Raw genomic sequence first — 69,110 nt, forward strand, 5'->3', positions numbered from 1 at the left:
AACCTATGACCTTGGTATTACAAGGCTGTGTTCTGAGCTAACTGGCCAGCCCCCTCATGACTATAATTCTGAGTCACTCTCATGGTGAAGAATTTACCAATGAGTATTTGCCTACAGTTCAATATATCCACATTCATTCAAATATATTTATGAAACACATATCATGTACAATTGTAGGCTTTACAAGATGCTTGGGGAGAGTATAGAACAATAAAAGAGATTAGTCCCTGCCTTAAAGTCCAGTTAGGGAGATGAAACACAAATAAAATGTAAAATAACAACACAAGATTCAAATGGTAATGTCTGCTGACACGCCAAGGGAGAGATAATTAAGCACCGAGCTCCAGAGGAGAGAATTCTGTGAGGGATCAAGATAACTCCAAGGAAGAGGTGTTTAAACATATTCATCCACATCATGAGTGTTAAAAGGATTATATGTTGCTTTAGGACAATTCTAATTCCTTTAGGTAGGTAAGAACTACATAAATCATCTCAAAAATAGAATCATTCAATATTTGTCTCTCTTTAATTTTACATCTGCGTACTATAGATCTAGTTTTTAATGACATATTAATGATGGAAATTTTTTTTTCTTTTTTTTATTCTCTGAGACTATAGGACAGTGTTTCTCAAAGTACACTTCATGGGCTACCAGCAACATAATCACCTTGGAATTTAGTGATATATGCAGATTCCTGGGCCCACCCCAAACTGATAGAAACAGAATTTCTGGTGGTAGAGCCTGAAAATCTGCTCTTTAGACAAGTATCCTAAATGATATGCACATTGAAGTTTGAGAACCACTGATGTAGGGGAAGACTTGGTTGATCACATTTATTGATAGATTTATGAATTAATTGAGCGCTTACTATATGCACGGCACACACTCCCATTTAGTGTGTAAAACAAACTTTGTAGGTAAATATCATAACCTCTATTTTACGGATGATGAAACTGAGGCTCAAACAGGATAAAAAAACTTGCCCAAGATGACCTGGCTAGAAAGAGATAACCAAACCAGTTCTGTTGGCTTTCAATGTCCATACTTTTTCCACAATGCCTACTGCACTGTTGCCTAAACTATACTATGGCTACCACATTTATTAATAATAATAGCTGTCATTTCAGTTTCTATCATATGCCACATTATTTAGATCTAAACTTTTCAGTAACCTCAAATGGTATTCTTGCTTATGCAGTATAACTAAGATGGAGAGATATTAATGTATAATCTCAAAATCACCTTCCACCGGTTGAAATAGAGCAGTCTTATTCTAGTACGACTTTTCCTCCTTCCTGACAATTTTTCAGGTCTGTCAGGACTTCCTTTCCTGACTGTAATTTATCCCAGCCCTTTTGCACTGAGTTTGAAATGGAAACCCATGAGATAAAGTTTAGCCTTCATTTCTAACAGACAGCACACTTTTTTTCTGACACAGGAAAGCAGAGCTGCTCTGAATCAAGAGAAAAATGTCAGTTGCTTGAAAAACCTTCTGCTGATCTTGTGACTTCAAAGAGAAAAAGACAGCTTAATCAAGAAGGCTCTCGTGAGAAGGGAGAATCACACCATCCCACGTGAGATCTTGTCTGGAATATGCATACTGTTGCCATAAAAATCATTTTCAGGACGTCTCTTATGGCCCTGGGGCATACCCAAGCAGACATAGGGACAAAGAACTGTTTTCACTAGTGAATTCACTCAGGCTTCCCTTGTATCTCTCACAGGGTGCTGATAAAAGAAGATAGTCATTGATACAGTACAATTCTTTCAGAGGACAATTTAGTAATATATAGCTAGGACCATATGTACCCTTTCCTCCAGTAATACCCTCCTGGGAATTTATCTCCAGTAAGTAATTCAAAAGAAGAAAATAAGCTGTATGATCAACAACAAAAATATTTATAGCGGCATTGTTTATAATAATGAAACACCTGAAACAACCTAAATGTCCAAGAATAGGGAGTAGATGAGTAAGAATGGCATAACAATATAATGGAATGGTATGCTGCTATCAAAGGGAAAAATATGATGAGAATAGAGAAACACTAAAAGCCTTCTTTAAATAATATAAAATGAAAGCATTAGAATACAAAATTGTGTAAAGTAAAACTAGAAGAATTAGGGATTTGGAGTCAGAAAGCCTCTTTATTAGCTAAATGGACTTAGAAAAATCACTTAACCTGAGTCTCAATTTCCTCTGTAAAACAGGGATAAAAATATCCACTTTTCCAGGGTTGTTGTAAGAATTAAAGATGGTATAAAATATATGGATAGAATTTGAATAAACCATGGTTAAAGATGGGAGTGCTAAGAAATATTCATGTTTTATGTTAGGATATGGGACTGTTGGATATTTTATTTGAAATGAATTTATTTTTATAATGTTTCAAATTTAATACTACTTTTTCCCTGTAGTCCTACACACTCTTAACATTTTTCATAGACTCCACGCAATAAAAGTGTGCATGTAATCTGGAAACTTGCTTAAATGGATCATTAAGCCCTATTTTGAGAAAGGTCCTAGTTCAGTGCTTCTGAAATCAGCTCTAGGAAAATAAGACACGCCTCCCCACCGACACACACGTGAAGGTGGCTCAGCTAGGTGCCAAGGACTGTCTTCTAAGCAGTTGGAGGCCTGTATGAAGTTTGTTAGCTGGAGGTCCCTCTCGCCTCTGAAACTTGGGGATAGAGAATGTTCTCATGACCAGGATGCCACCTTCCATCCACCTTTGCTTCAGAATCCTAACCCTTACTTCCATCCATCTACCTCCCTGCAGAGCTACATTTATGAGATATGGGGGCAGACAGGGGGGTAAAATATTTTCTTTCAACTAATACATATTGAGCATGCTCTTCGTGTCAGACATTGTGTTTGGCACATATAAATAGACAAGAGACTAAGCCAGTTGGAATATGTTGGAGAAATCAGGCTACCGAATCTTCTAGAAAACCTCTACCAAAATAATGTTGACATAGAAAAGGGTATTGGCAGGTTTTCCTCTAGTCATCTTTTTCCATCCAAGATCAGCCAGAGCTAAGAATATAACCTGTTTAAGGTTTTATTCTGGGAAGGTAACAAAATGGGTTCCACTAAACTATCAGGTAACATAGTGCAGAAAGGACCACAACCATTTAGACTTGGAAAAGAAATACCAGTTTACTAATCTTACTGATGGGAAATGAATTGTGGCACACTATGTTCAGGGCTTCTTCTGGAAAGCTTTGGTCAGTAACTAAAAAATTCCGTAAAACTTTGTTCTTCTAGTTGTCAGTAAAACAAAGATTATCTCTGTTTGGGGTTACACCAAATTCCCTTTAATTGATTGTTTTTCCTCAATGTGCTCTTCATCCTAACAGCCAGGGATGCCACTGATGAAATATTCAGCATTGGAATGATGTTTGATGTATAATTAAATAGGATACATTTAGCAGTTCAATTTTATAGACCCTTAATTTTCAAGTTAATAAACCTTCACGTAGAGAATCTCATAAACAAAAACAAAATATTCTTGGAAATACTGTCCTCCTTGGAAAAATCTATAATCCTGAATGTGAATATTTACTACAGATAGAAAACATTTTTTAAGCACATCTGTGTGCCATGTAAGGTGCTAACTGCTTTACACATTATGTCGCTGAATTTTCATAATCCTGTGAGATTGGTATTATTAGCTCCCCTATATAGATGAAGTGACTAAGGCTCCAAGAAGTTAAGTAATTTGCTTAAGATCATGAAATAAATAAGCACAGCCTGGACTGCAACTCAGGTCAGATCTCTCTGGCTCCCCTTTTTTCCCCTAAATATTTATAGGATTCCTATTTCAAGGCATTTTCACTTACTATGGCTCATTTGATCCTTCCAACAACTCAGTGATGTTGAGCATAATTATAGGATTCTCCCTTTTAGCAGAAGTCACAGAGCCAGGATTAGACCCTCGATTTATAGTAGTAATCATCATCATCATCATCATCACCATCATCTCAGTTACCTGTAATTGAGTGCCCTCTATGTGTATGTTCTGTGCTAAGCATTTTACATATTTTCTAAAATTTTAATCCTCATAACCTACAAGGTGGGCACTGTTATTATCTCATTTGATGGAAAACCAAGACTCAGCGGGGTCAATGACTTGCCCAAGATTATACAGTAGCAAGTCAGGATTAGAACTTAGGTTTGTAATAATGATAACAATTAATAAAAGCAGCTGCCATCTGTTGAGTACTTATCATATGTCAGACCCTGCTCTTTTAAAAAAAAAAACCAGTTATTTTGACATAATTTGAGATTAGTTGGCACTGCTCTTTTAACACTCATGATAACCCCATTTTACAGATGAGGAAATAAGACTCAGAGAAACTAAGTAGTGTCAAAGAAACGCAGGTCTCTTTGACTCCAAGACCTATTTTCTTAACCATAAGGCTTTGCTCCCTCCAGTACTGTCTTCTTACGTCCTCGCTGCCCAAACCGTGGTCTGCAGACCAGCAGCATTGGCACCACCTGGGAGCATGTTGTAAATGTGGAATCCCAAGCACCACCCCAGACTTACTGAATCAGAAATATATTTTAGCAAGATTCCCATGATTCGTGTGCAAATTAAAGTTTAAAAAGCACTGTTCTGCAACACTGCCAGCAATATACAGAATGAGAAGAGAGTAGGATGGTCTAGAATGGGGATTCTCAAACATGTCCCCTTGGGAATCAATACCGAGCTGGAAAAAGACATGTTTTGTTGCTAAATTTGATAATTGTAATCTTTTCACAATTTATAGAAAAATAAGTAAATTAATTGTATTTTCTCATCTTCTATAATTTTTCCTTTTTTAAAAAAAAAAAAGATAACCGGTAAGGGAATCTTAATCCTTGACATGGTGTTGTCAGCACCACGCTCTCCCAAGTGAGCTAACCGGCCGGCCATCCCTATATAGGGATCCGAACCCATGGCCTTAGTGTTATCAGCACCACACTCTCCCAAGTGAGCCATCGGCTGGCCCATTTCCTCTTTTTTTTTTGCAGCCAAATATTACTTACCTGTTAGTAACTTTAGAAGATAGGAACTTTAGAAGTAGTAAAGAAATACCTCTGGAAAACTCAAAAATGTATAATTGTTGTTTTGTCAGTTTGTTGATTTTTAAAATTCTTAGATTTGTGATTGTGATTTTATGTTGCATAATAGAGAACAGTCATATGTTCTGTTAGTAAACTTATTCTTAACTCATGTGGAAGAATTAAATGTTAACTTTTTTTTTGGCGTTCCACAGAAAGCACCTGATTTCCACTTACATGAACTGGAGGATCAAAACTTAAGAATCTCGGCCGGCCCAGTGGCGCACTGGATAGTGCGCCGCTTGGGAAGCGCGGCGGCGCTCCCGTCCGAGGGTTCGGATCCCACGTATAGACCGGTTCCCGCTCACTGGTTGAGCGAGACGCGGGAGCAACACCGAGGCTTGCGATCCCGTTGCCGGTCCCCGGTCCGGTACGGGGGCAACACTGAGGGTTGCGATCCGTTGCCGGACACGGAAAAAAGACAAAAAAAAACAAAAACAAAAAAACTTAAGAATCTCTCTAGAGATCATCTAACTATGAATCTGTAATAGAGAAGTAAAGTAATAAAGACTAACGTTTCTTACCTATCCCTATCCTTCTTCCTCCACTGACAACACTAATAGATACAAATATAAAGTACTATAACCATTATCAAATTTAGCAACAAAACATACCTTCTTCCAGCTCAGTACTGATTTTCAAGGGAACATGTTTGAGGATCTCTGTTCTAGACAATCACACTCTCTTCTCTGCCTATTCTGTATATTGCCGGCAGTGTTGCAGAACAGTGCTTCCAGAAAGTGGAACGTTCTTTCTGGATACTAGAAATATGAGTGGTTTTTGGGCCGGCCCGGTGGCGCACTACTACAGTGCGCCGCTTGGGAGCGCGGCGGCGCTCCTGCCGAGGGTTCGGATCCCACATACAGACCGGTTCCTGCTCACTGGCTGAGCGAGGTGCAGGCGCAACACCGAGGGTTGCGATCCCGTTGCCGGTCCCGGTCCGGTCCGGGCTTGACACTGAGGGTTGCGATCCGTTGCCAGACACGAAAAAAGACAAAAAGGAAAAAAAGAAAAAAAAAGAAATATGAGTGGTTTTTATTTTCTCCTTTGTGTTTTCTTGAATATTCAAAAGTGTCTACAGTGAACATTCACTCATTCAACAAATATCTAATGAGCACCTACTAAGTGACAGGCACTGCTCTAGGTGCTCAAGATACAGCAGTAAACAAGCCAGGCAAAAATCTCTGTTCTAATGTTAGAATCTTTGGGACTTTCCTCTGGGGTGGTCAGATTCTTTGAAGAAGACACTTCAAGCTTCCTCTTTGGAGAGTAAATCCCTGTTAGCCAAAGATCTAAGAACTGAATGGAGAAAGAGGACATCCAATTTCCATACATTCACTTACTCTCCTTGTTTTTACAGAGAGCTCCTATTTTTAACCCTCTCAGGCAATAAATACTTCAGCCTTCCTTTTTTGAAGGGGCAGGTAAAGAGGGGGGAGGTGATCTGAGGTTCTAATTGCTTTCTAAAAAACTTCCAAAATTCTTGTTTTAATTCCTGTTCAGGGTCGCCCCACACCACACACAGCTCTGCTGTCCTATATTTCCTTAGTAGGCAGTGGGGGGACCTACTGCCACCAATTCCTGAAACTTGGGGGATTCTGCAGTATAAATCAGGTTGGCTCTCAGCTTTTCCCACATTGGGTTTAGGATTCACCTTTCTCCAGGCTGGCAACTTAGTTAACACTTGTCTGTTTGCTTTCCAGCTTCCACTTTTTTTTTTTTTTTGCTATTGGTTCTTTTTATTATGGCTTTATGTTTTAAAATATCCTGTTACTGTCACTTTATTGGTATTCCAGGAAGGAACAAAATTAGATCTGTGCTTTCATCTTCATTAATTGTTTAACTCTAACCACTTTCAGGAAACACTTTCCTACACTAATTTAAATCCTCTCTTCTTACCATTCAAACCCTTATTCCTCCATTTGTCTATTGAATTAGATATTTGAATAAAATATGTATTCTTACTGGTAGGTTATTGTTATTTAAGAAGGGTTCACTATCACTCACATCCTTTAATATTTTACATAGCAAAAAATGATTGCTTTCATCAGCAGATCAGAAATAGGGGTGAGATATATTTAAAAACATTCAAAATGATGTATATAGAAGGTGAGTTACTGCAGCATTGTTAGCAATACCAGAACACTGCAAAAAAATCTAAAGGTCCATCACTACAGGACTTGTTAAATAAAACATGCCAATCCATATGCTAGTATATGTACAGTTAAAAAGAATGAGGCTGGGGCCGGCCCCCTGGCGCACTCAGGAGAGTGTGGCGCTGGGAACGCAGCGACGCTCCCGCCGCGGGTTCGGATCCTATATAGGACTGGCCGGTGCGCTCACTGGCTGAGCACGGTGCAGGCAACACCACACCAAGGGTTGTGATCCCCTTACCGGTCACGAAAAAGAAAAATAAATAAATAAATAAAAAATATAAAATATAAAAAAGAATGAGGCTGATCTTTCTGGTGTAGAAGTCTGCAAGGGCATAATAGAGTATGCATAGTATGCTATCATTTGTGTTTAAAATATGAACACATATATATGTGTATATATCTATATATTTATATCTACCTGTTTATCTGTCTATAGATCTACAACAGTGGTTGCCTCCTGGGAGGGGAACTAGGTGACTGGAAGACAGGGATGGAAAAACTAAGTAAGGTTTAGTTTTTCCTTGTATGTCCTTTGCACCACTTGAATTTTATACCACACTCTTGTATTACTTATTTTCAAAATAAATATAATTTAAAGTGCTAATGAATAGCTTTTTAAAGGGTGGGCTCCATGACTTTTACCTGAAATCATGCCCTCTCTGATTACTTCCACCTATCTAAATCTTGCCCCTTTTTCAAGATAAATTCCTGTTCTTGACTTCAGCCCGAATGCTCGCTCATCTGATCTCCTTTGTTAGAAATTACTGTGCGTGGCAAATCATCACATACTGTTTTGTTACACCTCTTCTGTATTAAAAAATAAAATCAACCAACTTGTATTAAAATTTCCATTTTGTATTTTCATCTCTGTTTTACTGAGACTTTTGGGGGTTGCACAGGGAATACAAACTTGCAAAGATGAGAAATGGCCGGTGGAGAACAGTGACCAAGTAAAAGGCTGGGAGTACCGTACAGGCAGCCTTCACATACATTTACTGAGTAGAGGTTCATTTGAATTAGTGACTCCTTTTTATTAAATGCCAAAAGCCCCTGGAAAGGTAAAGCCTTCACGTTTTACACTGAATTAACGTGAACATCATGACATCACTTAGTTTAAGAGCACCTTCACTCAAGATGAGATGAGAGGTTGTAAGACAGAAGTAAAATTTTTCAAGCAGGACTCACAAAATTTTATAGCCAAAAGGGCTTAAAGACAACTATCCAAACCCTTACTTCATAGATGATGAAACAGGATCTTGCCCAGGCATAATTTAAGACATTGGGGGGAGTCCAGATCCAGATTCAAATCTATAAGTTCATTTGAGGAGCGACACCATTCAGCCTCTCAAATAAATAAGAGGTCTGGCCTGGGTGAAAGATGGGGTCTTTCCACAGAAAGAAAGACATAGGTGGGCTCTGTGCCTGTTGAAGAGAGGAGGGAAAGCAGGAAGTGCAAAATAGGTGGCATCGTTTTGTCCCCTTCGGTAATTGTGTCCAGCAGTCCGTGACTCTGTGTCAATGGAAGTCTTGCATATTAGCAGAAGCCGATCATCAGAAATTGTTTGGAAGGCTACAAACCTCAACTTCCCCTTACCCAGCCTCGTCTCCCTACTTCAAGAAACCAACCGAACTTCACTTTACAGCTCTTATCGACCCTGTCACATCCCCCTTGCCACATCTGCAGAAGGAAAGTCGGAGGAGGACGCAATGCAAGCACGAGAGATTCTCCTATTTCCAGGGTGTTTTCAGCCAATTCCCCAGTATCTACTGTATTTGGAAAGTGAGAGAGCCATTTAGGGTAACCATGGAGACATTACTGGCCTTGGTCACGTTTCCTTCCTTTTCTTTGCTATTAAAATCTGTCGCTCTGATTTCAGTAAGGCACCCCACGTCTGCTGGCGTCCGAATTCTGCAGCTCCTTCCTCTCCTCATGGACACTCATGTAGGGGAGTAGGAACACATTTTTATTTTATTTTTATTTTTTATTTTATTTATTTATTTTTTTAAAAGATGACCGGTAAGGGGATCTTAACCCTTGACTTGGTGTTGTCAGCACCACGCTCTCCCAATGAGCTAACCGGCCATCCCTATATGGGATCCGAACCCACGGCCTTGGTGTTGTCAGCACCACACTCTCCCGAGTGAGCCACGGGCCCGCCCAGGAAAACATTTTTAAATGAGGAGAGCGTGTAAGCATAAGAACGGATGATGTTTTTACCAGAGGGGAACCAGACCCATCCACCGCTCCCGGTGTTCAGCCTTCGGCTTCTGGCGCTGGGCCGGAGCCCAGCCTACAAGTCCCAGGAGACCCCGCAGTGCCGGCGTGCTCCAGTGATCCTTCCCTCACTCTTCTGGATAGGGAGAGAAAGGTTCCGCTCGCGGCGCACTGCGGCTTGGTTTGTTTGCAACGGCAGTGACGGAGGCTAGGAGCCCGGCCGACAGCAGGCAGGGGCGTCAGGAGGCGGATTCCTCCTCTCTTAAGCACTGGGGGGCGGGGAGGAGGGAGGCTGGGCCAGCGGCCGGGACCGAGCCGCGAAGACAGCGCGGACTGAGGAGATGGAGGGCCACGGGGTGCCGTGGGGAAGCGGGCCCGTCTCGGGTCCGGGCCCGGGAGGCGGCGGAATGATCCGCGAGCTGTGCCGGGGCTTCGGTCGCTACCGCCGCTACCTGGGGCGGCTGAAGCAGAACCTGCACGAAACCCAGAAGTTCTTCCGCGACATCAAGTGCTCCCACAACCACAGTTGTCCCTCCTCCCCCACGGGCGGCGGCGGCGCCGAGCCCGGTTTGCAGGCGGGTAAGGAGGACAGCCCCGAGGAGAGAGGGCAGGAGAGGCAAACCGGAGGGTGGACCGCATCCCTGCCGCTTCAAAACAACCCGGGCAGAGGCGGAGAGTGGGAGGCGGGCCGCGTGGCGGGGCCCCCCGGGCCTGGGCCCGCCGGCTTCGGGATGCGGTAGGAGGGCATCCCGCTGGGTACGGGGAGGAGAGGGCCGCCGAGGGCTCGGCCGGGGGTCTGGGGACGAAGGGCGCCTGAGGGCAGGAGTTCCAGGAGCAGGCCCTGGGGACCCGGCTGTGCGCGGGCGGGACTGGGGAAGGCCAGTGTTTGGGGAGGGCGGGAGTTGGTTAATCCGAGGAGTGGGGCAAATTGCTCCGAGTTGGGGTGGTGGGCAGTTGTGAGTCACAGCCCCAGTCGGGATGGAGGAATGGACGGATGGAGGCGAGGCAGTAGGCGGGGGTGTCCCAGGAGCCGGGGTGTGTGTGTGTGTGTGTGTGTGTGTGTGTGTGTGTGTGTGTGTGTGTGTGTGTGTGTGTGTGTGTGTGTGTGTGTGTGTGTGTGTTTATATATATGAACTGCTTTTAACCAATCATGAGAGCTCTGTGAAGAAGTAAGGAATGTACTCTAAATAGGGCTGGGGGTCGCCAAAGGAAATTCTGATTGGTGCCAGGGAATTGCCAGAGGTGTTGCTTGTGCTTTTGGTGAAGAAGTTAGGGAAGGGATCATTTTGGTCCTGAGCCATTGGAGGACTAGCTATTCTTGCCCTTCTTGATGTGGTTCTTGATGGGATGTGCCAGAGGTTCCAACGCACCTAAAACTGTGCATGGTCTTTAATCTTTCTTAACTTCTTGCTTCCTTTTAAACTGCTGTTGGTGAGGAAATGGAGGGTTTGTTAACTGTCTTCGCCTAATTAGGAAATAAGTTAGGTTGGAGAAGGGACTGGCATCCCAATCTAGACAGATATCTTGGGGACAACATACCAAAGAAGTCTGTGGGTTTAATTTAGGGATTCTCAAACTAAAGTGTGTATTAAAATCGCCCATGGATGTACTAAAAATGCCCTATCTCAGGCCCTACTTCATTGATTCTGATTGAGTAGGTGTGGATGGAGAGTGGGTCCTAAGAATCTAATTTAACACGAAAAGACCCTAGGGATTCTGATGGAGGTGGTCTGCTAACACACTTTCAGAAACACGAATTTAGATGCTGATAGCAAATTTGAACATGAGACTCAGAACTGAGTGAATTGTTATGAGTTTGTGCGTTGGGTCCTGTATTCCCATAATTTTGTGTCTAATTTCCTAAATTTGACTAGCACAGCAGAAACGGTGGTAAAAATAAGATAGTGAGATTCTGGTAGGGTCCTAAATGAAGACCCTGGTAGGGTCTTCCGTTCAGTCGGCTTGGATATCAGTAAAAAAGCTTTTATTTTACCTCATGGGATGAATGGGAAGAGGGGGGTGAGTAGATTTTCTGAAGTTGTGGTTTTTCACATTTTATGTCCAGAAATTTGCTGTTCTGGAAATGGACTTGTAGAGGGAACTAATTTCTGTGAAGCTTATCAGAAAATAACTGATGGGAAAAGCTAATGTTTTCAGAGATGATCCCCAGAATACGTATTTTCACCCCCTCCCTTAGCAGTGCTTTCCAGCGGCTTTCCCTGCTCAGTTTTTCTCATAGCTCATCTTAAAAAGCCTCTATTGCTGTTCTTATTTTAGAACAACTTTTTAGTTTAGGATTACTACTAAAACAAAACAAAAAAACAGATTTATTTCACAGAGATAGAGGTTTTCCAGGCATCTTGGTTGGCTCTTGTTTTTATTCTTTAAAGGCCAACTTAGGAAATACTAGTATACCTTTGTATATTTTGCCTCATTGGCTTTTCTAGTTGACTGAAAATCATCATGCATCTTGCTCTCTTTACCCTCTGGAGTCTGTCCATCCCAAATAAAAACCTGGGAGGGTGCAGATGGCAGGATTAAGAGCAATTTGATTTTGTTCCATAAAATGCTTCCCTTCCTTTCAGTGTAGAGAGTTTATCTTTGGCAGTGAAAATGCACCAGGGAAAATTAGTGAGGTGGAACTTACTACAAGGGTACTTCAAAAAGTTCCTGGAAAAGTGGAATTAAAACATTGTATGAATTTTGCCATGAACTTTTTGAAGACCCCTCATATGTATATTTTAGGGATGTCATTTTCCCAGCTATTTAGGTTGTCATGTTAGAAAGTAGAAACCGGGCGGCCCGGTGGCACACTCGGTAGAGTGCGGCGCTTGGGAGTGCGGCGGGGCTCCCGCGGAGGGTTCGGATCCCATATAGAGACCGGTCCGCTCACTGGTTGAGTGCGGTGCTGGCGCGACACTGAGGGTTGCGATCCCGTTGCCGGTCGCAGTGCGGGCGCAACACTGAGGGTTGCCATCCCGTTACCGGTCACGAAAAAAGACAAAAAGGAAAAAAAAAAAAAGAAAGTAGAAACCACTCCTTAAAAGACAACTAGCTCTTTTTCCCTCCTTTCACAGGCTATCTTTGTAAAGTCAAGTTCATTCAGAGATTGTCCCAACCTTCTTTTATGAATGTTAATTTCTGATTAATAGGAACTTGAAGTTTTAAAGGAAGGAATGCTCAATTCTAAACCTAACAAACCTCTAGAAGGTTTTAATCATTTCAGAATGGAGGTGTGCTTCTAGGTATGGTATTTGAGCAATTGAACATCAGGGATTAACTCTGAATTTGGAACTTTTGGACTGTAAAGATGGTGAAAATGGTAAAACAATTTTAATGTCTCTTTATATACCATTTATAATGACATATAATACCAAACTGTTTTTAGTATTTTGCTTTCAACCACAAAGGAGGGGGAAGGACCCCAATATAACGGTTACCTCTTAATTTTGATAGTTATATTCACTGGGGTCAGTGTAGAGAATATATAACGTACATGATGTTTTAAGAGTTAAAGAGTAGATACACTAGGATTTTAAAATGGTCTTTTTTAGAGCAGCTTGATCTGTACAAAGAAAACTGAATTGTAAGTGAAGTTTCCTTGATTCATTTCCTCCTCTGCTGCCCAAATCATTGGCTGCCTTTTTGCTTCACCACAGGAGATGAGAGCCCCTCTATCTGTTGATTTTCCTCTGTCGTAGGGTTCAGAGTTAATCAGATAAAGGCTTTGAGCACTTGTGAAGAGAGACAGGATAGAGTATTAGAAAGTAGCAAAGGGAAAAATATTTTTCTTGTTTTTTTTTTTTTCCTTTTTGTCTTTTTTCGTGACCGGCAACGGATCGCAACCCTCAGTGTCGCGCCCGTACCGGACTGGGACCGGCAACGGGATCGCAACCCTCGGTGCTGCGCCTGCACCTCGCTCAGCCAGTGAGCAGCCGGTCTGTATGTGGGATCCAAACCCTCGGCGGGAGCGCTGCCGCGCTTCCCAAGCAGCGCACTGTAGCAGTGTGCCACCGCGCCGGCCCGATATTTTTCTTGTTTTATCATCCAGTAGAATTCCTAGCTTTTGCGATTTGTCATAAACCTCTCAATTTTAAGGAATTGGAGTGACTCGTGTGTCTCGTTGGAATGCTCTAGTCTATTTTGCCTTTTGCCTTTCTTCGATACTGGTTCCACCTCTACTCACTGAATGACCTTGGGCAAATCACAATTGTGCCATGCCAGTTTCCTCATCTGGAAAGGGGGCTTATAGTAGTACTTACCTCCACGATCGTTGGGAGATAACATATGTATGTGTTTAGAACAGTGCCTGGTAAGGAGCTGTGTAAGTATTAGCTATTATTCAGTAAACGCTTGAGTGTGTTATGTGCCAGTCAGTGTGCTATTGTTGAGGATAAAGAGTCAGATAAAGACATTGGCCTTGACTTTGGGCTAGTGAGATTAGTCTTTCCCTTCTACACTTTTCTCATAAGAAAGAAAAGATAATTATAATTATCATCATTACAGTGCATCTATTTGTTTATATCGGATGATGGATGAAAAGAACTAGGAAGACCTGAACTTGGTCTTTTAGAAATGTGTAATGTAATCTAGACAACATAAATAACCCAGAGGTGTAATGTATATGCACAAAGGTGTAACATATAAAGCAGAGGGGAAAAGCAGAAAGGTAAGGTGTGGCTAGATTATAGGCATTTTATGTAAGTTATAATAATTCTTAGATTTTTATAGCTCTTTGCCTTTGGTTAGCTGACAGCTGTGTTTGTCCAACATTCTTTCTCCTCTTTTTGTCACACTTAGTATAAACCGGTTGCCAGAATTTAAAAGAAAGGGTGGCGCACTAGTGCACTTATTTAGAATACACATTTTTCTTGAACTTCTTAGAAATTTGTATGGATAATTAAGTGGCAGAGCGACATTTGGAGAAAGGATGAAAAGTTGGGAAAGAGATTCTTTACAGGCTGATTTCATACAGCTGCCATCTTTATGGGGCTGAGGAGTAGGGAGAATCTGGGGTTATGGGGTGAAGCACAGCGACAGTGGCGCTGAGACTGGGAAAGTGTGCTTTTTTTTTTTTTTTTTTTTTTTTTTTTTTTTTTTTTTTCACCGCCGCGCCTCCCAAGCGGCACACTTATCCAGTGCGCCACCGGGCCGGCCCGGAAAGTGTGCTTTCTAGTAGTTTGCCATCCTCTGTTAGGAAGAGCTGCCTGTGCATTTCAAAATAAGCTTAGTAGAGACAGTGCTATAGTTGTGGTTCTTATTACCTTAGATTAACAAAACCCCATTTTCCCAAGTGTATCTAAAACTTTCACTTTCTCAGTTTTCTTCCCATATGGAAGTAGCATACAGTGGTCAAAAGCAAGCAAAAGCATTTGAGTCGGGCCTGAGTTCCTATTCTAGTGCATACGCATACTCTTATTAACTGTGTGACTTGCAGCAAATTAACTTAACCTATTTGAGTCTTGGATTCTTCATACATAAAATGGGAAGTGATACACAATGCCACATACCAGTGTTTGCGTTGTGCATATTTGCACATTTATGTGAAATGTCCCAAATAGGCAAGTTTGTGGAGATAGAAGGTAGATTAGTGGTTGCCAGGAGATGTGGGGAAAGGAAAATGAGGCGTTACTGCTAATGGGTATGGGGTTTCTTTTGAGGAGGATAAAAATGTTCTGGAATTAGTGGTGATGGTTATACAACTTTGTTAACATACTAAAAACCACTGAATTGTACACTTAAAAAGGGTAAACTATATCTCGGTAAATAAATAAAATGGGAGTGATAATGCCTGCCTTTCAAAGTTGTGACATTTGGAGACAATATACATGCAAGCACAGGCATATAGTTAGTGCTAAATATATATGGCTGTTTGAGTATGTGTGTAGTGGAGGAGTGTAGTTGGTGAACTGGATTAGGAAGTTGGAACATGGGGTCAAGGGAAGAATAAGAGAAGAAGAAAGATGAAATATATGGGCCAGCCCGGTGGCGCACTGCTGTAGTGCGCCGCTTGGGTAGTGTGGCGGCGCTCCCGCCGAGGGTTCGGATCCCACATACAGACCGGTTCCCGGAGGGCTGCGATCCCGTTGCCGGTCCCGGTCCGGTACGGGGGCGACACTGAGGGTTGCGATCCATTGCCGGACACGGAAAAAGACAAAAAAAAAAAAAAAAAAGAAAGATGAAATGTGGGACAGAATAGTTTTAAGCTGGAGCCAGACTTAGGCCCAGGTCTCTAGGCTCCCAGTCTGATTCTGCTTCTGTGGCTTCTCCCTTGTTCTTTTCTGCCCTTGCCATGGGAATATAAAATGCACCCTGGCAGTAGAGAGACTTTGTTACAAGTGAGTCATAACCCAGGCTCCCATAGCTTGCAATGGAACCATAGTTTACTTCAGTGGGAGACTTTATCCAATTGACTGAGTATAATGTGACACTAGCTACTTAGGCCTCTTATTCCAGTTTCCACTCCCTGACATTTAGGGCATCAGGTCTCTCTTTGCTGATCTTGCTACCTCCTGCTCCTTGGGAGGAACCTGGGAGGAAATAGCTTCCCCAAACACAATGTCTCTTTGCACCCTTTCCATTTTTAGCCTTTCCCTTTCCTAATCTTTCTTTCCTGGGATAATCTGTTTCCCATGGCATAGGGCAGCCTGCTATAAAAAGAGTAGGAAAATTCTGTCTGCTTTTAAAAATATATATATTATTGCCTTTAAGCTTATTAGCATTTGTAATATGTTTAGTCTTAAAGGTCATTATTGATTTCAGTATGGTTAGTTCTTTAGCCCTGCAAGTAGTTTTTATAGAAAGCATGGATTTAAGTAAAAATCAAATCTTATTTTTAAATTTTGTTTTGCTCTGTCCACTTTCTTTTCTTTCTTCATGTTTCTGTTCTCTGTTTCACTAGATTAAGAGAATCTAAATAAGGAATCTTCCTGCAATAAATGCACTTCTCAAAAACAATCTTTTGAAAATAAAACCACAAAAAATATCTTATTGATGTAAAGGGGAATATGAATTTCACCTTTTACTTGTTGCTCAAATCTTATAGTCTCTGGACATACAGGTCATATTTTTATTTATTTCCTTTTGTGTGTGTGTGTGTGTGTGTGTGTGTGTGTGTGTGTGTGTGTGTGTGTGTGTAGGATAGTTATGAGTATAGTTGTGTTATCCTGCTGACCAGATTATGAACCCTGAAGAATAAAGCATGTGTTTTACTCATCTTTGTATCCCCTGCAATGCCTACCATGGTGCTTTGTACATAATGGGCAAAGAGATGTCTGTAAATTATTTCCATGGCTGGTAGATGATGGAATGATGTTTTGAAATTAAATGCAATTTAATTTCTGCTTCAAAGGGCCTTTTTCCCCAATAAAAGATAAGGATTTTTGTAGATTCACTCTACAAAAGTTTTCCCCAATAAAAGATAAGGATTTTTGTAGATTCACTTTTTACTGTCTGAGCCCCTAAAAATGAACAATGATATGCATTTGATTGATGACTAGTTAAGCTGGAGTTGCATTCTATGTCAGTATTCCAAAGAATTATTTTCGTGTCCCAAAGAATGAGTTGCACGCAATACCAGTAGACCAGAGCTTCACCATGATGTGGGAAGTAAATTTTTAATATGCATTTACTCAAAAAATCTTTATTTAATGCCTTACTCTGTACTAGGCATAGGACACACAGTGGTGAACTACTCTGTCCAACTAATTGAGATTATTAATTCCAAATTGATGTTAAGAAAGAAAAAAGGATTACTGTTTCATCACATCCCCTCTAGAGGATTTTCTACAAATTGGTTTCCTCCTTAATCATTAGCTATCTTGGAGGGGGTAGGGGGAAGGCATATAGGAAGCTGTAAGAATTAAATGGTATTGATAAGAACAGGAATTGGGATGCTCTGCTCACTTTCTGATAGAGTACAGGAAAATTAACCCTATTGTCTCTTTGATGGAGTAATTATAATTGTCTTGTTCGTATGGTTCAAATGCAGAATGCATTCATAAAGATTACTATTGGAGCTTCTTTTTGTCTCAATGTCTTTCTTAGAGGTTCCTCACAGAAAAGTCAGTAGGAAGAGTATGATGTGTGTCGGTAGATATGGTTTTTTCCCTAACAGTTATAAGACCTAAGGTGAATTTGATCCTTTTTTGTAGGAAAATAGCCTCTAGGGATGAAGGAAGATGGGTTTTGCTTCCAGCATGGTTCAGGGAATCTGAGTGGTGTATAGAGGGTGAGTCCATGTGGAAGGTGCAATTTTTCTTTCTTACCTCCCAGAGGTCTGACTGGAGACCCCTAAGAGGATGTCCAGTCTTGGTATAGGCCATTCCTAGGCTTGAAGACTGATTTAGTTCTTTGCCAAATGGGGAGTTTGGTGATCTTGAGGATTATATTAGTTTTCTGTTGCTTATAACAAAATACCTGAAACTGGGTAATTTATAAGAAAACAGAATTTATTTCTTACAGTTTTGGAGGCTGGGAAGTCTGAGGTCAACGGACGCATCTGGTGAGGGCCTTCTTGGTGAGGACTCTCTCCAGAGTCCCATGGTGATGCAAGGTATCTCATGGCAAAGGCTGAGTAAGGGAGAGCTAACATGCTGCTGCTTCTTATAAAGCTGCTAGTGCCACTCCCGTGATAACTCACTCAACCATTAATCCATTAATCCATTCATGATGGCAGGACCCTCATGATCCATTCACCTCCTGAAATCCTCACCTTTCAAATATTATATTGGGGAATAAGTTCCAATATGAGCATTGGAGTGAACAAACATTTAAACCATAGCGGGGATCCTGAAACTTGACAGCTGGACAGAAGAGAACAGATGTAGCAGTGGTTGAGATATGTGCCCCTTTGTTTTGAGCTATAAAATCAGGCTCTCTGAGAAATTCCCCATATGTGTAATGTTCCTCCAAAGTCCAAACGAAAACTCTCTGAAGGAAAGTTGGTCAGAGCATGGGAATTCATCGGTATCCCCTTTGGGCACCCAGTTGAAGTGCCTATCACGTGCAGTACGGTTTTCTGTATCAGGCAGTGTGAACGGTTTGGACAGCCCTGTGCCATGTGGCTGTGGGAACCTTCTGACCACCAGTCTCTGGAGTTGGGCTTTATTAATGTGCTTCTGTTCCCTGGGGTGGTGGTCTCTCTGGGCAGGAAGGTGGGAAGTAGGGCTTGAGGATTTTTACTTGTCTAAGTAACGATGTATCAGAATTGTCTCAAAGAATGCTGTCTAGGTTATATATTTATAAAAGCCTTTTATTGTTCATTTAAAAATTTACGCTTCTTTTTAAAAAGTGCTTGTATCCCTTTTCTTTTCATTGGATGTAAAAAGTGCCTAACTTCAGCTTCATAAGATTAAGAGCTTTAGTGCTTATTTATGCCAGACCAATTTCAATTTAGTGGTTTTTATCCTTTCCAGTTTATAAAACGGGGAGAGAATTTCCCAAGATTTCTTTAAAAAATCAAGCCAAACTTTCCAGAGCAAGGACTAAGGCCCTGTCACAAATGCAGCTGGATTATAAGACTAGTTTGAATGAAAGCTCTCTCTATTCAAATTAGAGGGACACTGACTGAACCAATATGAACTTTACTTTTTAGGAATATTCCATACAGTATACTCCAGCCTTAGCTTTTAAAATTATGGAGATATGTGGGTACAAGGAAGAACGTGGGGGGGGGGGAAGCTTTGGAGAAAAGTCAGTTTTATTTTTTGGCATATAAAAACCCCACTGGGGAAACCTATTTCAGTTTCTCCTAATTGAACAACTGGTCTGATCTGCTGGGTCTTGTTCCATGGAAAGAAATGGAGACGCTCTGCTGCTCCAACTTGAAAGAGTAGTTAGTGCATGATCATGGTAATGTGTTCTCTACCAGTGAGTAAACCGAAGGGGTCACTGCAGGCAATGCAAAGTCAGCTTTCCTCTGGTGGCTTTTTTAATAGATTTGATGGTCACAGGTCACTTTCATCAGAGTGTCCTGTGCTGGAGCATGATGTTGGTCTATACTGCTTAGCCTTGTGGATTTGGATTCTAAATATGATCCTGAACCACTTAGATTAGTGCTAGACTCTGAATGGGCAACAGTAAACAGTCACAGGAAGATTGATGAGATAGAAGGTAATGTGCTGGGCAAAAGTGGGGACAATGAAGAAACTGTTATTGTTCAAGTCCTACTGTATTTGGTGTATTTTTTTTTCCTGCTGTTTTTTCTTGTCAAGTAAAATTCTGTCTCTTGATCTCTTTCCTCTGAGATCTAGAGATAGGCATGCTTTTCTAGGTATACCTTTTGGGTCATTAAAAAAATTATTTTGAAATAATTTCAAGCATACATAAATGTTGCCAAAACAATACAAGGAGCTCTCATACCTGCCTCATGCAGATTTCCCACTTGTTAACATTTTAATGCATTTGCTCCATCACACAATCTCCCTCCCCCATATATATTATGTCTAGTCTTTTCTGAATCTTTTAAGAGCAAGGTGCAGGTAGTTTGTCTCTTCTCCTCTAAACACGGCAGTGTGCATTTCTCCCAAACAAGGGTATGCTCCTATGTATCAGCATATGACTCTCAGAATGAGGAAATTAACATTAATCTGATACTACCGTCTAGTCCACAGACCCCCTTCAGGGTTTGCCAATTGTCCCAGCAATGTCTGTTTTTCTTTTTGTCTGAGGATCCTATGCAGGAACACATGTTGCATTTAGTTGTCATGTCTCTTCAGACTGCCTTAATCTGGAACAGTTCCTCAGCCTTTCCCTGGCATTCACGTCTTTGACAGTTTTAACCTGGATCCATTTGTTGTTTCCATGCGAAAAGACTTAGGTCATGAACTCTTACCGGAATTAGGCACAGAAATGATGTGATGTACATCATATCACAGGGTACATAATGTTAACCCATCCCTGGACATGTTAAGCTTGGTCACTAGTTGTGTGGCTGTCTTCTAGATTTCTCCACCATAAAGTCACCATTTTTCCCTTTGCTATTGATTAGTCTTTCATGGGGGGAGATTTTCTGAGATTTTACTGATATCCTGTTCCTTGAAAAACCTCCTCCCATAGGTAGCATATACTGACAACTCTGTCCACCTCAATAGTGGGGTTTTTTTTGTGTGAAAGCTGAAAATTTATTTCACTTAATTTACATAAAATCACAATGTTGAACAGACACAGAGAATAGCAGTATACACAGAATATTACTACATTTTACAAGAAAATAATAGAGCATTTTATAAACAATTCAGTATTGGAGTAAAAGCTTTCTAAGGATCGCTAGCTGTATTCAGCACAAATCTAACTTCTAGAAGCCCAGCAAACCCATTTTTATCATGGTGAGAGAGGGCTCTCACTGTTGCTGTAGTGTACGAGGAGTCTTCAAAATGTTCATGGAGAGTTTGTATTATCTTTTAGTTCCATTTTTCCATGAACTTTTTGATGTACTCTTACACTGTAAAAATATTTATTCCTTATAAATGAAATGGACCACAGCAGATTCTAAGTGAACATTATATTCAGTATAAACCTAGCATTATTGTCTCTTTTTTAAAATTTTAAGTTACAATTAATCATGTTTCAAAAAAGCAATTTAGACAGAAGTCTGGTATGAGGAAGTAACTACTTGAGCTGAAGTCAACCCTTATAAAAGCAATTTAAATTTAACAGTGTTTACTTTGACCTTAGATGAATTTTTATATCCATCATACCTTCTATATTTATTAGTTGGTATTCTCCTGCAAAGAGGAGCTTTTCTTTTCCCTTGTTTATTTATATCAGTGTGGACTTGTGAATTTTTTCAGTGGATTGAAATCTCTTACTATAGCTTTTTATTTTTGTGCTTAAATTGTCCCCAGTTTGGTTAGTGAGTCCCCCTTCAAGCTGGTTCCTGTGTCCTTTTGACACATTCTCACCTTTGGATCATTCCTAATGGTTATAAGCTATTATATACACTGCCTTCCAAATGACAGAAACTAAGCCCTCTGTGAAGAATGGGGTTGGCTTCCTTCGAGGAACCACTTCCATCTCTGCATCCCATAAATTACAGCCTCAGCTGCCAACTGTGTTTCTATTCCCTCTATATCATGATCAGCCTCAGGAGCAGTTTCACCCAGAAAGGAACTTGTCTGCAGGCTGCTGAGTATGTTCTCATTTCACAGGGCTGTCTGGGGGTATAAGCGTCTTCTGCTCCCCAGGTGCCAGTACAATGTGCTTCTGAAAAACTGTTAGAGATCTGAACATCGCCACCATTCTATCCAGATAGGATAACTTTAGAGGCACTTCCAACAAGAGCTTTGGGTACTTGAGTGCATTTCAGTCGCTAATCTCCAAAAACCATCCCTTCAACCAAAATACCTTGAACTACTTGGTCCTGAAGATTCTGAAACCCAGACTACCTAAGCATATGTTTTCCTTAAATGGAGGTGTCTCCTGTGTCATCCATAATCTTTTAAATTTAGCTGAAGGTCAGAGAGCTTGTTTGGGAATGATAAATAAATGTTCCTTGGTTAGAATTTTTTCACTGTCATCTCCTGGAATTTTTGGAGCTCAATACTTTGAAGCTTGTAATAGAATTGATTGTAGTAGAAAAACTGTATAATATTCCTTCCTCAGTTTAGGATTTGTCCATTTCTCTACTTGTGGCACATACAAGGGTACTTGAAAAGTTAATGGAAAGATTTGTATTATCTTTCAATCCTATTTTTCCATGAACTTTTTGAAGTACTCTTGTATAATTAATAAGAAATAAAACATTGCTACTTATTTGTAGAAGTACATATTTGTGTTACTGGTTGTTTCAGTTAACTATAAAATCCTTTGTATTTCATTTGCTTTCAAAGAGGACTTAAGGTAGCTTGCCATAAAAATGTATGTTGTATACAGGGATGTTCAATGTTAAAAGTGAGATTAAAAAACTACCACAGGAGGGAAATACTTGGGTACCAGGAATAAGGACTGCAGTAGTAACTCTGTTGAGACCTGATTTAACTCCTTGTCAACCTTGTGAGTTGCGGTGGTATAATAAGGTAAAGGTATGGAGTTCCATTTCACTCATTCCATATAGTATCTTTCCTACCTTGGTCATAGACTGCACCTTACCCTGGCCTTCATTCATCGTCTTAAGGGTCATGTCCAATCCTCCTACAACAAAAGATAGGTTAATAAGAGAAAAGCATAGCAAATTTATTTAGTCAGTTTTACGTGACAACGGGAGGCTTCAGGAATGAAGACCCAGAGACCTAGGGAAAACTGTTTTATGCTTAGGTCAATAAAGAACGGACAGCCATGTAGGAATTTGATTGGACAAAGAGTATGATCTAATGGTAACAGACTGAGGGGGGAAACCCAGCAAGGGCTGTCTGTTCAGCTGCTTCTTGGCCTCCCTGTGTAGCATTCCTTCTTTCTGGGCAGGACCCCTCTGGGATGAAGGTTTTTAAGGGAGAAGTGACTTTGTAGGTTTTTATGGCTTTCTATGGGGAAGAGGAATTCTGGTTGCTATGACTCAATTCAGGGGAGAAAGAGCAGTGGGAGACAAGAGGGCAGGAGAAGGTCAGAGAGAGATGCTGCTTCTGGGGCTTTCCCGATCTTAGTTAAAAAGTATTCAGCATGCCAAATCGCCATACTTTATGGTATCGTTTTAACCCCAACAGTTGGGATGGAAAACAGGCAAGAAAGGGAGTGTATTGATACAAAGCCATTGTCATTACTCCAAAAATATATTAAATAAATATTTGGATAAAGTATCTATCCTAAAGGGTCACTAGCAACATATACCAGTTGGTAGCATTCCATCTCTCCAGGTCATTTAGCATTCCTTTCCTCCTTTCCTTCCTTTTTAGAGTAGTCTTAACTTCAAACCCGAAATGTAATGCACTCTGACTGATTAGAGGAACATTAAGAATTTTTCTGAAAAGCACCTATGGTTTCTTTTAGAAAAGGACTCTAGAGATCTTAGGTAGAATAACAATAACATTTTTTGAAAGCATGCACCAGCTAGTGGTAACACTGTGTTTTTCTCCCCAGGATTTATTCCTCACGGTTTGGGGCAACTTTCATAGAGACTTTGTCAGTCTGCTTTACACTGGGGTTCCACAATTGCTACTAAGTTGTGTTTGGCCCCAGATTAGGAAACAAAGTGGTAGGGGGCATGGTCTATTACCAAGTATTAACCTGGCCCCCTGCGACACAGGTACAGCTCCTGCACAGCCCTGTGTTTCACCTTTTATCTGCCTAGATAAATGGAGAAACATGGCCTGTTTTTTAGTTTAGTTTTTGTTTTTAGTTTTGTTTTCCATTTCCTGACCTATAAATGATACATCAATAGTCCTTGTCTGGTAGAACTGTGAGCATTAAATGAGATGAGGCAAGTAAAGTGATTAGTTCATAGAAAGGGCTCAATAAATGTTATCTAGAACAAATAAACAAAATGGGTTGGTACTTTAGTTGCTCTTTTCCTCCTCCTTCTAGCTCAAAGCCTTTGTTTAGAAGTAACTCCACTTAAAGTAATCTGTATTTTAGAACAAACACCAAGGGAAAAAAAAAGCCTTGGTTTGCACTTAATACAATTTGATATGAATTTTCCTCCAGCCAGAGCTGGCAGGGTTAATGTGTGCCAGCTGAGAAGTCATGCTGTTACCTTCTGGCAGCCCATATGCAGATGCTGTTGTATTAATTACAAAAGAAAACCTGATTAGCTCAGAAGTCCTTTAACTATCAGTGAGGCAGCTGCTCCAGCTCTGAAACAGGTTTTCTTCCTCCCTCCTACTGTCAATCTACAATTTTTAATCTCTTCTTTAGAGAACTGCTAAAACAACACTGTAGGTCCTTAGAGCCCCTGGCTAGTTCAGTCAGCTTTTTGATTTGCAGTTATAGTAGTCCAGGGGGACCTTGCATAATTCAATTCACGTATAATTTAAAATAAGATAAAAAAACAACCAGTCCAACCTCCCATCCCCCTCACATCATTATTCTTTCAACAATTAAAACCTGATGGTAGGGCCGAGCCTGTGGCGCACTCGGGAGAGTGCGGCGCTGGGAGTGCAGTAGCGCTCCTGCCGCGGGTTCGGATCCTATATAGGGATGACCAGTGCGCTCACAGCGCTCACTGGCTGAGCGCGGTGCGGCCGGTCTCAAAAAGGAAAAAAAAAAAAAAAAACAAAACCTGGTAAAGTTCCAGATGGTATCTGGAACTTTAGAACTGGAAAGGTAAATCCTTTCCAACTCCCTCAGTTTACAGATGAGCAATTCAAGGCTCAGAAAGAGCAGGTGGATTGCCAAGGTCACAGAGCTAATCAGTGACAAAGTGTGGGATCAGAAAACCTGTGCCCAGGGGTTGGCCAGTTGGCTCAGTTGGTTAGAGCACAGCCTTATAACACTGTTGCAATCCTCATCACTGAGCTGTGTGCCCAGAGAAGAAGTAAAACCATCTTCTTTCAACTTCGTTTCTCTTCATGCCCTTATTCAAATCTTGTAGACAAGTTGGAGATCAATGAAAAAGCTAAAGATCAGTGGGAGAAGCAAATGACTTGGACAGTGACATAATGAAAAACAGATAGTGATGTCCTTATTGTAGACCTTTTTTTGTCCAATAGGTTGCACATAGAACCCTAGCAGAGTGCATAGAAACAAAATTAGAACTGGGCTCAACTTCAGCCTGCTTTCCCATTACACTAGTCTTTGCTTGTTTTGACAGTAGCAGGTTTATTTGTAGTGAATTTTTAATAGGAAAGAGGAAGGGGGAGGGTGATAATTTGGGTCAGATGGATAACAGCATATGTCTGCTGTAGTTTTGGCTGGTGCAACATGTTTTATTGGCTTTCCTATAGTTGACATTTTGTCACAGAGGTGTTGAGGCCTCTCCCTCTGGTCCTGAAAAGTGGTTTAGTTGATATTCTTCTCTATTATCCACTCTCCTGGCAGTAGCAAGTAACAAAGCTCATTTAGGTTTGTTGGGTTTTTTATTATGAAACAACTTTTATTACAGGAATTTAAAGTCGTTGGTATGAATTGACACTTAGACACCTATGTGAGCATCTGGAGAGGACTGGGAAAAGAGGAAAGCTGGAAAGTGTAGATGAGGGTGAGGACAGTACAGTCTAGTCTATTACCAAGTCTAGCTGGACTTTTCACTGCTCAAGCTGAGACTATGGTAGTTAATTCTGAAAGGCAAATGGGGAGGTCCTAGTCTTTTGACCACGTCTAACTCTCCATGTTGAGATGAAGGAGCTTTTTAGGAATCACAGTTGCTCTTAAGCCATTCATCATGATACTGGACTTTTAGAAGTACTTAATGGATTTGCTTATAGATTTCTATAGACAACTCTCCACAATAAATAGATTCTTACACAGAACTAACAAATGTATAAAATTAAGCACTTACTATGTGTCAGTCATTGTGTTGGGTGTTGAGGATACAGAGAGAAATAGGGTGGTTCTTCCTGCTTTTGAGAATTATAAACAGATCACTAGAATAAACTCTTAAGTGTTGTCTAGTTGTGAACAAGGTGTGAAGGAACTCAGGATTAGCCTGAGGCTACCTGCTAAATGGTTTCAGGAGCAATTGGTTCTGTCCCCTTGCATTTAGATTGTAGGTCAAAGATTAGACCAGTGGTCTGGTCTTTTATTCTTGTGCTTAGTAAATACCTTGCACAGAATTAGGCACTCAGTTAACACTGCTTTTTCAAAGGTACCCATCTTTTTCCCAGGAAAGTGGATTTCCTTGTTTTAGTGTCTGGTGTTGCTGATGTATATAGGCAGATCTGGGTGATGTACTTATATAGACAGACATTAAAGGAAGGGCCTTAGTGAAATGCATAGAGGGGTCTGGGTGAATACACACCTCTTTAACTCTTTTGGTGATGCCATTTGTGGAAGAGAAGGAGGCTGGAGGATTTGAAATAGTAGCAGGGTAGATACAGTCTGAAGTAGAACCCCCTCTTAAATCAATCGGGCATCTCTTGCTTCTTTTACACAAACAAAATAAGCAGCCTACAAATGGTTTAATGTTTCAGTTAATGTCGCCTGAAATTTCAGTTAGGATGTATATAAGTAGCCTTCTCAAAGATGGGCCTTCTTCAGTCCAAGAACTGCATGTCTGTGTCTTTCTGAACAAATGCAAGGCACTGCTACTTAAGAAACTGGGAAGTGATCTAGTTCAGACTCGAAGAGTTTCAGTGAACTAATTTCTGATTCTTTTCCCAAACAAGTTTTTATACATTAGGGAGCTTTTTGTTCCCTCTTGAACACTATTTGAATCAGTTTGGGTGAGCTAGCCACTTAGATTAGTGGTGGCTGTCCTGAAAGGAGAATGTTTTTGAAGTAGATCACATCTCTTTGGAGGTTTTCCTGGATTTTTTCCTAACAGGCAGTTCTTTCCCTTTGTCTTCCAAGGGGTCTTGTCATCCATAAACGGAAGGAATATGATTTGATTAGGAGGTATTGATCTTAGTTGAGCACCCGATGTTTTTAGAAAACAGATGACTTGGCAGCTGGGATGCTGTCAAGAAAGATGAACTGGAAAAGATTCTAGAGCTTATGCAAACTTGAATAACATTTCATTTTGATATGTAAATTTACAGGTTAGTTCATACGTTTAGTTATAAAATATGTCATAGAAATGAGGAAAATAGCAAGCTAAAACTGCATATGGTAGAGAAGTTTAAATGGGCTGTGTATGTTCAAGTATTAGGTCTTCTGTCAGAAGGAAGGCTTTAATCTGGATATATTCAGATATGTTTCTCCTTCGACTCATGTCACAGTTAGTGTAGTCTTTTCCAGCTTTGTCATTTTAATGATCTTGTGTTTGTGATGGAGTCCTTGTATACTCCTCAGACTGTCCCTCCACTGAATGACAAAGAAGGGGGAAAGGAAGATCAGGTTACTGCCACCTTTCTCGGCAGAAATAACAGCTTGTTCCCCTGGGGATGAGCTAGGGATGGGAATTCTACTTGTTGCTTGAAGAGCCTTTTCTAGTTGGGATTTTTCCCTTATGTCTCCTTCAACCAAGAGTTTCCTAGAAATTTCTCCTCTAGGACCCTGACATCCTCATGGGGTCCCTGTGTGAGTCTCTTTCTGCTCCTCCTCACTTTTTTCTCTCCACTCCTTTCTCCTTTTCCACCCTTCCCTTCCTCAACCAGGCCAGATGAGCTGCATTTCCTTCCCACCTAAGGAGGAGAAGTACCTCCAGCAGATTGTGGACTGCCCTCCCTGCATATTGATCCTGGGCCAGGATTGCAGTGTCAAGTGCCAGCTGTTGAATCTGCTCTTGGGGGTGCAGGTGCTTCCCACCACCAAGTTGGGCAGTGAGGAGAACTGTAAACTTCGGCGCCTCCGCTTCACCTATGGAACTCAGACTCGGGTCAGCCCTGCGCCCCCTGGACAGTATAAATCAGTGCACATGCTGGTCGCTCACCAAGGCAACTGGGAGACCGTCCCCGAGGAGGATCTGGAGGTTCAAGAGGACAGTGAGGATGCTGCTCATGTTTTAGCCGAACTGGAGGTGATGATGCACCATACTCTCTTACAGGTACCAATCTTATACACCAATTGTACACATATATACCAGCTCTTCTTTTATTTTGACTTTCTCAAAGTAATTTGATGATGTATACTGTGGGCTCTGAGCAGCAGCTGGTGGAGTCAGAGGAACCTAACTTAGGAAGTTGAAAAACTGACAAGACCATAGCAGTGCCCCTTCCTGCCTCTGCTTAACACATTGCAAGGCCCTGAGTAATTTGCTTGTCTTCTTGCCTGCTTATTTCCCTTTCTAAAATAGAAGGAATGTGTGATACTTATGTCTTGACATGCTTTTACCGAATCCATTTTCATTTCTTAAAAGGACTATATTGCTGGAATTGTCTCTAGCCACATTTTTCTAAAAGGATCAATAAAATATGGATAATTACTGTTCTTATTACAATTGAGACCAAGTAAAGAATTTGCGAGTTTTTCTCTAGTTCTAGCCATTAATCTACTTTTGTTCCATGAGCTGAGGTAATACAAGAAAGTCACAGGAAGGAAATTGTGAGCCATTCCTCAAATGCGTATCTGAGCACATATCTTACTACGAAGAGGTCCAGGTGCCTGCTCCTAATTTGTACTAAGCATACAAAGTGAGGTAACAATTGAGAAGGCTGCTTGGATGGGACGTTGAGAAACCATATCAGCTCTCTTTTAGCACAGTTGAAATGTACATTCTCACTCTTTTCTTGAGGAATTCTCTAGCCTCTCATTTTGTTTCATGTGATTTGTGGGGCTTTCTTAGCCAGTGTTTCTCCGGATCTGCTTTGTTCTCCAGTTGTTTTGATGTAGAACTAGTAATAGACCCCAGTGATTCTAAGTTTAGAACCCCTTGATGCCAAGCCTCAGAGGGCCTTACAGCCTTTGTAGAAATCAGGCACTGCCCTTTCATTGAGTTCCGGCTCCTGTCTCCATTAAATACATAGTGTGATGCTCAGCTTACTGCTGGGAGCATTGCACAGCTACCTGGAAGACTGTTCACACTAGTGAGAAAGATCTTTTTGTTTAGCTCCAGTTACATTTAGGACCAGTGAGTTAGCTCTAAACAGCTCTTCCATTTGATTTGTAAAGTGGGTGATAAAGAAAGGAAACATTTAGCTCAAGGAAACTAAGATTGAATTAGGGGAAATGGGATGTTCATTTTGAACTGTCAAATTATCAAAGCAGAATTTCCGCCTGCCCTCTTATACAATGGTCATTCTTCTAATATGTTACTTTAAAGTCCTCATAAATTAGCCATTTTCACTTTGTTCTAGAATAGGCCAACTGACATGGACCCACACTGTTTTGTATTCCCAGCTTTTTAGTTCTGGGTCCGCTGAGATTCTTGGCTCATAATTCAATAATAGAGGAACAACATCAAGCCTTTAGTATCTGAAACCTCATTTAGTGTTAAAACTTACTCATTTTGCAGTTGGCAGCACATTTCATCATTCACCATGTTCACTAACTATCTTTATATACAAAAGTACTTCTTCCCCATCCTTACCCCCTCTTTCTAGAATGTACATCTACCACCTCCTTTTCTTTTTTCTTTCTTCTTACAAGTCTGATGGAATAGTTGTCTGCCTCAAAGTCACTCAGTCTGATATGTGTGTGTATTAGTCCGTTTTGTGTTGCTTATAACAAAATACTTGGAACTAGGTAATTTATAAAGAAAATGAAATTTATTGCTTATGGTTTCTGAGGCTGGGAAGTCCAAAGTCTATCTGGTGGTGGTGACAGTGACATAAAGGTCTCACATTGCAAGATGGTGGAAGCAGAGAGAGCCGAGAGAGAGAGAGAGAGAGAGAGAGAGAGAGAGAGAGAGAGAGAGAGAGACTGCCTCTCCTCTTCTTTTAAAGCCCTCAGAACCACACCCCTGACCACCATTTTTAATCAACATTCACTACTGCACAGTCCTACAATCCAGTCACCTCTTCAAGGCTCCACCCTTCAATTACCATAATAGGATTTCCCACCCTCTTAACAATCACAGTCGGGGTTAAATTTCTAATACGTGAAACTTGGAGGGACACAATTCAAGCTTCAGTGAGTTTGGGGGGGGGCGTAATTCAATCCACTACAGTGTGTTTATTTTTTTTTTTTTCCTGTGAACACCTGTAAGAGAAGGAATAAAAAGCATCAGAGGTGATTAGACTGGCTCAGCCTGAGATGGGATTCCTGCAGCCTAGCAGTGGTGTTTCATTTACTGTGGCATTTATATAGCTTCAGTCGTTCTCCTCTTATCAATAGCCTGTTTATCCCCACCAGGTGCTTTCTGGCCCTTTGGACAAATGTACATGTCTCCTGGCAGCCAGATTGCCATACAGTAACATGGTTATTGGCTCATGGTGATATCTGGTGGGGTGTATTTCAGATAACTGAGATAGACTAATACTTTCAGGCAAGGTCAATGACTTCCAAATAAACCTTTTTTTTTTTTTACTATTTTTAACTCTAGTTTGAGCGGTATTCTCTTTATAACCCTTGATTTATAGCTATCAGTGAAAAATAATCGGTTTTTAATATCATAGGGATAGTGATATTAATTTTTCAGCAGGTAATGTTTTTATAGCCCATAATCATTATAAAGGATCATAAAATGACAAAAGTTTATGCAAAATTTTAACTCTAAAGTTTACTAAACATTGTTTTTTACTAGAAAACTAGCTTCTCTCAATTTTTGCCGAGTTATTGTCATTTATTATGGTGGCTTATAAACCAAAATTTGTAATGTGCTATTGACCTTTAGTTAAATACCATATCGTCTCTTGAGTGTATCCAGACTAAAAGATATGGGTTGATAAGTAAAAGGTAGGAAAGAAGATGGGGTGAGGTCCTCAGGACAAGAAGATACTGTTGGGAGGAGGGAGTGTATGGAATTAGGCCAAAAATGTTCATTCCAAGTGAAAAGAAACAAGGGTGGAGGAATATGTATGAGGTAGAGAAATAAAGAATGGTATTCTAGAGGTATAATTAAAATAAAGAAACCACTATTTTATGGGGAAAAAAGGGAAAGTGAAGTGATGTATTAAAAAAGGATGTGAGAAGTTTAGGCAAATAACTAAATTATAAATTCTTCATAGGCAGTAATCCTTTGTTCTTTGAATTTAACATTTCTTTCACCTTTTCCCTCATACTAACATACATAGTGAAATGTAACCATCCTGCATACATTGCTCTTTGCCAAAAAGCCTGGGAATACCTATTATAGGCTAATATACCTATTAAGGATATGTGCAGTTTAGAGGCAAGACTTTATTATTATTATTATTTTGGCGGGGAGGTGCAGCTGGCCAGTATGGGGAGCCGAACCCTTGACGTTGGTGTTATCAGCATCACAGTGAGCTAAAAGAATTTTTTAAATCCCTGTGCTTACCATAGTAATCTTGCTATCTCTTAAAAGAACAGGCTGAAGCTGAGGCTGTGTGTTCTAAATTCACCATCAGTGATTCATCTTTGGCCTTCCAAAGATTTTTCTTTGGGGAGAAAATCTGACAGAAATTACAGTCTTAATCCTCCTCTTTTGTCATTTTCCTTCACTAGGGTCCTATCTACCTCTTTCCTGCACCAAATGACTTCCCTTCTGTTTTTACTGTCTCAAAGATTTGTTTCTGTTTCCTTCTGAATAGAAGATGGCAGGGGTAGGGAATCTTCCCTGATGAATCAGAGGTTGAAAGTATTGTCAACAGGCGGAAACTTGTTGGGGCTATTAAAAATATTTTCTTTTTGACTTCTTTTGTGATATCTCAACCAATCCTTGGAGGATATTATCTTGCTTTATAGCAGAGCCTTTACTTTGTAGCCAGCATATACTTTCTAGGATTGTTAGGATCCCTAGAATCATCTTATCCATCCTTATTTTTCTTTCAGAACTTCCCTAACACCAGATCACACAGTGATTGACACACAGGACCTTCAGTGACTATTTAAACATAGTCTTTGTAGTTAAATGGATCTGTATTTACATCCTTGTTTTGTCACTTAGTTGTGTAACTTTGTTCTCTCATTTGTAAGACAGGACTCATAATCCCTGTCTTTTAGGTTTGATATGAGGCTTTTAATAGTCCTTGTCTTTTAGGTTTGATAATGAGAGAATATGTGTAAAACACGTAGTACAGGGTCCCGCACAAAGTAAGCCAGTTCCCTACTCCCTGTGAATGAATAAATCAGTGTGAGAAGATTTCCTACTCTCTCCGTCACCCATCCCTTCCCTGACAACCATCCATGTTGGAACTCCTCACTTTTGTCAAACTTAAGTCCTTGCTCCAGTTTTCTTGCAGTTATTATTCTGCTCTTATTAGAGACAAAGTTGTGCATAATTCATTATGATTTACTTTTGTAATAAAATGAAAGGAGAAAGATGTTATGAAAAGGTAAGTAATACAGAAGTGCATAAAAGTTAAAAGGTAAAGTCTTCCCTCCTTCCTCTTTTCCTCTTCTCCATCCTACTATTTTGTCTCTCTCTATTCATGAATCTGGTAAGTGGTAAGAGAATAAAGCTTCAGATTCATACTTTTATCTTCATCTGTGGATACTGGGATATTTGGCTATCTACAAGGTAGAATGAGCAGAGGCTGTTCAATACATTCTTATCAACTCGTGTGTTACCTAATTCATTGTATTGTGAAATACAGAGAAGATAGTTAAGATCCTTAAAGGCTTCATGTTTATGAGTTGAAACTCAGAGCTAAAGCCTTTGATTTTGGGTGTTTGGGGTTATAAATGTATTTCCACTTTTAGCATGATGGTCTTGTGCTTTCTGTGGCTAGCTTAGGGCTATGTTTGTGATTATATTTTTTTCCAAGTCTTGTGTCTGGCTTCTGAGTTACCACACTGATGCTCTTACTAGGTAGGGGGATGAGCTTGTATCTATTTTATATTGACTGCTCTGGGTTGGCTTCACAATAATCCCAATTTCTTAGGAGACATGATATAGCCTAGAAACCCTTTCAGTTGCAGCTCCCCCTTAGAGAGTATTTGTACCAATAAGAGTCAAGGTATTTTTTATAATATAATGAGAATAGAGTGGAATTTTCCTTAATATATAATTAGTACCTAAGAGTGATAGTGAGTTCAGGGAACTATATAAAAATGAAAAATAATCAAACCTGTTTAAACACAAACCTGAAAAACCTCCCAAGTGTCCTGTGAGAATGGCATGGGAGGAGAATTGGAAGTAAAGATAGCTAGAATGTGGGAACAAGGAGTGAGGTTGAAACTGTGAAAATTACTGAGCAAGGGCAAGACTGTTATATAGTCATGTACTTTCCTGTGTGATGTAAATTTGAGGCTTCACAACTGCAGAGAAATCAAAGACATCTGCTGCCTACCAACTTTATCCTGAGCACATAACTGTTTTCTGTTTGAATCATCAGTTGGTATAATCATCCTTCACAATAATTGAGTTTTAGTAATGTGCCAGGTATTAGTTTGTTTCTGTTGCTTATAACAAAATACCTGAAATTGGGTAATTTGTAAAGAAACAATATTTATTGCTTACAGTTTTGGAGGCCAGGAAGTCCAAAGTTCACGGAACACATCTGGTGAGAGCCAGAACTTCTTTAGTGGGGAGTTCAGTGATGCAGGTGTCATATGGTGAAAATGGCGGAACAGAGAGAGAGCTAACTCCTCACTCCTTCTCCTTTTCAGGTCCTCAGAACTATGCCCATGACCACTATTAAACTGTCAACTTATTAATCCATTCACTAGAGCATGGTCCTCACAATCTAATCACTTCTTCAAGGCCCCACCTTTCAATTACCATAATAGGATTTCCCACCCTCAACACTGTCACAGTAGGGGTCAAGTTTCTAATACATGGACTTTGGGGGACACAATTCACTCCACATCATTCTACCCCTGTCCCCCAAAGTTCATGTCCTTCTCACAGGTAAATACATTCGTTCTATCCCCAGTCTTAACTTGTTTCAACTCAAAAGTTCAAAGTCCCATCTGTGAAATCAAAATAAGTTACGTACTTCCAAGATACAATGGTGGGACAAACATAGCGTACATATTCCCATTCAAAAAGTGAGAGAAGGCCAAAATTAAGGAGTAACAGGTCCTAAACAAGTCTGAAACTCAGCAGGGTAGGCATCAAATCTCAAAGCTGGCAAATCATGTACCTTGACTCCATGTTTGGCATTCTCTGCATACTGGTGTGGTTGTTGGGTCCCCAAGTCCTCAAATAGCTTTGTTCCGATGGCTTTCCTGGTCTCCAACCATGCTTCAGCTCTCACAGGCTGGTGTTGCACAGTGGTAGCTCCACAGTTCTGGGGTCTTCACGGTGGTCCCACTTCCAAGACTCCAAAAGGCATGGTGCTGGTGGGTATATTCTGCTGCAACTGCAACCCTGACACCATGTTTCCACCTAGCATTGTTCCAGTGAAGGCTGTATGTGGTGACTCCACCCCTGTGACAGATCTCTTTCTGGGCCCCCAGGCTTTTCCAAATATCCTTCGAAATCTGGATGGCATAGCTCTGGATTCTGTAAGCCTGCAGACTTAATATGTGGATGCTGCCAAAGCTTCCAGTTTATATCTTCTGAAGCTGCAGGTCCAGCAGCACTTGAAGCCAATTTAGCCATTGTTGGAGCAGCCAAAGTAGCTGGAGTGCTGGTGTGGGGAGCAGCATCCTGAGGTAACCCTGGGCAGCGAGCCATTGGAGGGTGCCTTGGGTCTATTCCTGTAGACCATTCCATCTCCTCAGGCCTCTGGGCCTTTGATAGAAGGGGCAGCCTTGAAGATCTCTGAAACACCTTCAAAGTCTTTTTTCCATTTTCTCAATAATCTCTATCTTCTGTATTAATCTCCTTTGCAAATGCCCACTGGGCTACACCATTGACTTCCTCTTCCAAAGACACTATTTTACTCTTTACATTGCCAGGCTGAAACTTTTCCAATTTTTTGCCCTCTGCTTTCTTTGGAATTATAAATTCTGCCTTTACATTATTTCTTTTCTGCCATAACTCAGTGTAGGCTGTTGCAAGTAGCCACGTAGCTTCCTTGAATGCTTTGCTGCTTAGAAATTTCTTCCCCCAAATACCCTTTGTCAGTACCTTTAAGTTCCACATTCCATAAAACTTTTGGGCATGAACAGAATACAGCCACATTCCTTGCCAGTTTATAGAAAGGGTGATCTTTGCTTCAGATTCTAATAAGCTCCTTCTCATTTACATTTGAGATCTTCTCAGGATGGCCTTTACTGTCCATATTTCTATCAGCATTCTGGTCACCACCTTTTAAAGCAGTCTCTAAGACGTACTAAACTCTCTTCACTAACATTTAGGCTTTTCCTTGACTGTTCCTCCAAATTCTTCCAGCTTTTCTGCCCAATACCCAGTTCCAAAGCTGCTTCCACATCTTCAAGTATTTGTTATAAGCAATATCCCATTCCAGGTACCAATTTTCTGTATTAGTCTGTTTCTGTTGCTACTAATAAAATATCTAAAACTGGGTAATTTGTAAAGAAACAATATTTACTGCTTATAGTTTTGGAAGCCAGGATATCCCAAATCCAAGGAACATGATTGTCTGATGTTGGCCTTCTTTGGTGGGGAGTTCAGTGATACAGGGTGTCACATGGCAAAATGGCCGAAGCAAAGAGCTAATCCTCATGTGCTGTCCTTTTAAAGCATTAAAAGAAGGCAGGATCATGCCTGGGGTCCTAGGCAGGAGCTGTGGCAGCCCCCACTGCCTGACAGAAGGCAGGAGTATGATGAGAGTCGTAGGCAGGAGCTGCAGGCAGCAACCCCTCTCAGTAGAAGGCAGGAACACACCCAGCGTCCTTGGCAGGAGACACAGGCAGCAACCTCTGCCCGGCAAAAGGAAGGAGCATGCCAAAAACGCCTCTTCTGCATGGGTGGTCCACCAAAGACACCACTACAGCCATGGCTGCTGCAAAAGCAGCTTGCAACTACAGTAGCAGCTGCAGCCACTGTGTAGTTGGCTTGCCACCCACTTGACTGCATTGACACAAGGAGAGTCACCAGCGGAGACCAGAAAAAGAAGAGGAAGTCTCTCTTGAAAGCTCACTCCAGAGTACTGGAAGAAGCAACTGCTCTACCAGATGACCGGGCATCAATGTAGAGATATGAGAAATATGAAAAACCAAGAAAATATGACACCACCAAAAGAATACAGTAATTCTCAAGTACCAAACTCCATAGAGAAGTAAACCCTTGACTGAAAAGGAATTCTGAGCAACACTCGTAAGGAAACTTAATTGAGATATGAGAAGACTCAGACAACATAACGAAATGAGAAAAAGTATCCAGGATATGAAGGAGGAAATTTACAAAGCTATTAATACCTTAAAAAAGAATGTAGCAGAACTCCTGGAACTGAAGGATCCAATCAATGAAATAAAAAAACATAACTGTGAACTTAAGCAGCAGGTTAAAGCATGAAGAAGAAAGAATTTCTTTTTTTTTGTTTGTTTGCAGCTGGCTGGGGCAGGGATCTAAACCTGTGACCTTGGTGTTATAAGGCTGAGCTCTAACCAATTGAGTTAATTGGCCAGCTGTGAAAAAAAGAATTTCTGATCTCAGAGATAATCTGTTCAAAATAACCCAGCTCGATAGAAAAAGAAAAAAAGAATTTTAAAAATGAAGATCTAAGAGAGCTAGCAGACAACCTTAGGGGCACAAATATCTGAAGCATGGGTGTTCCAAAAGGGGAGGAGAAAGGAAAAGGCATTGAATACCTATTCAATGAAATAAAAATGGAAAACTTCCCAGTATAAGGAGAGACACAGAACTTCAGATCCTGGAGGCTCAAAGATCTCCTAACAGGTTCAATCCAAAAAGATCCTCTCTGAGATACATTATAGTCAAACTGGGAAAACTCAAAGACAGAGAGAATCCTAAAAGCAGCAAGAGAAAAGCGTCAAGTCGTCTGTAAGGGAGCTGCCAACAGACCAACAGCAGACTTCTTAACAGAAACTCTATGGGCCAGAAGAAAATGGGGTGATATATTCAGAGTACTAAAGAGAAAAACTGCCAGCCAAGAATACTGTACCCAGCAAGGCTATCCTTTAGAAATGAGAGAAAAATATTGTATTTCCCAGACAGACAAAAACTGTGGGAGTTCACCACCACACGACCAGCCCTACAAGAAATCCTCAAGGGAATCCTGCATCTGGAATCTGAAAAACTATAGTCACTACCAGAAAAGAAAGAACAAAACCCACTGGTAGAACAAAAATGCAAACAAGAAAGAGAAAGAAACAATCTTACCACCTCAAAAAACCAACAAACATCCAAGGCAAACAATAAAAGGGAAAGGAACAAAGGATATTTCAAACATCCAAATAAAAATCAATAAAATGCCAGAAGTAAGACAATACCTTTCAATAAAGCCCTATATATAAATGGGTTAAATTCCCCACTCAAAAGACATATACTGACTTATTGGATTAAAAAGCTAGACCCAACTATATGCTGTCTTCAAGAGACTCAGCTCACCTGTAAAAACAAACACAGACTAATAGCAAAGCCACAGACTAATAGTGAAGGGATGGAAAAAGATATACCACATAAATGGAAACCAAAAATGAGCAAGAGTGGCCATTCTTATATCAGATAAAATACGCTTTAAGCCAAAAGCCATAAAAAGAGACAAAGAAGGCCACTATATGGTGATAAAGGGATCTATCCAGCAAGAAGACATAACAATCATAAATATATATGCACCCAACACTGGAGTACCCAGATATATAAAGCAAATGCTATTAGGGCTAAAGAAGGAGATAGACCTCAATATGATAATAGTAGGGGACCTGAGCACCCCTCTCTCAGTACCAGACAGATGATTTAGGCAACAAATCAACAGAGAAACACAGGATTTAAACCACACTTTAGACCAATTAGACCTGGAAGATATCTATAGAACTTCTTATCCAACGACTATAGAATATACATTCTTCTCATCAGCACATGGAACATTCTCCAGGATAGACCACATGTTAGGTCACATATCAAGTCTCAACAAATTTTAAAAACTGAAATCATTTCAAGTATCTTTTCAGACCATAATGGATTAAAACTAGGAATCAATAACAAGTGAAACTCTGGAAACTTTACAAGTACATGGAAATTAAGTAAAATGCTCCTGAACGACCTTGGGTCCAAGAAGAAATTAAACAGGAAATCAAAAACTTTCTTGCAACTAATGAAAATATACATCATACCAAAATCTGTGTGATACTGCAAAAGCAGTACTAAGCAGGAAATTTCTTGGAATAAATGCTTACATCAAAAGAATAGAAACATTTCAAAGAAACAACCTAATACTACACCTCGAAAAACTAGAAGAATAAGAACAATCCAATCCCAAAATTAGTAGGTGGAGATAATTAAAATCACAGCAGAAGTAAATGAAATACAAACCCCCAAAATGATACAAAAGATCAATGAAACAAAAAGTTGTTTTTTTGAGAAGATAAACAAAATAGACAAACCAAATAGGCTAACTACAAAAAGGAGAGATGACCCAAATAACAAAAATCAGACATGAGAAAGGAGACAGTATAACCAATAAAACAGAAATACAAAGAATCATTAGAGACTATTGTAAACAACTATATACCAACAAATTTGAAAACCTGGAGGAAATAGATAAAGTTTTGGACACACAAAACTAACAAGACTCATCCAAGAAGAAATAGAAAACCTGAACAGACCAGTAACAAGCAATGAGATTGAAGCAGTATTCAGTAGTCTCCCAACAAAGAAAGACCCAGGACTAGCTGGCTTTACTGTTGAATTCTACCAAACCTTTAAAGAGGAATTAATACCAATTTTCTTCAAACTATTCCAAAAAATTGAAACAGAGGCCACTCTCCCAAACTCATTCTATGAGGCCAGCATCACATGATACCAAAACTAGACAAAGATACAACAAAAAAGAAAACTATAGGCCAATACCCCTGAAGAACATATATGTAAAACTCCTCAACAAAATATTAGCAATCAGAATTCAGCAACATATCAAAAAATTATACAACACGATCAAGTGGGATTCATATCAGGGATGGAAGGATGGTTCAACAGATGTAAGTCAATTAATGTGATACACCACATCAAAATAAAGACAACAACTATATGATTATCTTAGTAGACACTGAAAAAGCATTTGACAAAATTCAACATCCCTTCATGATAAAGACTCTCAGTAAGTTAGGTATAGAAGAAAAGTATCTCAACACAATAAAAGTCAAATATTACAAACCCACTGCCAATATCATCCTGAATGGGGAAAAGCTGAAAGTTTTTCTCTTAAGAACAGGAACAAGACAAGGATGCCCACTCTCACTACTCATATTTAACATAATATTAGAAGTACTACCCAGGGCAATCAGGCAAAAGAAAGAAATAAAAGACATCCAGATTGGAAAAGACAGTCAAACTTTCCCTGTTTGCACATCACATGATCCTATACATAGAAAATCCTAAAGACTCTATGAAAAAATTCTTAGAGTTGATGAGCAATTTCAGTAAAATTGCAGGATACAAAATCAGCACCCCCAAATCTGTAGCGTTTTTATACTCTGATAATGAACTAACAGAAAAAGAAATCAAGAAAGCAAGCCTATTTACATTAGTCACCAGAAAAATAAAATACCTAGGAATCAATTTAACCAAGGAGGTGAAAAATCTCTATGATGAGAACTACAAACACTGCTGAAAGAAATTAAAGAGAACACAAAAAGATGGAAAGACATTTCATGTTCTTGGATTGGAAGAATTAATGTTGTGAAAATGTCCATACTACCCAAAGCAATCTACATATTCAGTGCAATCCCCATCAAAATACCAATGACATTTTTCACAGAAATAGAAAAACAAAAAAACAAAAAAACAATCCTAACATTCATATGGAACAATGAAAGACCCCCATAGCCAAAGCAATCCTGAGCAAAAAAAAAAAAAATTAAACCAGAGGCATTACACAACCTGAGTTCAAATTATACTACAAAGTTATAGTAACCAAACCAGCATGGTACTGGCATAAAAACAGATACTTGGAGCAATGGAACAGAATAGAGAACTCAGAAATATCAACCCTCATACTTACAGCCAACTGATATTTGACAAGGGCAACAGGAACACACATTGGGGAAAGGATGGCCTCTTCAATAAGTGGTGCTTGGAAAACGGGCATCCATATGTAGAAGAATGAAAGTAGACCTGTACCTCTCATGATATACCAAATCAATTCAAAATGGATTAAAGACTTATATATAAGATCTAAAACTATAAAACTACTAAAAGAAAACACAGGGGAACCATTTCAGGAAGTAGGATTGGGCAAAGACTTTGTGAATAAGATTCCAAAAGCACAGGCAACAAAATAAAAAACAAACAAATGGGATTATAACAAACTAAAAAGCTTCTGCACAGTAAAAGAAACAGTTAACAGCAAAAAGACAATCTGCACTATGGGAGAAAATATTTGCAAACTATGCATCTGGCAACAGATTAATATCCAGAATATACAAGGAACTCAGACAACTTCACAGTAAAAAAACAAGTAACCTAATTAAAAAATGGTCAAAGGAGCTGAATAGGCATTTCTCAGAGGAAGACATACAAATGACCAACAGACACATGAACAAATGCTCAACATCAGTAAGCATCAGAGAGGTGCAAATCAAAACCATGTTGAGATATCATCTCACATCAATTAGACTGGCCATTATAAAAAAGAGAATAACAAATGCTGGCAATGATGTGGAGTGGAGAAAGGGGAACCTTCCTATACTGTTGATGGGGCTGTAAATTAGTGCAGCTGTTATGGAAAACAGTATGGAGGTTCCTCAAACAACTACAGTTAGATCTGCCATATATGATCCACCAATCCTACTGCTGGGTGTATACCCAAAGGAATGGAAGTCATCATGTCAAAGGGATATCTGTATTCCCATGTTCATTGCAGCTCTATTTATAATTGCTAAGAGTTGGAACCAACCTAAATGTCCATCAGCGGACAACTAGATGAGGAAAATGTGGTAAATATGCACAATAGAATACTACTCTGCCATAAAAATGAATGAAATTCTGCCATTTGCAGGAACATGGATGAACTTAGAGAAAATTATGTTAAGTGAAATAAGGCAGGCACAGAAAGAGAAATATCACATGTCCTCACTCATAAGTGGGAGCTAAAAAAAAACAAAAACAAATAAACAAAAAAAGAAAGCTACAACAATCACAATAATTTGTTGAACTTTCAAAAGGAGAGAATGGAATTGAGGCCACCAGACGTAGGAAAGGGGAAGAGAGAGGAGTGGCTAGTGAGAAATTGGTAAAGGGCCACAAAAAAAATGATTACATTGTGTAATGAAAAATATAGTAATGAAACATATAAATAAAGCCCTCAGAACCACGCCCATGACCACCATTAAACCATCGACTTATTAATCCATTTACTAGGGCATGGTCCTCACAATCTAATCACATCTTCAAGGCCCCGCCTTTCAATTATCATATTAGGATTTCCCACCCTCAACACTGTCACAGTGGGGGTCAAGTTTCTAATCCATGGACTTTGGGGGACACAATTCACTCCACAGCACGCCATGAGCTATGAGTCAGGAGTGTCCACACCAATGAGCACCAGTATTCTTAGGAAGTGGTCAGCCTTTTTCAGTGACTGAATGTTTGCTTCTTGGCATTTAAAATAATGTCATTTTAAATCAATAACAAAACCAAAGAGGTGTAGTCTGGTGTTTGCAGAATGGCAAGCTTCTTTTGATTGCGTTTTCTTAATCCTGCCAGAAAAATTGATGGTAACAGATCAACTTCTGAAAAACTCCAGGGACTTGTGCACAATGCATTCTGTAAGAGAAATCTCTTCAGGAATTCACTGTAACTCAAAATGGGAATTATAGGATAACTGTCAAAATTCTCTGAGAGTCTTTTTTTTTTTGATTGATTTAGGAGCAAAATGCTTACTCATTGCTATATTCTTGTAGTAGACACAAATGGCAATTCCAGATAAATGTGTGGGATAAAATGTGTGGGATGTGGGTTGAAAGAGAGAAGATTTTACATATGCTGATTGAAAGTGGGGGTTTTTGTGTGTGTGTGATTGGCAGCTGGCTGGTATGGGGATCCGAGCCCTTTACCTTTGTGTTGTCAACATCATGCTCTAACCAAGTGAGCTAACCCACCAGCCCTGTGAAAGTTGCTTTGACCAAGTGGTAAAGGCATCATTTCTTCATTAACTAATTCCATGTTTATTTATTGGATGCTTACTAAGTGCCAGGCACTGTTTCAGTTGCTGGGAAAGGATACAGCCTTCCATGAAACAGTCTAAGATCAGATTTTCCTCTCAGGTGGCCATAATAGGGCCCAGAACAGATCTGGTTCATCTTCTCTATAGTAATTATTATTTTTCACTTCCTGTCTCCAGGAGACAGTGCTGGCTTCCTTTTTTGTTTATAACCCCATCGGGCATGAGTCATCCCTTCACTGTGAGTATTGCAGAATAGCAAATCACATTCTAGTCTAATCTGTACTGCTGCCAGGGTCTCAGCCAGCAGCTCTTTGCTTGTCTTCTGACAGTCATGATAGAGCAGTCAGACCAGCTGCACAAGTTAACTGGGGAAGGGAGAAGAAAGCATGGTATCTGTTTCCTATTCATTTTTGTTTTTGTTTTTGGTTTTTTTTGACCGGTAAGGGGATTGTAACCCTCGGCATGGTGTGGTCTGCACCATGCTCAGCCAGTGAGCGCACTGGCCATCCCTATATAGGATCCGAACCCGCGGCCTCGGCGCTACCAGTGCCGCGCTCTCCCGAGTGAGCCATGGGACTGGCCCCTATTCATTTTTGTTTGTATAAGATATATTCAGGAGTGGACAGCTTCTTTCTAGGTGCCAATGTATCAGGCCATACTTTACCATTAGAAAGCCCAAATCCATTTTTAAAAAAATGAATTTGTGCCCATGGGCAAATAAAGTCACCTGATCTCTTAAAAAGGGTATTGGTCTTCCAAATGGACTTTGCAGCTTTGGCTGATGGTTCTGTAGCACATACGAAATAGTCTTTGACGAAAACCTGAAAATTTTAGCGTTTTAAGAAAATCCCGAAACAAACAGAATTCTCCCTGAAAATTTTCTAAACAATACTTTGAATATTTAGGCTTTCTTTCTATAAGTTTGATTGACTGATTTACATCTTTTAAAAATGTGCATATTTAGGACAGTTTTCCAATATAAAAAATATTTCCACCTATAATTCTCTGCCTTAATATAACTTGTCATTTCTTGGGATTCTTTTTATTCTTTATCTAATTATCATATGTGATTATAATGCTGGTATTTATGCAATTGTATGTTCTATTTTAAACCTTAAAATTTCTTACTTACCAACTTTTTGAATATGCCTCACTGAGGTGACTCATTATCTAATAGCATGTGTGACTCAGGGTAGTGAAAGGGGGTTTGTTTTGAACAGCAAGATGAGTGTCAGACTACTCTTCCAACCAGAAAAGTTCCATGTGATTTGAGGCACAGATGAAACAGCAAATTCTTTCTTGGCCTAGGCTTGGGTAGACAGTAGATGAATTCACGCAGTTTTTGCTCAAATTACAAATGGTGAGATTCTAAAAGCATTTTTAGCTTTAGGAAGTTCAATGTGGCCAGGCAAATGAAGGTTATATGACCTACCTGAGGATAAAGTTTAGTTCTTTGTTGGGAAAGAAGGTTAGACCTCTGTGCTTTGCTGAAAATGGAAAAGATAAAAAAACAAATAGAATACACACACATCGAGTGTCAGTGTCAATGGAAAAGAGGTACTAGACATAATAGGCTGACATTTCCCAGTGCTTTCTTACTTATCTATAGAAGGATATCAAAAAGGAAAAGTTCCCCTGTTTCAATTTTTAAAAATATTTTATCAATACTGGTCAAATAAGGTAAGGAATGAATATAAATATTACTCTGAAGGAAAATGAAATGCATCTCTTTTAGATTTCAAATAGTAAAGGACACAAACTTGAGCAGATTTGTATTGAGTTCTTTTATATCTCTGTAAAATATGCTAGAATTATGTGGAGGATTGATTTGAGTTTGCAGATCCCTGAAGACATTAGAAGTTTGTGTGCCTACGATGGTGATATAGGCGTGGGTCCCCAGTCAACCCCTTACGTCTGGAATGCCAGGAAAAGTAGACAATTCCAGAGAGATAGAGGGGCAACCTATGCAGCAGATGGATATACTCATATATGCTCTTAAGTGCTTTGAAACTCCTCAGGAAAGAAGTAGGACACAAAGAGAAACTACAGACTAGGAAAAGGACCTGTGGAAGGTTTGTTTCTAAAGATCATTCTTGAAACTCACTTTAGGAACTTGGGTATATCAGTTAGAATTGGGCTCAATTGTGTGTAACAGAGCATCAAAAAAAAGAAAAGAAAAAGAAAAACAAACCAGGAACTTAAACAAGATAAAAGTTAATTTTTTTTCCTCACATAAAAGAAGCCAGAAGCTAGGCAGCTGAGGGTTGGTGTGGCAGCTCTCTGGTCATCAGGGATGCTCTTTCTTTTTGCTTCATTATCCTTAGTGCTCACTTCCACCCGCTGGCTTGCCTTAGGGCTGCTGGATGACCACTCCTGCTCTAGGTAAGGCAAGCCAAAGGGCGTACTTCCTGGTAGAATTAACCTACCTTCCCCACAGAGAGTTTTCTGGAAGCCCCACCCACCTATTGGCCACCCCTATCTGCAAAGAACACTGCTTTCTCCAATAATGTGGGGGCTAAATATTGGATAGACAAACTTTAGTCTCTGTCATACCAAGTGATCATATTCTTAAAGGAATTACCAAGACTTAGGTGGTTAAGATTTTGGGATACCTGCAAACTCTTAGAATAGGACAGTAATACCTGGCTTTTAGTTTGCCCCTTAATTGATTGATTCAATAGTATTGAAAATTTACTATGTGCTAGGTGCTGGAGTTACAGTAATGAACAAGGTAGACATGGTCCCTGCCCTCAAAGAGTTTACAGATTGATGGAGAAAAAAATGAGTTTTAGGGCCGGCCCGGTGGCGCACTTGGTAGAGTGCGGCGCTTGGGAGCACGGCGGCGCTCCCACCGAGGGTTCGGATCCCATATAGAGACTGGTCCGCTCACTGGTTGAGCGCGGTGCGGGCACAACACTGAGGGTTGCGATCCCGTTGCCGGTCCCAGTACGGGCACTACACTGAGGGTTGCGATCCCATTACCGGTCACCAAAAAAGACAAAAAAGACAAAAAAAAAATGAGTTTTAAATAAATAAATTATAAACGTGTTAAACATTAAGAAAGGGAGTAAAGCATGCTTGGGATTGTGTAATAGGAAAGACTGTGTGGGTATGACATGACATACATATTGAGACTTAAAGGATGTTTGGGAGCTAGCCGGGTTTGAAAGGTAGGGATGAGGGTGTGAGAGGAGGGCAAGAGGGGGAGGAATGTTCCAGGCAGACTCACTCCCAGTCTGATAATGTCCATAACAGTTTCTTTTTCTTCCATTACTGGTCTTATTTCTTTGTCAGAGGGAATCTATGGGAATTTTTAGCCACAGAGGAAGGCAGGGACCAGGTTCTCTTTATTTGAAATGGCTAAGGGGTCTGCCATCCTTTCTGCTTATTTGTTTTTCACTCTCTCCAGATAGGTGCCTGCCTTTGTAGGCTGCACCAGGTAGTGCTGGTAACCAAGGAAGGAGGTGGACAAATGATTGGGGCATACTGAAGTCCAACTGCTCCATCATAGATCTGGACTTTGGTCTCAGTGTGGGACTTTGGGGAGGCAAGGATTGGTTCTGACCCTAAGGTGATAATATGACCCCCTTCCCCTTCCAGGAAGTGGACATTGTGGTAGCACCATGCCAAGGCCTCCGGCCTACAGTGAATGTTCTGGGAGACCTGGTGAATGATTTCTTGCCTGTGATAACCTATGCACTCCATGAAGATGAACTCTCTGAGAGGGATGAGCAAGAGCTTCAGGAAATCCGAAAGTATTTCTCTGTTCCCATATTCTTTTTTAAAGTGCCAAAGCTGGGCTCGGAGATAATAGACTCCTCCACCAGGAGAACAGAGAGTGAAAGATCACCACTTTATCACCAGCTAATTGACCTGGGCTATCTGAGCAGCAGTCACTGGAACTTTGTGGCTCCTGGCCAGGACACTAAAGCTCAGAGCATGCTGGTGGAACAAAGTGAGAAGTTGAGACACTTGAGCACGTTTTCTCACCAGGTGCTACAGACTCGCCTGGTAGATGCAGCCAAGGCCCTGAATCTGGTGCACTGTCATTGCCTTGACATCTTTATTAACCAGGCCTTTGACATGCAGCGGGACCTGCAGATTACTCCCAAACGTCTGGAATATACTAGAAAAAAGGAGAATGAGTTGTATGAGTCATTAATGAATATTGCCAACCGAAAGCAGGAGGAAATGAAGGATATGATTGTTGAGACACTTAATACCATGAAAGAGGAACTTCTGGATGATGCTACCAACATGGAGTTTAAAGGTAGGTTCCAGAGAGCTTGTTGGGGTGCTGAGACTACAGGAACCTCTAACCTTTTTCTATCTGGAAATTGAGCACATTAATTCTTAAAGCAGAGGCTGGCCGGTTATTGCAGCTGGTTAGAGCTCAGGCTTATAACACTATGGGTTTGGATCTCTGTACTGGCCAGCCGCCAAAAAAAATAAATTCTTAAAGTTAGAGGAACCTCAGGGTAATCTCACCTATCCCCCTGTTATCAGTATCAGCAGGAGTCCACCTTATATCATTTAGCCAAAGCAACCTTTCCTGCTTTCACAGACCTTCCTGGAAGATTCTACTGTCATTCTTTCCTGAGACCATAAGCCCAATTTTTGGTAAATTCATTCTGATAGCTCTCTAATCTCCACTTTCTGCCTGTTTCCTCCTGACCCTAAAGAGCTGGAGAAGAGCTGCTTGAAGAATGTCGTGCTTTAACCTTTGCTCCTTTGGTATGGCCTATGCTGCTTTATTGGTTCTTCTTTTGGTCTCATGGTCTCATTTTCTTTTCAGGCTGCTCCTGAAAACCAACTAAGGAGGATTTCCTAAAGTAGTGTTTTTAGCTTTTCTGGCAGTCCCGTTCTTCACAAATGGCCATTAATAAAATTAGGTGAAAGTGATTGGTTCAGGTCTTTTGGTGTCTGATGCTGCTGACTTTGTATACTGACTATGTATAAACCACTGTGCATGAACGTTAGCTCTTTTAATTAAAATGACATGGTTTGCAGGCACCCTTTAGATTCTCAATCATGGGTACACATTCAAATCACCTGGGAGGCTTTTGAAACTACAGATGCTCAAGATCACTAAAGACCACCCCAGACTAATCAGGATTTCTGACATGGGACATGGCATCATTGTTTTTCAGAAATAACTTCACTAGGGTAGGTTGTGCTTATTACCATTTTCTAGATGAAGGAACTAAAGCTTAGAAAGGTTCAGTCTAAGGTAACACTGCTAGTAAATGATAGAGGCAGGATATGTATCTAGACAGTCTGATTCCTGAGCCCATACTCTTAATTTCCATGTTTTACTGCTTCTTAATCTGTTCCCAATATTAATGCCACCTTCTTCCTAGTACCCAGCTTCAATACCTCAGCATGGTCTTTAACCGTCTTCTTTCCCTTGTCCCATGTCTAATCAGTTGCCAAGTTCCAGTGGGTCTTCTTCCATATTTTACCTGTGCTTTTCTATTCTTTCTTCTTTAGCCTAACTGAACTCTTATTACCTAATTATCTCCCTGACTTCTTTCTTTCTCCAGTTCATCTTTATTGGCTCCTTATTTCTACAGACTAAGTTAAACTCCTCCAGCTAGTACTAAAGATCTTCCAGGGCCGGCCTGGTGGCACACTGGAGAGTGCGCCGCTTGGGAGAGTGGCGGCACTCCCGCCGAGGGTTCGGATCCCATATAGAGACCGGTCTGCTCACTGGTTGAGCGCGGTGCGGGCTTCTTTCTTCTTTAGCCTAACTGAACTCTTATTACCTAATTATCTCCCTGACTTCTTTCTTTCTCCAGTTCATCTTTATTGGCTCCTTATTTCTACAGACTAAGTTAAACTCCTCCAGCTAGTACTAAAGATCTTCCAGGGCCGGCCTGGTGGCACACTGGAGAGTGCGCCGCTTGGGAGAGTGGCGGCACTCCCGCCGAGGGTTCGGATCCCATGTGGAGACCGGTTCCCGCTCACTGGCTGAGCGTGGTGCGGGCGCAGCACCAAGGGTTGCGATCCTGTTGCCGGTCAGTAAAAAAGACAAAAAAAAAGATCTTCCAAAGCCTAGGCCTTACTAACTTTTCCAGTCTTATTTCCCACTGTGTGCTTTCCTATAATTTCTGTCTTGCTTGTTCTTACGTGCTCGCTGTCCTACATACACTCCCTTCACTTTTTCTTTGCTTGTGCCCTGCCTTAATTCAGAAATGTCTTTTATTTGTCTGTGAATTTCCGAATCTTATGTATCTTTCAGGGACTCTCCCAAATGCCATTTCCCACAAAATTATCTTTAATTTTCTTAGCTGATAACAATTGCACTCATCTGAACTCCCACAGCATTTCATCTGTAAATTATTTCTGGTATATTTCACTTTCTATCTTTTATTATAGTTATTTATGTCCTATTTTCTAAAATCCTGGAGTTGAAGGAGAATAGGATCTGGATCTTATTCACCATCATATCCCTTGCAGCAAATAACATAGATTCTTGTATACAGTATATCTTTGGAGGATGAATGACTGCATGAATAATGATACCTAGCTATGTCATACTTATAAGTACAAAAATATAGTTGACTTTAGCAAGCATAGGATGCCTGATTTCCTATAGGTTTTTCTAAAGATGAACAGATACCTCTTTTAGTGAATTCCCATTGCAGGGAAGAGTTGCTGAGAAATGCTCACTTGCAATGACAATCTTAGGAAGTCTTCTGAGTATTTAATTAAAGACACTGAAGCATCAATGCCAGTATCATAATGTACCTGATGAAGGGAGGTCAGGGCAGTTAGGTTGGACAGACAGTAAAATATTTGATTGTTAAGTGTCAGGCATACCATGTCTGGTATCTGGGAGACAGTGGATAGCTAGACAGATGTGGGAGTGATTGAAAACAAGTAGATCAAATGTCTAGGCCTGTTAACTACATTGTGGAATTGTGGATCTATTTACCTAGATGGCTACATTTTAGACATGACTTACAAATCCAGTTTTTACCTTGTTCTAAGTCCTTTCTGGGTATCCTAGAGGTAATTATAAGCAGATTTAGAAGAGAGCTACTACATATCCTATATGGCAAGATTCCTATTACTGTTTTTTGTTTGTTTTTACATAAGGGTAATGCATTCACGCTGTGTATCATGGTATATACATGTTTTATAAGATTTTTTTTTTAAAAGATAAAACCTACATACATGGTACTTAATTCAAAGGTATCAAGACACTGCCTCCAGTCATCCAGTTCCCCTCCGTATATTCTGCACCTTGCTTTTTCACTTAATGTGTATTTTAGAGAGCTCCCCATAAATGTGCATACAAATCTGTTTTCTGGTGGATACCTTAACTTATTTAACGATTCTCCTATGGATGGACATTTAGGCTGTTTACTTTTTTGTTGTTATTACAAACCGTACTACATTGATCATCATTGTACACATACATCTTTGGGATTTGTAAGGGTATATTTCTGGAAAAAGAATTCCTAGAAGCAGAACAGTCAGGTCAAAGCATATATCGATTTTTCTTGGTTGGTTGGATGGTTTAAAATTTTGATAGATATTGCCAATTTTCCTCTGAAGATGTAGCACCAATTTAAGTTTCCACCAATAGACGTGAGACTGCCTTTTTAGGAGCAGATTTTTTTGCAAGTAGTTTGACTTCTCATATTCTTCTGTTCTCTGGTTTACAAAATAGATTTCTTAATCCTGAAAGGTAGTGGCATGGTGGGGACAATAATTAAATTTCACTTTTTATATATCTATTAATTGAGTAGAGTAAAATTCCTTACTCTTGGACTGTTCTCACTAATATGCTGGTAGTGTGAAATTTTACAGAGATCATAGGCTTTGGAATCAATGAGCTTTGGGTTCAAATGCTAGTTGTATTACTTCCAACTGTACCATCCCCTTCCCAGTACTCACTTTGTCCTCTCTTTGAGGCTGTTTCCTGATCTATAAAATATAATCAATAATACCCACCTGACAAAGCTATGGTGAAGATGAAATTAGATTACTATGTAAAATGCTTATTATAGTGCCTTTCAAATAGTTTGCACTCAATAAATATTGATCCTCCCCTCATGTAAATATGACATAAAAGCTAACAGAGCCAACAGGCTCATTCTAGACATAGTTGTTCCTTCTCAAGATCTTAGCTGCCTTCAGTGGTTGAGGGTTACATAGCCCCAGATCATGGTGAGGTTCAGAGTTCATCAACCATGTCTCTCTCTCTCTCTTTTTTTTTTTTTTTTGGCAGCTGGCCAATATAGGGATCTGAATCCTTGACCTTGGTGTTACAACACCGCACTCCAACCAACTGAGGTAATAGGCCAGCACCGAACCATGTCTTTTTGTAGCTGTCATCTTGGTAGTTCTTTGGCTCTGACTTAGGAGATGCCGTTATTTAGTGTGTCTGCTACTTCTCCCTCACAGCAAGCTAGCTTATTTTTCTGCTTCTATAGATGTCATTGTCCCTGAGAATGGAGAACCAGTGGGCACCAGAGAGATCAAATGCTGCATCCGGCAGATCCAAGAACTCATCATCTCCCAGCTTAATCAGGCAGTGGCTAACAAGCTGATCAGCTCAGTGGATTACTTACGTGAGAGCTTTGTTGGAACCCTGGAACGGTGTCTGCAGAGCTTGGAGAAGTCTCAGGATGTCTCAGTTCACATCGCCAGTAATTATCTCAAACAGGTGTGCAAAAAATGGTTGTTAAGATACTGTGTCGTGGATAGCACATGAAACAGTCCACACACAAGCACAAATTCAAATTCCTCTTTCAACTTTTTGGCAATCCAGTTTAAATTTTATTTTGTTTTCATATCACATGGCCACTGCCTATGAGAGGTGCTGGTGAGCTGTAAAATTACAGTTAAGCTGATGAACATGAAGATGAAGTAAAAGGGCCTAAATAGCCACGAAAATAGATGATCAACTTGCGTTGACTCTGCATATATATTGAGGGATAAATTTGGAAATCCTTAGACTGGACTATGCTCTTGAAGTAAATATCATTTAGTGCATTTCTGAAATAGCCATTTTTGAAATCTACTCAGGGCATATTTTTCTTTTGTGTGTTCTCTTTCAGATCTTAAATGCCGCCTATCATGTTGAAGTCACATTTCACTCAGGGTCCTCGGTTACAAGGATGCTGTGGGAGCAAATCAAGCAGGTAGAGAGGTTGCTTTCAGAAAAATTTTTTAGCCTGTAGTTGATTCAAATGAATCCTAGTCACTTCAGTAGAGAACAGATATTTAAAATCTTCTGTTAAGGTAGGGTGGCCATTTGTTCTGGTTTGTCTGCCTGGGAGAGTTCTGGTTTATGCCTATTCTCAAATAATTATTAATAGTGCTCCCTTTAACTCTTAAAAGTGACAAGTTTAAAGTGATGTTTTTTGGAGCTATTCGATTCGACTTCACTGGCTTCTTCATATTTCTTTTCTTTTTTTTCATAGAGGCTGGCTGGTATGGGGATCTGAACCCTTGACCTTGGTGTTATAACATAGCACTCTAACCAGCTGAGCTAACTGGCCAGCTCTCGTTTTCCCAATGTAAATGTGTTTTTAGAACCAGGCTTTATTGTTGCTGGAGGCCATAAGTGTGGTTCCTTTCTGGAATTCGATCTGGCTCTTATGTAGTTATTTACTGACTTCAGAAAGAGATTTAGCAGGCACTCTCAGGCACTGAATGTAATGTACTTTTAGGGGGTTTGTGAGCACACAGAGTAGGCCTAGTGTTCTTTGATGCTTTGCCCCGGGCCAAGCCTTGATTTTGAGGTATAGGAGAGGAACCTTGAACTTCATATGGTTCCTGTCTTAAGAGCCTGCTCCTGAGTGGGAAACCCAGAAAAGGAAGGGCTCTGGGTCTTTCTAGTGGTTCCTGTCTCCTATTCTTCAATAACTTCACTGTCTTCATCCTGGCAGATCATCCAGCGTATCACATGGGTGAGCCCACCTGCTATCACACTAGAATGGAAAAGGAAGGTGGCCCAGGAAGCCATTGAGAGCCTCAGTGCCTCCAAGTTGGCCAAGAGCATTTGCAGCCAATTCCGGACCCGGCTCAATAGTTCTCATGAGGCTTTTGCAGCCTCCTTGCGGCAGGTTGGTATATAGGAAAGGAGATACAGCAGAGAAGAGCCTCATTCAGAGGGGAATATTTTGCACTCTGCTCTCCATATAATTTTTAAAAAATCCCATCAGTATTTTCTTTCTCTTCGGTTAAAGGATAATATTATGTTATAGGAAATTTCATCAATAAATTTTTCTTGTGGATATTTTTCAAACTCTAGGGAGACTGGAGGGAGCTCAGTTAATTTCTCCCCATTTAACTGAGTGAGGAAAGAAAATGGGGGAGTTGGAATTTTTTTTGTAAGTTTAGTATAGTATTTTAGGAATGAATGACAGAAAGGGATGACTTTCCAACTTCCATGCTAGTTCACAATTATGTGACATCTACTTGTCTGTTTGGGGGTGTTTGTATGCGTGGGGAGGGGAGGTGGATAGATGTGATTATGCATGCTAGAGGAAAAATTATTGAGAGTCTACTATGTGCCAGTCTCTGTGCTAAACATGTTACATACATTTTACTTAAGTCTCACAACTATCTGAATGAGGTAGATGTTGTTATTCCTATATAACAGGTGAGGAAGATGAAGGTAGGGATTCGATAGGTCATATATCTTTTTTCTGTTTCCCTCCTAGCTGGAAGCTGGCCACTCAGGCCGACTGGAGAAGACTGAAGATCTATGGCTGAAGGTTCGGAAAGATCATGCCCCCCGCCTGGCCCGTCTTTCTCTGGAGAGCCGTTCTTTACAAGACGTCTTGCTGCATCGTGAGTCTTTCTTTTTTCCTAGTAAATTGGAGGAGGGTTTGGGATACCTGACATTCTTATGTCCAACCTTGAGGAATCCCAGTGTCTATAAGGTGCTTCCTTGCAAAGCTGCGTAAGCACTTTCTGATGAGTTTTTGAATTCCTGAGGTCTGTTTGGTCCTGCTATTTATATAGTTCAAATAACATGAACAAAGTTTTTAAAATTAAACTGGTTAGGTTACTTTCTACTGGCTTATAATGACACCAGAATTTCTTACCCTGCATGATATGACTTCCTGGTCTCTAGGCTGGTCCACATCTAAGAATCTGACAGAGGTTACCCAGCAAGTTCCCATCCCTCCTGCCTTATCTCTGTCTCTGTACCTTACAGGTAAACCTAAACTGGGACAGGAACTGGGCCGTGGCCAGTATGGTGTGGTATACCTGTGTGACAACTGGGGGGGACACTTCCCTTGTGCCCTCAAGTCAGTTGTCCCTCCAGATGAGAAGCACTGGAATGATCTGGCTTTGGAGTTTCACTACATGAGGTGGGTCCTGGTCTCATTCATCTCTATGGGAAAGATCCAGAAAAGCAGCCAGAAGCCTGGTGTAAGTTTTGTACTAAGAGTTACAGCACACCCTGTCTCTCCATACCTAGGTCTCAAAATGTTATAGACTAGTGTTTCTGTGTCTAGCCCAGACATTTGCTCTTTAAGGCCTTTCCTGTCTTTGCTTGCTCTCTCTCCACCATCCTAATTTCTCAGACTCATCGTTCCATTTGACTTTCTTCCTTAGTCATTAAGGCTTATCAATTTTTAGATTCCATGGTTCTTTGTCCTTCAGAGAAGCCATTCTCTTTGCCTTCTGTCTACACTGAGGGCCATTACCTCTGGACCTGGATTAAGCATAGCCTTGAGGCTATTCCTTCCTGCATTCTGGCATATCATGCAGGATTAGAGCCTAAGATTGTAGCCCAGACTTCTCTCCTTCCCACCAGGTCTCTGCCGAAGCATGAGCGACTGGTGGATCTCCATGGTTCAGTCATTGACTACAGCTATGGTGGTGGCTCCAGCACTGCTGTGCTACTCATTATGGAGCGGCTACACCGGGACCTCTACACAGGGCTGAAGGTGAGGCGAGGCAAGGAGGGAACGAGATCCAGCTGGCAGCCAGATCCACAGGCTCCTCCCTGGCTTTTCATCCTTCCCTGTTTATTCAGAGCTTCTAGCTTCCATAAGAGATTGTTGGAATAATCAGGCTTTGGTCCACTTATTTCCAAAAAACCTTAAAAAATTCTCAGAACCTATTTTTTGCCACGGTATATATCTAGAATATTGTCATTCATACTTCGACCTTTTATGGTGGTGGTAAAAATCTAGACTCAGAAGAGCAGAAAAGCTTCCTGTAACTCTGCTCTTCTTTCTTTCTTTGCTGTCAGGGGATAAAGCCAGTTTTTGTTTTTTAGTCAACACATATTTATTAGTGACTACCTTGTACAGGCCTTGTATTAAACACTGCAAGGGCTATCAAACAGTAATTGCCAGGAGCTTTCAAGAGAATCGTAGTCAATGAAAAGTTCATGAAGATATGGACTTTGAGTTTGATAGGTGTACCTTGATGAATAGAATCTGAGCAGAAGGAAGAGGCCATACTGGGCGAAGGAACAGCATAATGCCCAGAGCATTCAAAGGCCAACAAGGACACAAGGAATGGGGAGATGTGCAAAGAGATGTGTAAACAAATTATTTAGGACCCAAAATGTTAAGAACCTCCACAGAATTCAAATTCTGTTGTAGATAGTGAGGAGCTACTGAAGGATTTTATTTGAGTAAAGGTGAAATCCTCACCTAAAACAGCCACCAGAAAGGAATTAGAGAGGTTTCTTTTGTCTGTTCCCTACATTGGAGCTGAGTAGGAGAGAAATGCTAACCTCAGAAGGGTAGGTCCCTTTTCATATATTTCCCTTGTATCAGTTTATACGGAGGCTTCCAGAAGTAGGGCAGAGGAAACCTTAGAAATGCCTCCAGGAGTCATGAGGGACCAATATGATGAAGAAAATGACTCTCCAGGTGGCTTACCCTCTTCATTTCAAAGAGGTTGTTAAGCTTAGCATTGTCTGATGCTTTTCTACAAGTAGACTGGAGAACCTCATTTGGACTTTTGGATGAATGATGTGACATTTTCCAGAATTCAAGAGACCCTAAATTGAAGTAATATTAGTGACTTTGGTATTTGAACCCATAAAACCAAATGCTGGGCTAAGCAGACCTGTAAAGCAATGGAAGTAAATCTGTGAGGGACCTAGAAATACTTACTTTGACCCTCAAGGGCAGTTCCAAAGTTTGTTCAGATGTTAGAAATGAGCTCATGCCTTCAGTTGTTCAGTTGCACCTCTTCTAGTCACATTCGGGGTTGTCCAGTTGGCCTGACTACAGCTGCAAGGGATTTTATTAAGCTTGTGTTTTTTACAGCTTGCTCCTCCTTGCTTTCCCTCCACTTCCTCTCCTAACTGCTTTCCTCTTCTCTCTTTTTTTTTTCTATTCAGTTTTTTGTCCTTGTGCACCCTAGTGCAGTCAGTCTTTTAATTTCCCACAGAAGGCAGTCTCAGTTGGTTCAAGCAAGTTGGATTAAGGAGTTGCCCTGTTCGTGACAAGTAAGCTCTTTTGTCTCCCCAAGGCTGGGCTGACCCTGGAGACACGTTTGCAGATAGCACTAGATGTGGTAGAGGGGATCCGCTTCCTGCACAGCCAGGGACTTGTCCATCGTGATGTCAAACTGAAAAATGTGCTGGTAAGTAGGAGCTATTTCCCCAAGATGATACCCTGCTTCTGTGGGTTAAGTGACCTTTTGGAGGGTACATCTAAATCTAAGTTTGGTCCTAGGAAAAGTCCAGAGGGAAACTAGTAGAATTAACAGTATAGTGGATTAATAGTATCTTGGACTTAAAGCTTAGGGAAGATTTTCCTCATAGACCTAGTTTATGTTGCTTAAGGTTTTTATCACCCTACACTGTTTTGAAAAACTTTAAATTCACAGAAGAGTTAAAAGAGTGGTACAGTGAAGACCCGTATATCCTTCACCCAGATTCATACTCTCTCTCTCAGCATGCTCACTCACACTCTTGCTTACTCTTTCTATATGTACAGTCAAACTCACACACACACACCTTTCTACCAAATACATGAAAGTAAGTTTCAGGTAATGCTCTGTTCCTAAATACTTCAGCATGTTTCTTCTAAGAAAAAGGACATTTTTCTACATAATTAAAATGTCATTATCACCCCCAAGAAATATAGCATTGATAAAATACTGTTATTTAATATACAGCCTATATTAATATTTTGCAGTTGTCCCAAATATGTCCAGTTGCCCCAAATGTGGTCTGTTTGTTTGATCCAGGGTCCAATCCAAGGATCATACAGTGCATTTTATTATATTTCTTTAGTCTCCTTTAATCTAGTAGTCTTTCTGCCTTTCATTGCTGTTCTGACAATGATATTTTTGAGGCATTCAGGTCTTGTTATTGCTTAGGATTTGATCAGAGATGCTGGATGAGGGCTGAGATAGGTACATGCACCTTAAAAGGTAAGGTAGTCATGAACTCACCAGTCCTGTTATCTAAATTATAAAGAATCTTTTAACATACTCCTCTTAAAAATATATTAGAATATCACTAAGGTGTTTGTGGCAGCACTTAAATGATGTATAAAAATGACAGCAGTTTGGGGGAAGGAGAAGATCTCCCTAAAATGAAACCTGGGTTAGCTCAGTTGGTTAGAGTGCAGCCTTATAATACCAAGGTCAGGGGTTCAGTTTCCCTTACTGATTTAAAATGAAACCTAAGAGGTTGATCAACAGCCAAATGAGACGGATTTATTCTCTTGGACCTTTAGGAAAGGAAACTGCAGGGATTCCAGGAAGCTCTCCCCAGTTGACCAGAGGACCTCAACTTTCTTACCTACCAACTTTCTGCCCTGGGGTCAGGAGGAGGCTCAGGAGCTGAAATGCTGTCCTCAGTGTCCTTCCGTGGACTTCACTTATTCATTCTTCCATGATTTATTCAGATTCTGATGTGTGCCAGGTACTAGGCTAAGCACTGGGGATACAAAGAGGAAAAAGACAATTCTGCTGTCAGGTTGCTCACAGTATGGGGAGGAAGACAGTAATGGTAATGAATCTGGAGACAGGGAGATTGAGGCATGATTTATTGGGTACTACTTGAGCTACTTTGAGGCACCTACTTTTGAGTGTGGACATGCAACTGAGTGCTGTGTGTAGGATCAGAGGCAGGGTGATTCTTGCGGTTTTGTTGGCAGCTGGACAAGCAGAACCGTGCCAAGATCACTGATTTAGGATTCTGCAAACCGGAGGCCATGATGTCAGGCAGCATTGTGGGGACACCAATCCATATGGCCCCTGAACTTTTCACAGGTAAGGCTGGATGGCCCTGCCAAACTCCCTAGTGCGTTTAGCCATGACTCAGGACTTTAACCCTGAATGTCATCCCTCGGGCTAAGTAGTATCCAAAAGTTACTATGGCAGGTCTGGCACAGGCAAGGGAGAAACCAGAATGGGGAAATCCTAAGGCAAATAGGGGGAGAAATGGAAAGGTAAAGCAGTGAGAAAGAAAAGTGCAAATGGGAGTCACCAATTATTCTTTTGGATGTCTCTCTGGGTTATTATTGCCATAATTGCCATAATCAGCCAATTATTTAATCACATTGACTTTATGTAATAACTCCTATTATATATTATATATATATTATATATAATAACTCCTATTATATATATATTTTATATATATTATATATAATAACTCCTATTATATATATATTATATATATAAATATATATAATGTATATATTTCTCTGTCATTAAGGAATTTATAATTGACATATATATATTAAGAGAGGTAAAATAATTAGGAAGTAGTAGAAGACAGAGTGCTATATAATGTACTGTTGGTGTTCAGAGAAGGGATAAATGAAGATTGAAGTGTTTGATGGTTTTGTGGTAGAGGTGAAATTTTGGGTAGAACTTGAGTCAGATCTGGAAAATTGGTGGGGGGAAGGGAACTCATATTTATTAAGTATATACTTAGAGCTAGGTAGTGTGGGTATGTTTTTTATATTTTTTATTTCATTTAATCCTCACAACAATTCTGTGACATTGATGCATTTTTACATCCATTTTATGGATAAAGTAGTACCAGATTGATGAAGAAACCCATCCCTAAAACATTGACCTAGAATATAATGGAGCTGGGATTTGAATCTCTGTCTCCAGAGTCCAACCATGTGCAGTCGGGCCTCTGTATCTGTGGGGCTGCATATGTGGACTCAACCAACTGAGGATCAAAAATTTTTGAAAAACAACAACAATGTAACAGTAAAAAAGCACAAATACAAACAATACAGTATAACAGCTATTTACATAGAATTTACATTGTGTTAGGTATTATAAGTAATCTAGAGATAATTTACAGTATATGGGAGGATGAATGTAGGTTATATGTAGACTTCAGTATCTTTGGGGAGTCCTGAAACCAATTTCCTGTGGATACCAAGGGAGGACTGTATCATGACGGAGAAAATTCTGGAGACTGGAGAAGGGGAAATGAAGAAAATCGCAGAATAGAAATAAACATGAAGGGAAGAGATCCATTTGGGGAATAGTGGTAAACAAGGTTGGAGATAAAATACATTGAGCTTGAAATTCACACAGAGGAGTTAAGACTTATTGTGCAAGAAGTAAGGAGGCACTGACTTTGAGCAGGGGAGAAATGAAAAGAAAATGTTTGTGGAAGATTAGCTTAGCAGCAGTGGGTAGAGGGGATTTGAGTGGGTAAGGACAAGGTACATAGGTCAGTTAGGCAGTGGTTGTCTCCAGGATTAGGTTGCTATTAGTGCTGAAACAAAAAGATGTGACAGATTAGTTCAAAGGAAGAATGGGCAAGATTTTGTTACTAACTTGATGTGGGTGATGAGCAGAAGAGAATGACTAAAAGATGACTGAGATTTTGAGCCTGAATGGACGAGGAGTGGTTATTGCCAGGGAAGATGGAAGTTAGTCGCAGATCAGTCATTAGCATTGGCAAGAGCTAAAATTAGCAGTGTGATTGAATTTCTTTCATTTTGTATGAAAGTCTTCTCCCAACCTTTCATCACATGATACGCACAAGGATTAGGAGTTAACTAGACAGCTACACTCCTACCCACTCTGAATCAAGTAGACAGTCATCATTTATCTTCCCTAGATTCACTTTTTAAAAAAAAATTTTATTCTCATTGCTATTATCCTATTTCAGTTACTTCATACTTAAATTCCTTTCATTGTTTCTACTATAGTAGTTCACCCTATTATTGTCAGAATAATCTTTCTAAAATATATTCTTCATGTCACCTCCTGCTCAAAACATAATTGACTTCCTGCTGCCCACTCAGTCCAGATGCTTCTGTCTTATTTTAAAACTCTTTATATTCTGGTTCCAATGTACCCACACACAGGTATTTTCCAACTTTATTTCCCTAATATGACCTTTCAGGATTAATCTTTTTGACTGTCCCATTAAAACAAAAGGTCTTATTTTCCTTCTCCTTTTTCATGTTATAGTCTTGGCTCTCTTAATATCCAGCTTTGACCTCCCAATACTGTAGTTTTTTGTACTGTAAAATTGGCATAAGTGTGCCCCACCTGACAGGGTTGTTAGGAGAGAGAATGGATGTTAAAAGCTTCAGAAAAAAACATGTAAGGACCTCTGCAGATGCAAGGTAGTGGTGATGATGCAGCCTTCCTCCCCCAGCTCATTACTTCTCATCCCTTCTTGTTATAGGGAAGTATGATAATTCAGTGGATGTCTACGCTTTTGGGATTCTTTTTTGGTATATCTGCTCAGGCTCTGTCAAGCTCCCTGAGGCATTTGAGAGGTGTGCTAGCAAAGACCATCTTTGGAACAATGTGCGGAGAGGTAAGAGCCACAAGCGCTACTTTGTCCTAACTCCCCTCGCTAGAGCACACTGAGCCCAGGCAGTGCAGTAAGGGCCTCCTGTCATCCTCTCTGGCCACTCCACAGCAGGACCACATACACATTTAGACCATCATGGAATCCTGAAAAGACATTTAAGTCAATCCTTTGCTTCCAGGGAACACACTATCGAACTATCTCAAAACGGCTTTTTTTCATTAAAATTTCCAATTCTTCAACTTCCTGTGCCAGTGTGTTCCAGTTTTTCATCACTAGATGTTTGCATTTGAAACCAGAGCTCATTGCATTCTTTAGTTTACTGAGCCCCAACTGGGCAATCAGCCTTTGAGCTGGTCATGTCTCTTCATTGTGTTGGGCCCCCTTTCGCTGATTTTCATGCTCCTTTCTCCAGGGGCCCGTCCAGAACGTCTTCCTGTGTTTGATGAGGAGTGCTGGCAGTTGATGGAAGCCTGTTGGGATGGAGACCCCTCTCAGAGGCCTCTCTTGGGCATTGTCCAGCCCATGCTCCAGGGGATCATGGACCGGCTATGCAAGTCAAATTCTGAGCAGCCAAACAGAGGACTAGATGATTCTACTTGAAAGCAAATACCTTTCTCTTTCACTCTCTATTTCTTTCCTTCCCCTCACCTTTTGCCTGTGGGGAGAATTTAACATTTATTCATTATAGGGAGCTCCTGAGAGAACTGGTACTTGCTGGGCAACTTGAGACCTTCCCAGGCAGAGATGACTCCTGGACAGTGAAGAGTTGGATGGCTGTTTGAACATATTTGGCAGTTCACTGAAGCCCCAAGCTATCCCTTTGGCAAAAGATTGTCTAAGACATGGGTAGAAGCTGAAAAATGTGATGTTTTGGCCTCACAACTGTGAAAAGGAGGTAAACGGTACCATTGTCTATTCAGTGTTTATGTTTCTAAGACAAGTTGGACACTGCTGTGGCAATAGTATTAGAAACTATCACTTGTCATGATTTTGGCTCTAGCTAGAAATAGTTTGATTCTACCCAGTGGCTGGGATCCTTAGAAAATTTGAGCTTAGTTCTGGGATTGTGAAAAATGGGCATAAAAAAATAACTTGTGGATGCCTGTTTCCTGTTTTCTGCAACCAGGTATCTCAGGCTACATTGGTCAGAAGCCTTGGTGAGGGAGCTAGAAACAAAACTGTCTGTTCCTTACAGCACCAGTGTGTTTACATTTAGAGGACCATATTTCCCTGGTTTCTAGGGAGGGTTTCACTGTTACATCACCAAGAGGCCAAAAAAAGAAAAGAAAACGAAAAAATGTGTGTATATATGTATATGTATATATATATAAGCCATTGGATTTTGAGTTACTGCTAACCCCAGAACAGAATCTGTTCTACCCTTGTGTCTTTTTTTTTTTTTTTTTTTTTTCCCCTTCTTTCTGTCTCAAGATGGGAAAACTCCAGACAACATGGTACTTAGGAGTGAATGTTTGAGCAAAACCAACCCAGTGTGAAGTATTTGGGTGAGACCCGAGAGGTGGGAAATGATTCAGAGGCCGTGGCCCACATACAAACCTTCTGGAAAGATACTAGCTGGTTTTTTTTAAAAAAATCAGAAACTCTTCTTTTTCTGTTTCAATATAACACACTGATGTTTTCAAGATTTGATCAATGAGTTTTTTAATCAAGATTTCTTCTGCATTTAACTTTTTACTTTATTTTAAATATTAATCTGTTAGAAGGAAAGAAAGGACCAGATGAAAGAGAAAAACACTCCTCTGACAGTTGTGTGTGTGTGCACCTCACCGCTGGGTCTGGGAAGCTTTCTTGAAGTTGGTAGGTGGGGTGCTGGTCTTTTGGAGAGTTTCTCATGAAGTGTACATGAGGAGAGATGATTCCATTCAGAGGAAGGGAAACAGTTTAAACATTGGTGCATCTCAGATCTTGACTTTAGGCCTTCCTCAACCAAACTGGTCCATTATGTTCAGAAAAATAGGTAGGTGAGGGAATAGACAGTGGAGGTGAGTAGCCTCTATCCATCTGCCCAATCCCCATGTGGTCTAGCCCCCGTGCCCAGCCTCAAAGTCTGTGCAACAGGTCGCCAAGTCAGTGTATAAGATAAGTAGCATATTTGCTGCTGAGATTTTCTCAGGTTGTTTGAGACAAACGACCATCTCTTGAATATTTAGAGTCTATAATAAATTTTTCATATAACTTTTAAAGTTCAGTTTTAACTCTTCGGCTATCCTGGCCTATGATTATCATATGCACTGTATCCCCTCAGAAACTCCATGCAGTACTAAAAAAAAAAGCCTTTTTTTTCCCCAGTTTTTTTCCTTTTTTTGGTGGCTGGCTGAAGAAAATCCTTTTTACTTACAAAATAAAGTAACTGACCCAGTGTCTTTTGAGTTCTGTAGGTTCTAGCCTTATTTTGGTAATGTTCATATATCTCTTAGAATTTTTTTTAATCACTTATTTAGCTATACTTCAGGTTACTGTGTTCTTCTCAGCATTAATTCATTGCCCTTCTGGGGACTATGATGGGGCTACCAGGAAGCCAGGTGTCAAGTCAAGAAAGGAGAGTTGAGGAGTCTACTTGCTGAAAAATAATTGCTAAGTCTGTTCTGTATGAAATTTCAGGAAAGGTCTTTAATAGTTCTCTTTTCCAGACTATCTTTTTTTTTTTTTTTTTCCTTTTTGTCTTTTTTCGTGACCGGCAACGGGATCGCAACCCTCGGTGTTGCTCCCGCACCTCGCTCAGCCAGTGAGCGGCTGGTCTGTATGTGGGATCCGAACCCTCGGCGGGAGCGCTGCTGCGCTCCCAAGCGGCGCACTACAGCAGTGCGCCACCGGGCCGGCCCAGACTGTCTTTTACTAGCTATAATCAAGAGTCTGTACTTCCATTATGGAGACCACATTCCTAACATTCATTGGAAGTCTTAGCTCACCCCCATTCATACAAGGGAGGTTAGATTTTTTCTTACCCTAAGTCCCTTTTCAGTTTATCCACTGTGGGCTCTTCTGCTCTCAGATAACATCTTTCCAAGGAGCTGGCTGGATAGCTCAATTGGTTAGAACGCCAAGGGTTCAGATTCCGACACTGGCCAGCTGCCAAAAAAAAAAGTTTTCTAGCAAATTCTCAACATTTTTGCCTAGTAGGGAGGAAGGGAGGGACTAATGTAAGTAAGGAGATGAGTATTTGTGTTACAGTTCATTAAAAAAAGTACTCTGAGAAAAGGTGCAAAATATCCCCGAGTCTCTAGGCCAGCCAAAGTCCACATATGGATATTTGGGGGTGTTATTTAAATACTCAGCAGGCTGAGTGCGGGACATGTGTATAATGTGTATACTTTGCTTTTGTTTATAACATTGTCAGCTAATTTTGTGTTCTTTGTTCTTGGCACCCATTATTACTAAAGTGATGGAATGCCATGAAATGTACTGTATTGTATGTTACTAGGGAAGACACTAGGTATTCAAAGGAGTTTGGCAATACTTGGGCTGTAGAGAGCTCAGCATGGCCAAAGTCCTGAAGATTTTACCTCCCACGTTTGGTTGTATATGGTCCCAGGTGGTGAGGTAAGATTGTAGCTGGAAGAAGGAGAAGATGGCATAAAAGAATTACCCTTACTGTGCTCTATCCTTGTAATCAACTTTGTTAGGGTAGTTTACCCCAGCATGAAAATGATGACCTGGCCGTTTTTAATGAGCTTGAAGTCTGGTCATTTTCTTCAGAACTGAGAGGCCTTCCTGCAGAGCAATCAGAAGAAATGTTGGAGCCTGGGGCCCTGGAATGGCTGACTCTGCCTAGAGAGCTAGCCACAAGGTCACTCAGGCAAGATTGAAGAATGCTTGTCTGGGCAAGGCTTCCACAGGCATGTCCTAGTTCCCTGATCCTCTGCAGAAAGAGGCTCATTGATTGAGCATCTTTCACCTCTGTGAGAAGGAGAACTCTGCTGGCTGTTCCCAGACCAAAGAGAGTCAGTTTTGACTCCATCAACTTGAAGGGGACAGAGCCTAGGCAGCAGTTTCTCCTAATTTTTAACACTAAAATGGAAGAAAGGATGCGTTACTACGCTGACAAACAGGGGCAGGACAGAACTCTTGACTAGTACCTGTCAGCTCTCAAATGCATTTTTGTTTTTGCTCGAGCTGCCAAAGAAGGTTTGGAGAATGTTTTTTCTGATGAGAGAAGTCGCTCAGGGTGGCCGAGCTGTGAAGTGACAACTGCACTGAACGACACTTTATTTTGGGGCTTATTATTTAGCACTGAGAAGCCCAGGAGGATTGGTGATTAAAGTAGTACTTTGGGAAAGTGAGGCACTCTCTGGCCTTGCTTTGGAGAGATGGCGTACTTGGTATTACATTTTGCTAATCAGGAAATCTCCAAAATCCATATTGCATCAGAGTGGGAATAGCAGCCTTGGAAGAGTCCACTGCCAAAAGAATAGTTGCTTTCTTTATTTTCAAAGCTTGTTTTTGAGATTTGCTGGATCAAATAACCTACTTTTTCTTTAAAAGAAAAAGGGTTTATTCTTCTAAATATGGGGTTGGAATGGGGTAGAGCTAGTGCATTGTTAAAGTGGGTAAGGAGGGAGTGACCCTTGTATTGCAAACTCCCCTGGAGGTTTCAAGTAGCACTCCTGTTCTTAAAATGGTTTTATTTTTGACTTCATCTGCTTTGATAACATCCAGTCCAGTTGAGGTGATCACAGAGACTACATGAAAACACCTGGCATTAGAGAGGCCACCTTGTCCAGAGGGTTGAAAAGAAAATTGGTCTGGACAGCCTGTTGTCTTTTGTCTTTATGTAATGTTCTTTATTTGTTTTAAAGGACTAATGTTTATTACAGTGTTCAGTAAAAGTATAACATACTAGGTGTGTAGAATAAAAGTGCAATAACAAAAGAAAATTACTTTGGCACAAACTTCGGTCTTTATACTCTCTCCTTCCTTGTGCTCCCTGGTTCTTTCCATAATATTGTTACAGCAGGACTGTGTTAATTGTGTATATTTTTAAGAGAGTAACTCTGGGTTAAGTCTTCATTTAGTGTAAATGGTTGGGTTTGGTTTTCTAGAGAATTCTGTATACTTGCTGGGATGATGCACAAATACCAGATGTGCTGTATAATAAAGATCACATTAATGTTTTAGCTTTAGATTTGTTTGGCCTTGGTTTTTCCTTACCTCACTACTCATATTAAGAGGACACTTCCTATTCCATTCCATTTCCACTATGACCTGCATTCAGAGGTTTGCGTTAGGAGACACTGACGAAACATGTTACTCTTCCATCAGGGGCCTTCCCCAAACATGATGATCACTCTTGGTCTTTGGGTACTTTACATTCCCACTACTAGAGGGTGGAGCAAGGGGATGGGCAACAGGATAGTGGAGAACAGGGGGACAAAGTGGGGTGATAGAGACCAATTTATTTTTCAGAGCCTATCCTGGGGTGACACCCTTTTCTCCAGCTTCCTTTCAGCATGAACTTGAAGATTTTTTTTTTTTAATATTTTATTTTATTTTGTCGATATACAATGTGGTTGATTACTGTGGCCAATTCCCGAAACCTCCCTCCCAACAATGTCCTTTCTGTTTGCTTGTCGTATCAACTTCAAGGAATTGCAATTGTTATGTCTTGTCCCTCCCCCCACCCCCCCGAACTTGAAGATTCTGAATTCACACATGAGCTTAGCTTCTCTTTATTACACTGTGAGGGAGTTTGGGCATGTAATCTGTATATTGGTCTATCTGCATTTAGAATATTTTGAATTTTCTATTTAGGCTCACCCTGCTATTCAGATTTGCTTGCTCAGCAGTGCCTGACAGGCACTATCATAGGCCACCACCAGAAGGGCAGCATTATCTGTAGTCATCAGGGAATGTCAGCGCACAGCAGCATGCCTCTTCTATCATGGGGTGTGTTTGTTTTGGTTTGTTTTTGGTTACCATATCATGTTGGGCTTGTGTGGCTGAGTCACTTTGTAATTGCTTGTGACTTGACTGCAACACAAGGATTGGCCAGGAGATGGCAGCACAACTTAAACGGTGCGTTTGTGCTTAAGGGAAAAGCTCAAGTTGAATTTCAGTGGTTCTCAGCCTACCGCTACACAGTGATTATTTAATGCAGATAAGCTTTCCTGGTCATGTGTTTGTGTGGGGCTCAGAGGGGAGATACCTCCAAGTTTCTGAACATTATTAAATTCAACTTCAAATTTTCTACCTTCAGTAGGATCCCAAGGAGTCCACAAGTGCTAACTGAATAGCCTCCTTTTGAGAGCAGTTATCATGGGTGGCCATGTATTGATTGAGGCCTCTTATAAGGCCTTTGTAGGGATGTCTTGTTCCTTAGTATATTCTAAAGGTTGCATTTCAAGTCAGTGGAAAAAAGTACTATTCGATAAAACTGGCTGTCCACTTGTCTTAGTTTTTTCCTGCTGCTATAACAAACTGCTGCAGACTGGGTAATTTATAAAAATAATAGAAACAGTTCTTACAGTTCTGGAGGCTGGGAAGTCCAAGATCAAGGCACCAACAGATTGAGTGTCTGGAAAGTGCTGCTTTTTGCTTCCAAGATGGTACCTTGTTGCTGTGTCCTCCAGAGGAAACTAACACTGCATCCTCATATGGCAGAAGACATGGAAGGACCAGGCAGTTCTCTGAAGCCTTTTTATTAAGGGCATTAATCCTATTCATGAGACCACAGCCCTTGTGGCCTAATCACTTCTTAATACCATCACCTTGGGGTTTAAATTCCAACTTATGAATTTTGGAGGGACACATACATTCAAACAATAGCACCACCTAAGGAAAAAAAAACCTCAAATCATCATACAAAAAAAAGTCCAGGTGTACTAAAGACCTAAATGTAAAAATATCAAACTATAAGGACCTAGATAACAAGAGCATGTTGAATATTAACTGCTGTGGATTGACTGAATTGTGTCCCCTCAAAGTTCATATATTAGGAGCTTAATTCTCACTATAACTATTGAGGGTGGGAAACTCTATTATGGTACTTGAAGGTGGGGCCTGGACAAGGTGATTAGATTCTGAGGACCTTGCCGAAATGGATGGATTAATAATGGTAGTCAGGGATGTGGTTCTGAGGGCTTTAAAAGAAGAGCATATGAGAGGCCGGTTAGTCTCTCTCTGCTCCACCACTTTCTGCCATGTGAGATTCCTGCATTACTGTAAAACCACCACCAAAGAAGATCCTCTCCAGATTTGTTCCCTGGACTTTGGATTTCCCAGCCTCCAAAATTGTAAGCAGTAAATTTTGTTTTCTTATAAATTACCCAGTTCCATGTATTTTGTTAAAAGCAACAGAAACGGGGCTGGCCCAGTGGCGCACTGGATAGTGCGCCGCTTGGGAAGCGCGGCGGCGCTCCCGCCCGAGGGTTCGGATCCCACATACAGACCGGTTCCTGCTCACTGGCTGAGTGGGGCGCGGGAGCAGCGCCGAGGGTTGCGATCCCGTTGCCGGTCCCGGTCCGGTACGGGGGCGACACTGAGGGTTGCGATCCGTTGCCGGACACGGAAAAAGACAAAAAAAAAAAAAGCAACAGAAACGGACTAATACATTTACTATGTGCTGGACACTATTCTAAATGCTTTACATGTATTAACTCACCCCGTCCTCACCACAACCCCATTTTAGTGATGAGAAAAACAAAAGCACAGAGAGGTTAAGTAACCAGGGTCATACAGCTAATAAATGTCAGAGCTGGGATTCAGCCTGAGAAGTTCAGCTTCAGAACCTCTGCTTCTGCAACTAACCTGCTATATATACCATGCTGCCTCTAGTAGGAAATACATGTAAATATGTTCATTTACATTTTGGGGGCAGAGAGAGCTTTTTTGAGTGAGATCAGGAACCCAGAAGCCATAAAGAAGAAATGATAGAAATTTTAAAGAACTTATATACAACCAAAGACACCAAAACCAAATTTAACACAAATCACAAATTAGAATAATTGCAATATATAACAGATAAACAAGTTCATATTCCTAATATATGAAGAAATCAATAAGAAAAGAGCTAAAAACAAATTGGCTAGTAAGCATTTGACAAAGATATTCATCATTAGTAATCAGGGAAATACATGTGAAAATCAGAAAGGTGTTTCCTATCAATTTACTAAAAATAAATATTAAAAATCTATTCATAAAAGTGTAGGGATGAGCACTTCCCTGTGTTGTTGGGAAGTGGATATAGCAGCAAAAGGGCAATTTGGCAGTACCTATGAACAATTTAAATGTTTATATATCCTTTGCCTCAGAAGTAATTTCTAGGTGGTCTCTACAGAAATATTTGCACAAGTGTGCAAAGCTATATAAGTATAAAGGTGTTATCACATCATTACTTGTAATACCATACCAAAAAGTTGGGGGCAATATTAATGACTGACATTGGGGGGAGATTAAATTATGGTACTCATACCATGGAATACTGTGCAGCCATTAGAAGGAATGATGTAGCTCTCTGCTGTCTCTGCTTCCACCATCTTGCAATGTGAGACCCCTGGGTCACTGTCACGTACACCAGATGGACTTTGGACTTCCCAGCCTCAGAAATTATGGCGGAATAGACGGTCCCTAGCATCACTCTCTCCCACAAATCAACCGATTTAAACTATAAAAACATAACATCAAGTGCATATGGAAAGGGGAGACGTCCAGCAGGGGAGGCATAAGCTCTACAAAGACCACATGCCCTGCGGGGCCGCCGTCACACGATCTGGCAGATAGGCTTCACCGCTGCCACCCGGCTCCATTCCCGGCCCAGCCCAATGCGCACAGAGTGGGGAGACGTCCGACAGGGGAGGCAGAGGCTCCACAGAAACCACACACCCTGTGGGGCCACCATTGCATGATCCAGCAGGTAGGCTTCACCGCAGGCACCCAGCTCCATTCAGAACCCGGCCTAGTGTGCTCGGAGCAGGGAGACGTCTGGCAGGGGAGGCGGGAACTCCACGGGGACCATACTGCTGTCAAGTGATCCAGCAGCCCGGCCCAATGCGTACAGAGCACAGAGACGTCCAGCAGGGGAGACAGAAGCTCCATAGAGTCCACACACCCTGTGCGGGGGCCGCCGCCGTATGATCCAGCAGCAGGTAGGCTTCACTGCCGCCACCTGGCTCCATCCCAAGCCTGGCCTAGTGC

At 40.7% G+C, this 69,110-nt stretch overlaps 1 protein-coding gene across 2 annotated transcripts; it reads left to right on the forward strand.

The window, feature by feature from the left end:
- Positions 1-9,817: 9,817 nt before the first annotated feature.
- Positions 9,818-60,674, forward strand: DSTYK (dual serine/threonine and tyrosine protein kinase). 2 transcript variants are annotated; one of them, XM_008580641.1, is made up of 13 exons: positions 9,818-10,055; positions 27,602-27,990; positions 45,806-46,475; positions 50,650-50,882; positions 51,277-51,360; positions 52,111-52,287; positions 52,888-53,017; positions 53,388-53,544; positions 53,994-54,126; positions 55,673-55,786; positions 57,313-57,427; positions 59,829-59,963; positions 60,373-60,674. In XM_008580641.1, exons 1-13 carry the CDS (start codon positions 9,818-9,820, stop codon positions 60,558-60,560), a joined length of 2,763 nt encoding a protein of 920 aa, XP_008578863.1. In that variant the 3' UTR covers positions 60,561-60,674. The 2 variants fall into 2 exon arrangements, with proteins under 2 accessions (XP_008578863.1, XP_008578868.1); XM_008580646.1 differs by lacking the exon at positions 59,829-59,963.
- Positions 60,675-69,110: the final 8,436 nt, after the last annotated feature.

This window comes from Galeopterus variegatus, unplaced genomic scaffold, assembly GCF_000696425.1.
Source record: "Galeopterus variegatus unplaced genomic scaffold, G_variegatus-3.0.2 Scaffold86, whole genome shotgun sequence".
NCBI classification, from domain to species: Eukaryota; Metazoa; Chordata; class Mammalia; order Dermoptera; family Cynocephalidae; genus Galeopterus; species Galeopterus variegatus.

What these genes read in the sequence shown, in the direction of transcription:
- DSTYK (XM_008580641.1), top strand. Translation starts at nt 9,818, where the DNA reads ATGGAGGGCCACGGGGTGCCGTGGGGAAGCGGGCCCGTCTCGGGTCCG. An exon ending in CCAGTAATTATCTCAAACAG is followed by an intron (nt 50,883 to 51,276) that starts GTGTGCAAAAAA and finishes GTTCTCTTTCAG; the next exon opens with ATCTTAAATGCCGCCTATCA. An exon ending in GGCCCCTGAACTTTTCACAG is followed by an intron (nt 57,428 to 59,828) that starts GTAAGGCTGGAT and finishes TTCTTGTTATAG; the next exon opens with GGAAGTATGATAATTCAGTG.